Source organism: Amaranthus tricolor, chromosome 5 (assembly GCF_026212465.1).
Source record: "Amaranthus tricolor cultivar Red isolate AtriRed21 chromosome 5, ASM2621246v1, whole genome shotgun sequence".
Lineage (NCBI taxonomy): Eukaryota > Viridiplantae > Streptophyta > Magnoliopsida > Caryophyllales > Amaranthaceae > Amaranthus > Amaranthus tricolor.
Window position 1 is genome coordinate 19,106,581 of NC_080051.1, and position 72,089 is coordinate 19,178,669.

Sequence of the window (72,089 nt, forward strand, 5' to 3'; positions counted from 1 at the left end):
AAAATACACTAGTCAAATTTAAAAATTATATCTTACTCTAATAAAGAATTTTTTTTTCCAATTTTGATACATTGTTGTATTGATAAAACAAAAAATAAATAAAATAACTATGACTTGGTCAGTGGGTTGCCATACTTGGTTGCCTAGTTGTTTAGTTTGTAACAAAAACCTACTACTCCGTTTATTTTTAAAAGTCCTATTTGTTTTTTACTACTATTTATCAGTCGCTCTTAATTTATAATTTATTTTTAATCTATGTATTAAAACATAGTCAAATGAAATCTTATTTAATTCATCTCAACATAAGGTATATTAATATCTAGTTTCTATAATTTTTAATTTTGCGCATTTAGAGATATTAAAAATTAAATTAGTGCATTAGCAAACGTGTAAAAAGCAAATAAGAATTTTTGAAAAGAAACGAAGAGAGTATATACTATTGGGTAAAAAGAATGACAGACTATAAAGTGCTCCAATTTGTTTCTCGTCCGGTGCGACTCAAATCTCACACGACGATTATCAGCTCCGCATTATACTTCCCCTGTTTCATATTAGTTGAAACGTTTGAAAAAATGACACTATTCATTTATCATTTTTAATTTGTAATTAATTTTTAATCTATAAATTAAAACATAATCAAGTGAGATCTTGTTTGATTCGTCTCATTGAAGATTATTAGTATCAAATTTTTATATTTTTTTATTATATATTAGAGATATTAAAGAGTAAATTAGTGCATTGGACTGTGTGAGAAAAAACAAATGTTGCAAGTAAATTGGAACGGAGGAAGTACTCCATTATGATATTTATTTAGGAACTGACAATGGGTTAGAATTGAATCAGATTATGTATATGTCGACTCTACTTTGAATAAGAGTTCACTAAAATCCGACTTGAAACACTATGTAAATTTATAAAAAAACTAAGGTGTTTTGAATAGGCTATGATTTGTCCAAATTCCACTTAATAAATGAATATATTTCGACCAATTCAACTTAATGACAACGTTGTCTTTTAAATAGGCAGAACAAAGTGTAAATAGTGTTGAAGTCTTGAGGAAAATCTTTTAATTATGTCACCTACAAACTCTATTGCCAATGAAAAGCACATAAATTATAATCAAAATAGACACATCTATCTATCTATCTATATCTAATAATAAAACAGAAACCACTTAAGGACACATGTTATTTTCTCATGAGTTTAGTTCCCGCCTAATAACTAGAGTACTGAATACGCTAGTACCTCAAATAGCCTTTAATACTAGATTATCTACTATAATAATCCCTATATTTAAGACATTAATTACTATAGCATTATTGATTTTCTCTATCTCATTAAACTAATTCTCACATTTATTAAGATAATTGCAACTTGTGGTGGAAGATTACTTCAATCTTTCTCTAATAAAATTTTCTATCTTTCTTCTATTTTCATATCTAAAAATTGAGTTTTTTTATTCTTAATTATCTCTCTCTGCAGATTTTTTTGGTTTAGTATATTCGAACAAAAGAAAGAAGTAAAGCATGTAACCAATCTCAATGAATGAGTCATATCTCCTTTATTACTTCATTTTTATCTCTTTCATATTCTTAAATTTTTTTATTTGTTGATTTTTGATATCATACTTTCTTCTATGCATGTGAATGATTTATTAAGAAATTTAGATTTTAATTGCTTTTTATTGTTATTATTTTGATTGATCAAACATGGATCTCTTTCTTTTTCTAATTTAGCAAATTTGTTCAAGTTGATTACAAAAAGTCAAGAAGGGAGATACTACTACTTGCGGGAGATATGGGATGTCCAATAAGTTTTAAAAAAATTTAGAACCCTATTCCATTTAAATTGGAGTCTTTTTGATATATTTTTAAATCTTATATTTTTTTTAATATATTTTAGGGTTTATGAGTATGCTCTTTTAATAGAGTTTAATTTTTTGAAATTTTCTATAGAATATTTAGTGGGCTTATCTAATATCAGTATTGGTTGCAGTGAGGATATACATAAAATTGATATAATTGTGCTATGTTTTTCTAAATCTTACTTCCACTGTCATTAGAATGCATTTCTTATTATTAATGAAACTTCAAAGTTTTCGTGCTGCTACTCCCACTATCATTATTTATTTAACTGCACCATATAAAATATTTTTATTTTCTTACGAATTGGTATAATTGCGTTATATTTGTAATGATTTTTTTATTTTGTGATTTTCAAGTAAGTAGATAATAATAAGATAGGAAGACTAGGTGAAATGAGAATAAAGTTAATTAGATTAATATAGGTTAGTCATCTCCTAAATTAAACTTGGAGCAAAAGTTAGGTGATACCATAGACATATGCGGCAAAAAAATTTAGCTACAAAAAGACAATATATTTCAAATGTTTTTTTTATAATGTATACTCTTAATATAAGCTTTTGCGTTTTTAACACAAATTTTGTAAAAGTAACTAGGGTTGGCCTTGAGATTTGAAGGGCTTGGTGTAAAATATTTGTTATGGGCCCCTAATTACTAAAAATACTATTATAGGCCCCTAACTATTAAATAAAGCATCATTTTTCTAGCTTTTCATGGGCCCGGGGCACAGGCTCCTCATGCCCCCTTTTAAGACCGACACTGGATGCAGATATAGTGACATAAAAGGAGTGTCTTTATTTATTATAATTTTCCTATATTAAATCTTTTGGCAAATTAATTGTTTGTGGCAAATTTTTTAAACTTTACCATCATTTTATTAAATTTATACATATATTGTATAATAAATATATTATTGTTTTATTTACATCGAATAATAATATATTTATGTAAGGAAATATAAAGTATCATATATGTTACATTCTTTAGATATATTATATATCACTTTTTCTAATAAAAATCTTAAATTAATGATTTTTTTAAAAAGTGAAATGCAAGTTAATTAACAATGAATGAAGGACATTTAAGACAATAAATTTTAAGTAACAACACCAAATATATTTAATATTTTTGCATGAGTTTTATACTAAGTTTAAATTTTATCAACTGTTTATTAAATAATTAAATTTAAATTATGGATATGAATTGCTTGTATTTGATTTATTGGAGGTTTTGATTGATGTATATTTTTTTTATTACCGATGCTTTATTTAGCTGGTAAAATTGATTTCTTTATTCAAATTGATGCGAAATAAGTCATGCTTAGCGATAGGCGATATTTAATACGTATTAATGCTTAATCGATCATATGTAGTTGTTTTATGGGTCAAAAGTAGGTAAAAACTAAAGATTTTAATATGTGATGATTATAATAATATTTATACTTTAACGTACAATATTTATACAAAAAGTTGGTTCAATATTTATAGTTGATAAAAGTTCTTATAAATGTATCAATTTCACTAAGTTTATATATCGTTTAACTTTATTTTCCGTCATAATGTATATGTTATGATACACAAACCTATATTATAAATTGCATACCAATATTGATTTTTTTTATCTTATTCATCTCTTTTGATATTTTTTTATCTTATGTAAAAGTATTAAATAACTCGTGCTTAGCACGTGCAATCACCTAGTTTATATGTATAAATCTATCCCCCAAAATATAAATTTGTTAGAAATAAATTAGAAAATTCGTCAGATTTTATCGAAGTTGGAGTCAAAGTCGATTCGAATTATTGGATGTTTTCTGAGATCCAACTTTGACTCGGAGTTGAAGTGTATAAACGGATTTGGAGTGAGACTTCTTTTTTCTCGGATTTGAATCGGATTATTTTATAAGATGAAATCAGATTAGGGTTGGATTCAAACTAAGTAATCATCCATTATTACACGTACTTTCTCTACCTCTCTTAATTTGTCTCATTTTCTATTTTTATATATATGTCAGTAATTTTGGCCTTACAAACTTAATGACAACTTTTTCTCAACTCAAAGGCGTATATTCTTTTACCTTTTAGGAAATTGTAGGTATGAAACTACTATTAAAAGTTACATACTTATTTTGGTGGTTATTAAATTTGAGATCTTATCTGAAATCAATTAAAAAAACTAGAATCAAATTAATAGGATTACATTGTTAGAACATTAAATGCTCTAAAATATTTAGATCCCTGGCTATAATTATTGTTCATTTCATAGTACACGTTTATGATGAAAAGTTTCTTTAATTTTATTTTTATGAAATAATATAGAAAAATATTTAATGATTATTTTAAAATGCCATATCAATTAAGAACTATAGTTTTAAAAATTATAATTATAAAATATTTCAAACATAAGTGTAGACATGAAGTGCTTTAGTGAAAGACAGTGAATAAGTAAAATTAGTTTTAATTAAGACTAATTTTTTGGGTCCGATCCTAAAATTGTATTCGGATTCTACCATTTATTCCCATTTGGATATCAAGATCCTATCAACATTACACATTTATGTATATTATGTCAGGGCCAGTTAATTGGGAGAGCACTATGAGCTACCGCTCAGGGTTTTGATTTATAGGGGTCCTTATATTTATGCGTTAAAATTAAAATGAGAAACTTTTTGTGTTTTGTGTAGTAAAATTAAATGAATAGGGAGAATATTTAAATTTAATGTGAATTTACATTCAGTCTATCTTTTAAAAGATAATTACATAAATTGGTTAATAATTTTGTATTATCAGCTTGTATTGGGTGATTAGGACATGCTAGTATAAATTATTTTAGGTCAACAAGATATTATTATTATTTATGCAAATTATATAATCTCTCTTGATAACTTTTAATTTACTCCTTTTATTATTAGTTCAATTAAGATAAGTGATGATAGTGGTTTAAACTTTAAACTTAAAAGACATGACTATTTGAAATTTATGATTAATAGTTGTTGGTTTCATGTAATTATAAAATTTAGCAATATTTTGATATATTAATAAAAAAATAATTGTCCTAATTAAGTATTAATAAACAAATTTATAAATGCCAAAATGTATTAAAACGTAATTTTAAATTCTAGAGAGCCATAGTTTATGTTTTGCTCAAGGCCTCAAAATATTGAAGACTGCTCTGTATTATGTAGAGTATTAATGTATATTTAGAGTTTTAATGGCGTAAATTCGACTATTATTATGTATGAGGATATTGTCTTATTATTTGGGTAATTGAGAGGCGTTTTATCCACCGTTATTGACGGTAATAAGTTTGCTATTGGACTTGCACACACCATGACATACATAAGAGGAGAATTAATTGTATACATACTTGATACAGTTTCATCGTAACACCACATGCTAATAGGTGTCCGTCAAGCTTATATGTCAGTCCATCCCTCTCTAATTTTTCAATATGGAGTCACATGTGGGGTAGTGTCCAATGCTCTCCTCACATATTAGCTAGGTAACGTCATTTTTTTTGGACCTTCAAGTTATTTTTGTGAAAGGGCGATATTTTTTGTTTTTTTTGATCGGAAACCTTCAGCTCTGATACCATATAAAGAGAACAATTCAACCAAACATTCAAGATTATATATAGTTGAAGCCCCATCAGGGCCGTTCCTGAGGGTAGTTTTGAGGTGCAACCGCCTAGGGCCCAGCTCATTAAGGGAAAAAAATTGAGTTAATCTTATAATTAAAATTAGTATTGCATTAGTTACTTCTAGCAATATGGATCGAACTTGCAGCATTAGGTTTCTCATTTAAGCGCATGACTACCGAACTAAACAATTGGAGAAGAAATAACCAAAACTTTACTTATATAAGGGCCCTTTTTTTATTTTTTGCCTATGGCCCAAAAATTGTCAAAAGCGACACTAAACCCTATAATATGTTATATTTTTTAATAGATGGAGAGTGTTTGATTTATGCTACTACCATTAAGAAAGTAATATAGAACGATTTGGAGATATTAAATTGAATTAGAAGTAGCATAATCAATACCACCATTGATCATTATTGAGTGGGATAAGAAGAGAGAAAAGGATCATATTGCTCTAGTGTATTGAGTTGAATGCATTTGATTACGACTGCTAAAACTATATATAGGGTATAGAAGTGTTACAAGAGATCTAAAAATTACAAGAAAATAAATCTAAAGGACTAATTACTGTAATTTGCATAAATGTGTTCGATAAACGACATTTAACATTAATAGTCGTTATGTATGATATGGTGCTGATTGTGATTATGGTATGGTCTGTTCGCTGCCTTGTTTTTTCGGATCTCATTTTGTGTGGAATATTGAGTTGATCACTATGACTATTATTAATTACGAATCGTGCGTATGGGAAGGAAATCCTCCAATCCAATATTTCAATATGTTATTATACGCTTTTATGATACGGTGTAGGCTTACAGAGTTAGATCTGAAAAATAGAACTCAAGAGAGATTTCTGATTTTAGAATTATATTCACATTACATTGAAAAAGAATAACAATCTCTATTTATACAAAAATAACTTGAAGAAAAAAACTAACTTTCCTAAAAATAACCTAATAAACTTCTTTAATAAAAGGAAGTTATTAGTAAATAACTCTAAAATTTAACTGTTATTTTCTACAAGCTCCAACTTCACTCAGTCTTATTCGTTGTAGGAAATTCTCTTGATCTTTCTCGAGTTGAAGGACTCTTTGGCTATACTTTCCTCTATGGCTATAAATTATCGCATTTCTTCCCTTTCCAGACCCTGTTTATAATTTTTTTATGGGTGAAATAAACTAGGTATGATGATGATGAAATAAAAACTGATGCAAAAATAAAAGACAGAAAAAAAAATAATCAATTTAGTTAATTAAATAAGATTTAAGCATGATTCTGAACTTCTATTCAAAAAAAAGCATGATCATGAACGTATTAATTATATATTATTATTATTATTAATCTACATCAGTGATGACACAAGCTCTGTGGCCATCAATGACATAATCAATGACAACAATACATGACTTTTACTAATCCATTTAAGATTTCCAATTAATTATTATAAGCCAGCTTGACCCTCAAGTTCATCCCCCTTTACTGACACAAAAAGAAAAAGAAAAGAAAAAGAATAAGAAAAGATGTTAAGGAGGCTAAGCAAATACTCCTAACATGGTATCTTAGCAGTCACGACTCATGCACAAGTCCTCTTCGGGTATAGCTTAGGCACATCTCTAACCGTACGTTAAATCATCCACTACTAATAAATATTACTCCCTCCATTTCCTTTTATTCTTCTCATTTACTTTTTATAAGATTTTCAATGCAAATTTTAAACCTCAAAATCTCTAAATACATATAATAAAAAATTTAAAAAAATACATGATAAAAAAGCATATAAACATATTTTATTTTCTAAATATGTGTCAAAAACATTAATTAAATTTTTCTCTCCTTAAGATGGAATATTCTAAACGAGAAGAACATTAGGAAACAGAGGGAGTAAAAAATAATGTGATTCAGCTTATCAATAATAAATATATTTCGTTTGTCTATTAGTAGTGAGTAGTTTAACTACCAAATCAACTAACTAAGTTTGGGTGTTGCTATTTTTCGCCACCCCTTTTCATTTTTTCGCCACCCCCCTAAAATTACTTAATTGCCCCTGGATTTAAAAGAATTACAAAAATGCCATTGGAGTTAAAACATAATTAATAAATGTAAATCACGCTTAATAACACTATTAAGAATTTAATGCGGATGATTTGTCTATATATATCGAATTCTGAGATGCGTTTGAAGTACGAATTCAAACACGGTACTATCTCTCTAAAAATTGGTACTATCTCTCTAAAAAGTGTTAAAGAAGTTGTAAGGCGTAGTTGGTTGAATATGGCTAACGAAAGCGACTATGAGTCGGATGCGGTACGTAAAATTGCCGTTCGAAAAAAAAAAAAAAAAACAAGTCGCACAAATCTAGGCGACTGAACCATGGTTCAGTGGCACAAATCTGGGCGACTAACCCATGGTCCAGTCGCACAAATCTGGGCGACTGAACCATGGTCCAGTCGCCCAGTTTTGTGCGACTGGACCATGGTTCAGTCGCCCAGATTTGTGCGACTGGTTTATTTTTATTTATATTTTTATTTTTATTTTTTTTAATTTTTTTATTTACGTATTAATGTTTTTTAAATTATTATTATAATTATTGTTAGTATTATTATTGTTGTTGTCATTATTATGATTTTTATTGTTGATATTTTTATTTTTTAAATTTTTTAATATTTTAATTTACGTAATTTATTTATTTATTTAATTATTTATTTATTTATTATTGTTATAATTATTATTATTATTGTTGTATTTGTTGTCATTATTATTACTATTATTATTATTGTTATTATTTGTCTTGTCATTATTTATTTATTTTAAATGTTTTTAAATTTTTTTATTAACGTAATGTTTTTATTATTATTAAAATTATTATTGTTATTGTCATTATTAATTTGATTTATCGTTATCTATTTATTTATTAATATTATTATTATTATTATTATTATTATTATTATTATTATTATTATTATTATTATTGTTGTTGTTGTTGTTGTTATTATTAATCCAAATATTATTATTGTAGTCATTAATGTACTTAATTTATATCATTTCAAATGTGCAGGAGTTTGAAAATTTTGGAGACAACGTAGACTACTCCGGTCGCTTTGTTACGGATAGGGAATTTATCTCCATAGATGAGTTACATAGTTGGGCCGATGCGATAGCAATAACAATCGGTTTTCAATTTACACGTGCTTCTTATAAAAAGAAAGAAGGACGTTCCAGAGTTAGTTGTTATTTAAGATGTCACCGCTATGGTAAACTTAGGGGTGATGTAGATAATGTAGATAATGCTGCCCGACCTGGTTCTAAAAGTAGGAGTTGCGGGTGTAAATTTATGATTGTAGGAAGTAGTCGTAAACCAGGAGAAAGACCTTGGACGGTAAGGGTGTGTCCTGGTGAAAAGGGAAAACATAACCACCCGTTCTTGGTGTACAGAGATGGTCATGTAAGGGCGAGGATTAATGTAGATATTCGGGAGCACATACGACAGCTTAGTGCAACCGGAATGCAACCGGCCTTTATTATGAATTCTATTAGAGATAATTTTCCTGGTTTTTATGCTAGTATGAATCAGATATATAATATTAGGCAATCAATAAGGAGAGATGAAATGGATTAATGTACAAGAACGCCAAGGTCACCGCACCCCAGGCCACGTCCTGTTCATCGTCGTTGACGACAACTATCGGGTGAGGTCGCATGCCAGTCCTGGTCTTATCCGCCAACAAGGTAGAGCCGATGACAGCCATGTAGTACGCTGTGGTCTGGGTATCCAAGGCCTGCGACCTATGACACAGCCGCATCAGTTCAGCAACGCTTATGCATCCGCTGGTGAATGAACCTTTACGTCGAAGCTCAGACAGAGGCTCGCCGACCAGATTGGTGATACCAACCTCCCACTCCGCCTCCGAAGGCTCAGCCGGCAGAGAACCATCAATAGAAATGCCCAATATGCGTTGCACGTCGTGCAACATAATCGTCATCTCTCCCCAGGGCATGTGAAAGGTGTTCGTATCCGGCTGCCACCTCTCGACGAACGCCGATATCAAAGCAGAGTCGATGTGCTGGTGCATAATGACCGGTAGTCGACCGAGGGAAGTGGAAGGTAGAAAATCGACTAGCTCATCGGACATATCCCTCAGTCCGATGATGGACTCCACCGGTCTCTTCCTAATACGGCACTCCAGAATCGGAGGCGTACGCTCGGAGCCGTCATAAATAAGTTTAGCTATGTGCCCGCCATAGCTAGGGATTAGTCGCGTATCTGTCGGCCCCCCGGGCTGGGGTGATGTCACTAACCAGTCCGTGTTAGTGGACTGTGAGGGCCTGCCCCGTGGCGGCTCATTATCGACAAAACTTCCTCCTGCACGCTCAGATGCGGCGGAAGAACTCGGGCCGCCACGGGCAAATCTGCCGTCGGGGCCACGAACTATAGTCCAGTCCAATGGGGCAGGCTCAGGAGCTTGGAACTGAACATCATCAGCATCATTATCATCATCACTATAAACCCCCCAACTACTCTGGAGGCTATCAGCCTGGTCATCAAAATGAGTACGCACTTGGTTCAGCGTACTCGACCTTTGGGCCACACTGTGTCTGGCCGCCTCTTCCTGCCTAGCCCTCCTAGCAGAACCCGTGACCCCCCTTTCATGCGGGTCCCCTCTGAGTAAGGTAGGCCTATAACTATTACCTCTCAACAATTGCCTAAAAAAACGCTTTCCTTTTCCTTGATTACCAGCCATTTTCTACAATTTTTTACGGTTTCATTCAATATTATAAATAATAATATTTCTAAAAACATAATAATCATAAATAAAATATGGAAAAAAATAACATAAAAAACAAAATAATTAATTAATAATACAAACATAAACAATTATATAACAACAAAAAATTAAATTATTATTAACTATCACAATAACAGTAATAACATAAAAAAAAATTATATTTATAATAATAATCACCTTTTTTTAAAAAAAAACAAAAAAATTATTAATAATAATCACCTTTTTTTTTCAAAAATTAAGTACAATATTAACATTTTATTAAAAAAAATATATAAAATTATTAATAATAATCATGTTTTTTTTTTATATTTCAAAATTTAAAATTATTATTCCTAAATAAACGGAAAAAAAAAACAAATTTAAAATAAATAAATAAATAAATTATTTACAATATTAACATTTTATTAAAAAAAGTATATAAATTTATTAATAAAAATCAGTTTTTTTTTTAAATTTCAAACTTTAAATATATTTTTCCTAAATATAAGGAAAAAAAAAAAAATAATAATATATATATATATATATATATATATATATATATATATATATATATATATATATATATATATATATATATATATATATATATATATATATATATATATATATATATATATATATATATATATATATATATATATATATATATATATATATATATATATATATATATATATATATATATATATATATATATATATATATATATATAATAATCAGTTTTTTTTTTTAAATTTCAATTTTTAAATTTATTACTCCAAAATATACAAAAAATAAAAAAAAAATAAAAAAAAAAAGAAAATGAGTCGCCCAGATCCGGGCGGCTGGACCTCGGTTCAGTCGCCTTAAATTAGGCGACTGAACCGGGGTTCAGCCGCCCGGATCTGGGCGACTCATTTTCTTTTTTTTTTTTTTCCGTGAAATATAAATAACATTTATATACACTTACTAAAAAAAATAAATAAACATTACAACATACAAATTTAAACTAATAATTTATAAAACAAAGCATAAACATATATTTAATAATAAATAAAAATAACAATAACAATAATAATAATAATAAAATTAATAATAACAACATTAACATATATTTAATAATACAAAATTAACAATCACAATAATAATAATAAAATTAATAATAATAACATTAACATATATTTAATATTAACAAAAATAACAATACAATAATAATAATAATTAAATTAATAAACATTACAACATACAAATTTAAACTAATAATTTATAAAACAAAGCATAAACATATATTTAATAATAAATAAAAATAACAATAACAATAATAATAATAATAAAATTAATAATAACAACATTAACATATATTTAATAATACAAAATTAACAATCACAATAATAATAATAAAATTAATAATAATAACATTAACATATATTTAATATTAACAAAAATAACAATACAATAATAATAATAATTAAATTAATAATAATAAAATTAACAAAATACATACGGAAAAAATTTAAAAAAAAAAAAAAAAAAAATTGGAGTCGCCCAGATCTGGGCGACTCCTATTTTTTTTTTTTTTTTTTAAAAAAAAATTAATTACAAATAACTTACCTCGATTGATAAATTCCGGATTGAACTTAATTTTTGCTCCCAAATTTTGCTTTTGTATGTTGGTTTTTTGTTGTGGTGAGAGTTTTTTTAGTGTGAGTGTGGTTTATATAGAAAATTTTAGCTTTAATGGCATAATTGTAATTTTTTCAAATACCAAGGGCAATATGGTAATTTACTAGGGGGTGGCGAAAAAATGAAAAGGGTGGCGAATTATAAGAATTGGGCTAAGTTTTTTCCTTTCATGTATGTTATACTATTAATTAATTAATTAATCACATTTTCGAAACACTTTTGAAACTTCTATTAATCACGTCTACATTAATAATTTATCTATTGTCCATCTATTGAAAATAATATTCTTATAGTTTTTATTTGCTGATAGTGAACGAAAAAGATTTATTTTTAACAAATTAAACCCACATATATGAATTTATTTTCACCCAATATAAGTTATAGTATGTGAAATTATAATATGTGTTTTTATTTTCAACGGAGAGACAACATATGATATTACCAATGTTATTTTTCCTTTAAAAATTTGCTCTAACTGATTCATTTTCATAAGTTTTTTTTTTTTTTTTTTTTTTTTTTTACATTCTTACATTAGGAAAAAATTCTAAATAAGTATCAAGGTAATAATTGAATTCTTTAATTTATAATACAAAATAAGATAAATTTTTGCATTTATTAATATGAAAATTTTCATATTAAAAATACATGATACAACAAAGATTAAAGCATGGATTTAGGAAAATGATAATAAAAAGATTTTAACATGTCATCAACAGCATCAGGGATGGCAAAATCAATAGGCTAGTGCGGTATGCCCTCCATAATATCATGACGGGTAATATTTCAAATTAAAAATTAAATGTTACAATTGCAAATTCAAATATTGGACAAAAAAAGTAGGTATATATTATCTAACTCCATTTTACAAACTCTTGAGTCGTCTTGTGAAGTAATATTTTGTATTCCTTTGTACAATTTTGATCATAATTTTACTTTACCAAAGACAAACCGCTTAGTAAATACCTAATATCTGCATTATTCTCTAAGTGTTCATGTTATGTAATTTTCCAATTCACTTCAAATGTTAGTGTTTGATGAAGAAAATTCATGTTTCATGATGGGCAAGTTGAAATCGATGATAATAATTGCCATGGAGATGTTATAAAGTGTTTGTGGATGGATTACAAAAAAATTTCACATGTTATCAACAACAATGATATAACAGACAGGTGAGTGCGGTTTGCTTCCCCATATCTAATACTAACCTATTTTTTTTTTATCCATTACCTATCATTATTCATAGCAGGTTTTTACTTTATCTTCTTGTTATAAGTGCTCCATACATTAGTAAATTGCGTAAAATTTATTTAAACCATACAATATAATAAGATAAAATTAACATCCTTATTTTTTTTGTCTATGATTTTGAATAAAAATATACAGATTGATATAAATAAGTATATTGTAGATATAAGGCGGACGAGAATGAGGTGGATCGAGTGGGTATGGGGTGGGGACAGTGGATATAGATAGGGTGGGTAAAATATCATACCTACCTCTAAGGGTGTTCAATGAGTCGGATAAGGGTCGGACGGGACTTAAGAAAATATGGGTCGAATTGAATAAGGGCCATTTAAACTTAATATGGGCATTATACGGATAGGGCTTTGAAAGCCCGACAGCTCGTTTTTATTGCTTAAAATTATTATAATTCTCATTGATTAATTTATAATAATTAAATTCTAGAAATATTACTAATTCCCATTGATACTGTCATTTATAATAATAAAATCATCCATCAATTATGCTATTTAAAAGGGCTCTTTTCCGACCCTTATTAAGCCGTTTTATAGCCCGCTTTATTTTAATTATAGTAAAGCCTATTTTCGACTCGTCCTTTATAAAACTCTTCTAAAAACGGGCCAAATAAGGGATTAAGGGGACCTGACCCCTACCTACCACCTACCCACTGCTTATTGGGGTAAGACTTTTTAATACCCATATCCATCTACTATCCCCAAAAACTACTATAAATTTTCACTTGTGCCACATTAGCAGTCATCGCAAAAGTAAGAATTTCCCTTGGTTATGTTGTCCAGCCACAGAATTTCAAGCTAGAGATTACCATGGCATAAGTGATCGTGGCTAAATTGTTGTCATGGAAAATCATGGTTATAGTAGAAACTCTTTTTCTTTGCCACGGTATTAAATCTTGTGGCTAATTATATTCTTTTGCCACAGGCAATAACCCCTAGCTAATCTTATTTTTTGCCTCATGCACTTACTCGTGGCTAGGCACAAATGCTTCTTTGCCACGGTATATATTTACCTGTGGCAAAAATTTTGAGTATGATTGTAATATTGTCTTGAAACCTACTAAACCCGTGGCAAGATCAAAACTTGCCACAAATTTTTAATTTCCTTGGTATAATTAGTGACACAAGTGACAATTTATAGTAGTGAAATGAGATAAGTACGATACGAAATCCATATAACTTTACCCGATTGCCATCTCTACTTATTCGTATATTTATGCTATGAATTATCGTAGCTAGTGTTACATTGTCAACAAAAGATTATAACAGCAGGGCATGGGATCGGACCTTAGAGAAGGTAGTATTGTAATGTAATAGGCCTATAGGATTAGGAGTGTCTACAAAGTTCCAATAATTTGCACGCTTTCTTCTCTTAAGAACTTCATTAAAAATTAAGACAACAAAATTATATATCAAATGAGACATAAATTTTAAAGACTCAACAAAGGCTGCGCCATTAAAGTTGCTGCTAAGTTGGGTTTACGTAACTTGGATAGCAACTTCAGGTTTTTTTTATAGGAAAAAAAAAATTTTATACAGAAAAAGTCACGATTATTATAAAAGAAATCTAACATTAAAGTCTTTCCTCTATCACATCGCTGCTTGATACAATATTTTTTCAGGGAGTCTTTAAATTTGGTGTGGCTTTGACATATATATAAGTTTAATATTATTGACTGTATTAGTTGAACTGATAAGCGTATGACGCCATATACCTTTTTACTATTGAATTGATAACAAGGCTCCAATCTCTCACCATGAGAGATTTTAAAACCTAATATATGGATTGATCAAATTCAATAAATAGATTGAATAACGCTGTAATATAGAGAGCCAAAGACGAAAAAAGCAAAATAAAGGGGCTTATCATTAATCATAATAAGGTTGATAGTAGCCCCAAAGTATATAATGGAGGCTAGGGTTTTTTGAGAGAAAAAAAAAGAGAAAGAGAGAGGAGAAGGGAAGTTCGATAGCAACTTGAGCTTAATATCTAATTGGTTCTTTAGCATGGTTTCCAAATTATTGTTTTTTAAAAAAATTGATAATAATAATTAAAATTTTCTAACTTTTGGATTATTTTTTAATAATTTAACCTTTGTCTTTAGTTTGCTAGCAATATAACTTTTTATGTTATAATAATTCAACTTTTGCCCTTTGTTTGCTATAAGCATATCCAATTAGTATGCTGACAGCAAACTAAGGTCAAAGGTTGAATTATTAAAAAATAATTCAAAAGTGAAATTATTTACAGTGAATGGATGAAAAGTTGAATTAATAATATTAATTTTTTTTTAATTATAAAATAGACCAATAAAAAAAGGCAATTATAAATAAAAATGAAACTCAAAATCTTTATTCATCTATTAAAACATGATTTGATTGATTTATCGATCTTATAAGTAAACAAATTACACAAGCAATTTCCTAGCTGTCAATGGGAGTGACTTTTAAGCATACATATTTAAGTTGGAAGGCTATAATAATTGGTTATCATCCATAATATTCTTGCGAGTTTGGAACGTCTACAATATACAAAGACAAATTGAGATGATCCTAGAAATTAACAATTAAAACAATTTTTGCAAGCTACTCCTTCATCAATTAAGTTAAGCTTTATCCTACAATATATAAATGAATTTATAAATTTTGAGACTCGAATTATCCTTAAAAAGTGTATAAAACGTCAATATACATAACCAATAAAAGGAAACAAAAGAAGTACTAAACAAAGCTTTTTTGTTTTCTTCAATTTAAGTTCTCAAATAATAAGAAGATAAAAAAAATAAACTTAGTGAGTTTAAAAAGAATGATATTCTTATTAAATTTTAAAAAATTAATGTTTGACAGATTCAAATAGAATTAAGTTCTCGTTATTAAATAAAAGAAAAATGAAAATTATATATATCTTAATGAGTTCGACAAGAGTGACTTTCTCACAAGGTCAAAAAATTTCATAAAGGATACCAACTAAGTAATTAGAGCAAGTATTTGAAGATACTCCACGCAAGTTGGGTTGGGTTTTGGGTATTTAAGATTTCCTGACCAAGTAAGGAGGACTGTTGGAAAATTTGAAGATGCTATGTGCAAGTTGTGTCGTTAAATTATTAAAGAACCCAACCCAACTTGAGAGAAGTGTTAGGAAGTAAGACAAGATAGTAATAATAAAATTATAAGAGTTAATTATTTTTTAAAATTTTGTATCATATTTTTTAGTTTAAGAATAAATTTTTCCTTATTTATAGGAAAATAATTAGGTCTCTAATCATGTAAGTGGTTAAGGAAATATATGTCCTAAATTTGTTAAGACTCTATTATAAATAAATGTCATCAAATATTGATTAAAAACGAAAAAGATAAATAATAAAAAAATATATCTAGAAACACGTTTTCTGTGTTCTTTTCTTTTAGTCTTAAAGTGGGTAGTCTTCTTGTGATTGACTGTTAGACTTAATTCTAAGCTAATGCTTGTAAAATGTTAGATCTTTTGTATTAATAGGAAAACTTGAAGAGACTACAAACAATATAATAAGATTACAAATTTTAACGCCTACTACAATTCTAGAAATTGAAAATTATAATTAAATAGATGACTTGAAATGAAACTAACCAAATCGAAGATTATGTAGACAATACTGTTTTCAAAAATTTGATACCAAATCGAGGCACTATTTAGTTTTCCTAAAGCGTTATTCCGCATATGTGGTGATTAGGCTTAAGAACTTGGATTACACTTTTGAGATACAGCGATTTGCATTCACTTATAAGTACTATACAATTGAACAATGTGAAGAATAAGAAATTACATAGAGCAAACTTAAAGATAAAATGAAAAGAAAGCTCATTTCCTTCACTTTGATAACTTGTAGAGAATAAAATCGAGGAGTAAAGAGAGAAAAATGACAGCAGAAATTAGCATACCAAAACTCTAGAATTGATCTCCTTATATAGGAGTAGGAATGAACTTCAACTAATCCATGTTTCCCACTTCCTAAGTTACTTAGTGAATGATTAGTGGGAGTAATTAGCTTTAAAATAACCCTAAATGCAAATTAAACGGAGGAAGCCCCCAAAAACGCGCATCAAGAAGAAGAGCGGCGACTTGTCGCTAAGATGCGATGACTCGTCGTTTTAGCGCCGACTCGGCTTCATGTTAAGCGACGAGTCGACTTTTCTTTCTGTAAAACTACAATTTCTAGAGACTAAGCGATGACTCGTCGTTTTAGCGCCGACTCGGCTTCATGTTAAGCGACGAGTCGACTTTTCTTTCTGTAAAACTACAATTTCTAGAGACTAAGCGATGACTCGTCGTTTTAGCGCCGACTCGGCTTCATGTTAAGCGACGAGTCGACTTTTCTTTCTGTAAAACTACAATTTCTAGAGACTAAGCGATGACTCATCGTGTACTCTCTATCCATGTTATTACTTTATTTTGTTTTCCTTCCTTTAAACACGGGATTTTACCCTTTAGTGTACTTTTGGCCCACTATTTTTGTAATATTTGCCATGAGATTTACTTATTATACTTTAGTATACTTAGTATACTTATAACTTATACTTAAAAACATTTTATACTCTAAACCATCCAACATTGACAGGAGCACCTTAAGGAACAAGAAAATATCTTCAAACTTTATGCCGCCAGAGCTTTTTAGTGTTTGAGCAGTGGCGTATCCATGCATGGGCCTCCCTGGGCACATACCCCAGGTGAAATTTTAAAAAAATTCTGAAGTAAGGTCGGTGAAACACGATTTTTATTGTCTCAAGATTTCAGAAAATGAAAACCCCTAAGTATTCTGAACTCTCTCTCTAAAATAATAAACACCAAATACCCAACCGCTGCTGTCGCCTGCCTGCGACTGTCACCTTCGGCCAGCCGCCTGTCGAAGACCGTCCATCCCTGCCGCCTGCAGTTGCCCAATGGGCTCCTGTTTCACGTCCTTAAGCCTAAACAAAACCCTAAAAATCGAAATTTAGATTGTTTAAGGTATTTTCATTCTCAATCTTAATCTTGATCTTAATGTTTTAATCTTTAATTTTAATCTTGAAACTTGATGTTCTACTTTTTAATCTTAATCTTAATGTTGATTCTTGAATTTTGTTAGAATGTTATTTCTTGATTTTATTTTTTAAATTTTTTTTTATGTTTTTTGAATAATAGAATGTTATTTCTTGATTTTTTTTTATGTTCTATGAATAATTTTGTTAGAATGTAAATGTGTTTGATAATCTTGAATGATTGAATATTTCTTGATGTTTTTGTTTATATTCTTTGAATAACTGATGCTATTGTACATCGATTCCAAAATATGAAAAACTAGGCGAGAACATTTATAATTTGTTCGTTCGTTAGCTTTTATATTACTTTGGCTTTGTCTTGATATTATTGCGCTTCTACAAGTCATTTTGCCAAAATAAAAAATATTTTAGTTGTTAATTTTACAAAAGAACCTCTGACAAATTTTCGTCAATTCATTGGTGCCCCAGGGGACTCTGGATCTGCATTGTGTTTGGGTCTCCATTACATAAAACCAATAACTCATTAGCAAAACTCTAGTGATTTATATTACTGCTAAGGTTCCTGTTTGTTAACCACAAGTTGTCCTACATCGGAGAAAGCTAAAAGAAGAATAACTTCTACTATTACCAATTTATTTTAGTAATAAAGCTCCTTTGATAGTGTATGTGGGTTACTTCTTCTCTTTCTTGTATGGGTTGCCTAGACGTATTTTTTAATTTTGTGCATGATGAAATTAAAGTCTGATTTGTTGTTGGGTTTCTATAATTAAGACATTTAATCTTACCACTGCTTAATGGGCCTTCTAATTGGATGTTCATTCCCGATAGATTCGTATTCCATCTAGTAGGCTTAAGTTCTAAAAAGTAAAAACACTCACATGTAAGGAGAAGTGTTAAAGTGCACATTTTAATATTCATATGTGAGTATGTACATCAAAGAAAGACAAAATCTTTATATATCACTTTATTCTCGTACATTTATATGTGCATTTTTTTAATTTTCCTTTTACTTTACGTATTTTTTTAAGTATACATAAATAATATGGTATATTGTATAATTTGGGATAACCCTCTACAAAAACGGATTACCCCAATTTTTTTTACCACATATCCATTATCCTTTCAACATTACTCTTTACATTAAAAATCCTCTTTCTCCTTCCTCCTTCCAGTGACAATGTACTCCCATAACAAAAACAACCCATCTTCTTTCTCTTTCCATACTTTTAGATTTGAAGAAAATTTTGCCAAACTCAAATTATATATCTCTTTAATTATGGGTTTGGTGGTCTTTTTTGTAGCATTAGGAATTGTTATAATTATGAAGAAATAATTTATTTTGAAGAAGAACAAACAAAATGCACATGATTTTCTTTGTCATATTTTCTTTTGTTTATTAGTGCATTTTGTATGATAAATTATACTAATATATTGTGTATATGTAATTATTTTTACCCACTTTAGCATTTATTGTCTTTAATTTTATCTATTTTTTTCATTATTATTATTATTATTATTATTATTATTATTATTATTATTATTATTATTATTATTATTATTATTATTATTGTTATTATTATTATTATTATTATTATTATTATTATTATTATTATTATTATTATTATTATTATTATTATTGTTATTATTTTTTTTTTTGAGAGTTAAAGTGTATTATATTACCCAATCTAACCAATTTACAACAAAACTTCAAAATACAGCGAGGCTTACAAAAATCCTAGCCTACGCCTGCGCCTAAATTATAGGGAGTAAAACCAGGTTCTATCCCTATCAGATAGTCTATCTAACTTATTTACATAAGAGACTCTTGTCTTTGCTATGAATTTAGCCTCCGCCAGGACTTGATCTGCTGTCCATACCCTTCCATTCCAAACTCGGTCATTTCGGGCCTTCCATATGGTGTAGGTGGTGGCTCCTACAGCCGCACAATAAACCATTTTACGAAACTTGTTTTCTTTATAGTTTCTCGATAGCCATACTAGGATGTTATCCAGTCGTTTGTGACAAGGTCGAGCTCCCATCCACTCTAGGACTCCAGAGATACACTCAGTGCTGAACCTGCACTCAAAGAATAAGTGTGTGGTGCTTTCTGTTCCTGTCTCGCATAGGCAGCAAGAGGTGTCCTCAGTAAGGTGCATCTTAGCCAAGCGGTCTCTTGTTTGCATACGGTTTTTGGCCCCAAGCCACATAATAAATTGGTGCTTCGGGAGGATCGCTCTATTCCATATTGCCTTATCCCACCTGATCGCAGTAGCTGCCGGTCTAATGCCATTGTACACTTCTTTGATTGAGTACTCTCTAGCATATATATCAATCCCAGCTTCTATTAGGGTGTTTTTGATCTTGCAGAAGCTCTTCCAAACCCAGCTGCAAATTTGGGTGGGACAATAGACACTCCAGCATTGTTCTTTGATGTAGATATCATGCACCCACTTCACCCACAAGTTGTCTGCCTTTTGAGCCACTGACCAAATATGTTTCCCCACCGCTGTGGTATTCCAGTGATCTAGACTTCGTATACCCAGTCCACCTTCTTTCTTCGGTTTTCATATGTCATCCCAAGCAACCGGACACATCTTATTACTTGAGGAGGTGCCATGCCATAGATATGCCCTGCAGACTCCAATAATGCGCTGGATGATTGCCTTGGGGAGAAGGAAGATTTGGCACCAGTATGAGCAAATGGACATGAGAACTGAGTTCACTAATTGAAGCCGCCCTGCATATGAGAGATTCCTTGAGCTCCAGGTGCAGATCTTAGCACACATTTTATCCACCAGTCGCTCACAATCATCTGGTCGAATTTTGCTTGGGCTCATAGGTACCCCCAAATAAGTGAATGGGAGTTTACCCCGCTTGAACCCCAAGAGCTCCTGTATCCTGTTGATTATCAAGCTATCCATCCCCGCACAGAAGATTTCTGACTTTGCTGCGCTTATCTCTAGCCCCGTAGTGTCTGTGAATAGCTTGAGCCCAGCCAAGTTCAGAATTATTGTGTGGAGATCTCCTTTGGAGAACATGAGGATGTCATCCGCAAAGCAAAGGTGATTCAGGCCTATTCTTCTGCAAAGAGGGTGGTATTTATACCCCTCCATCACGCTAATTTTCTTCATGATTCTAGTGAAGTATTCCATGCACAATGTGAAGAGAAGGGGGGATAAGGGATCACCTTGTCTCAATCCTCTGCTGGGATGAATGGGGGTGGAAGGGGAGCCATTAATCAACAGAGAGTATTGTGGAGAGGTGATGCATGTCCTAATCAGTCTAATGAAGTGCCCTGGAAATCCTATCGCCTCCATAAACTGAGTCATGAAGTCCCAATCCACCGTATCGTAGGCCTTTTTCACATCAAGTTTGAACATGCAACATGGTTGGGTTTGGCTTGGTCTGTAAAACCTCATCATATCTTGGCATATCAAGGTATTGTGCATGATGCTTCTTCCTTTGACAAACGCTCCCTGGTTGGGGCTAACGATGTCAGGAAGTATCAAGCTGAGTCTGCTGCATAGAAGTTTTGAGATGCACTTGTATAATGTCAACAAGGTATTGTTATTATTATTATTATTATTATTATTAATTCTCTTGTTCTTGATTTATTCCTAACTTTATTATCTACAACAAATTCATAATAATAAACCAAGGGGGTTAATATCATGAAATTAAAACATCTTAATTTTTCTTATGGTTTATTATTATGAAAATATAAGAATTATTGCATTGTCATATATTTACAAAACTATTATATATTATGTAGAAAATATGACAGAGATTACTAAAAGATTATTTAATATATTAGACTTAACTGGACAAAGTTTCTTAGAATAGAAAGAAGATACCATCATGAACTTAGAAGCTCAAAGACTTGAACATACTGCATTGGAAGTAGAAGAAAAGAATCCAACAGATGGAACTCAAGCTACTAAAATAAAGGTAGCTACAAATCAAGAAAAGGCCAAAGCCTTAGTGCTCTTGAGGCATCATATACATTGTGGGACTCCCTTGTTGAAAGATTTGATCACCACAAAAGGGTGCTTCTTCCACAAGCTAGCCATGAGTGGAAGAATTTAAGAATTTCTGATTTTAAGACTCCCAGTGAGTACAATTTAACATTATACCGAATTGCATCAATGTTGAAATACTGTGAAGACCCAGTGACTGATGCAGTAATGATTGAACTTACATTATTTACTTTTCATCCATCAAATATTATTTTGCAACAACATAATGATCTTGTCTGGAAAAATCATAATATGAGACCTATTAGATCTCAGGCTATCCGTGAGACACACTCTACTGAAACACATGTGCCTGAAGCACATGCTGTTGAAAATAAAGGCCGTGGAAATTATAATAAGCGTAGTAAAGGACGTGAAAACTTTCGAGGATGAGGAAGAGGACGGGGACAAGGTTGTGGAAATTTTAATGGGCATGGTAGAAAGTTCCAAGGATCTGGTAGATGTCACTTTTCCCAAAATTGTCAAAATGGTTATTACAATAATAATTCTCGAAGGGGAAAACAAGTTGGATAACAAAATAAAAATAGCCATCACGAAGGAAAAGAAAGCATTTGTTACAAATATGGCATGACAAGGCATTGAGCACGTACATATCGTACTGCCAAACATTTGGTGTAGCTGTATCTAGCTTCTCAAAAGAAAAAGGGAAAACGTGTACATGTCGTACATGACAAGGCATTGAGCAACTCAATGCCTAATATTAATCCTTATAATAAAGCAAGCACGTCAATGCCTAATCTTGACCTCTTAGACTTCTATTTGGATGGCGATAAAAATGAAAAAGAATATGACGAAGATATATGAATTTTTCTTAATGATGTTGTGATACTTAATTGTATTTTCTTTTTATATGCAATCTTTTTTTTTAAGGTTAATGAAATTTTATTTTAACTAATTATCTATCTATTTAATATGAAGATGTGGATCAGTTTGAAAATGGGTTCAAATGTCAATGCCTCCTAGATAGTGGAACAATTCACACTATCCTAAAGCACAAAGGATATTTTTCTGAGTTGAAGATGGTGAAAGCAGATCTCATCACAATCTCTGGAACTACCAAACTAATAGAAGGATATGGAAAAACTCAAATAATACTTCCAAATGGGACAAAACTAGTAATTAATGATGCTTTATATTCGAGTAAATCTCAACGAAATCTCATAAGTTTCAAAGATGTACGCTAAAATGGTTATCATTTAGAAACAATGACCGAAAATCATAATGATTTTTTATACATCACATCTGAAAAATACGGCAAGATAAGCATTCATTACCAGCATACTTATCAGGATTATATCGTATTGATATAAAACCGGTTGAGATAAATATGGTGTCTAACCAAAAGTTAGATAATAAAGAAATAATGAATTTATGGCATGATTGATTGGGTCATCCTAGTGTGGTATTGATGCGAAAAATTATTGAAAATTCAATTGGGCATCCAATGAAGAAAATGAGAATTCCTCAACCAAATGAATTATCATGTTCTGCATGCTCACAAGGCAAATTGCTAATTAGACCATCTTTAAATAAAATTGCTATTGAAACTCCTAAGTTTCTAAAAAGAATTCATGGAGAAATATGTGGGCCAATTAATCCTGCTTCTGGACCATTAAGATATTTTATGGTGTTGATTAATGCCTCAACACGATGGTCACATGTAAGTCTCCTACAAACTAGAAATGTGGCATTTGCGAAATTACTTGCTCAATTTCCAGATCATACAATTAAGCGAATAAGGCTTATTAATACCGTATAATTTACATCTCAAACTTTTAATGATTATTGTATGTCAATTGGAATTGACGTAGAACATCTAGTAACTCATGTCCATACTCTAAATGGTTTGGCTGAATCATTGATTAAAAGACTCCAATTAATAGCAAGACCATTATTAATGAGGTCGAAATTGCCATCATCTACGTGGGGCCATGCAATAATACATGTATCATCATTGATAAGATTGAAACCAAGTGCTTATCATAAATATTTACCACAACAATTAGTGCATGGTCAAGAACCAAATATATCACACTTGAAAATATTTGGATGTGCAGTATATGTCCTTATTGCACCACCCCAACGTACAAAAATAGGCCCACAAAGAAGGATGGGAATTTATGTTGGATTTGTATGCCCATCAATTATCAAATATTTAGAACCAATGACTGATGATTTATTTAATGCTAGATTTGCAAATTGTCATTTTAATGAGACAATATTTACATCCTTAGGGGGAAAGAAAGTGGACCCAAATAAGAAGGTAATACATCTCACATGGAATGCAATACGGTTGAAAATATATGATCCAAAAACAAATGCTTTTAAACTAGAAGTTAGAAAAATTGCCATAATCAATATATTGCAAACAGATTACCTAATGCATTTGTAGAAACAAAGCAAGTGACAAAATCATATATTCCTGCGGAAAATGTTCCAGCACGAATTGAAATTCCCATTGATAACAAGCCACTGAAAATGAATCTCTTGCACGCCGGAAGCGTGGAAGGCCACTTGGTTCAAAGGATTTGAAACAAAGAAAATCCAAAAGGTTGAATACAATGGCAAATGTTATCAATATTACTTTTTCAATGAATCGTAAAGAAACAAGTTTTGGAGATGAGGATGAAAATATCAGAGAAGAAGAAAATAATGATATAAAAGATAACAATGAAATTTCAATTAATTACTTATTTCAACTAAACGGCAACTAAATCGAAAGAATGTTATTATTAATGATGCATTTGCTCATTCAATTGCCACTGAAATAACATTTGATGAAAATGATATAGAACCAAGAACGATACAAGAATGTCGGCGTAGGAATGATTGGCCAAAATGGAAAGATGCAATTCAAGCAGAATTAAAGTCACTTGAGTAACGAGAAGTTTTTGGACAAATTACCCAAACACCAAATGGTATAAAACCACAAATTACGAGACATATTTTTCATAAAGCTGAAAAGGTCACTTTATGGGCTAAAACAATCTAAAAGAATGTGGTACAACCGTTTTAGTGAATATCTCTTGAAAGAAGGATTTAAAAATGATCAAATCAGCCCTTGTGCATTTATTAAACGGACTCAATTAGGATTTTCTATAATTGCAGTTTATGTTGATGATTTAAACATCATTGGAACTTCCAAAGAGCTTGAACAAACTGCAAAATACCTGATGAAAGAATTTGAAATGAAAGATATTGGGAAAACCAAATTTTGCCTTGGATTACAAATAGAGCACTTAAGGGGTGGAATCTTTGTGCACCAATCCAATTATACAGAAAAGGTTCTAAAAAGATTTCATATGATAGTACGATCATTAAAACCAAATGATGATCCATTTCGACCTTGTGAAGAAGGCGAGGAGATTCTTGATCCTGAAGTGCCTTACTTAAGCGCAATTGGAGCTCTGATGTATCTAGCTAATAACACAAAACCTGATATTGCTTTCACTGTTAATTTATTAGCTAGGTATAGCAATTCATCAACAAAGAGACATTAGAGTGGGATAAAACATTTGTTGCGCTACCTTCATGGAACTAAAGATCTCAGATTATTTTATCGATCAAAGCAAGATGCTACTCTTATTGGATATGCAGATGCTGGATACTTATGAAATCCTCATAAAGCTAAATCACAAAATGGATATGTGTTCACATATGGAGGTACCGCAATATCTTAGAGATCCACAAAACAGACACTGACCGCTACATCATCAAACCATGCAGAATTGATCGCCCTTTATGAAATACGTAGAAAATACATTTGGTTAAGGTCAGTAATTGGTCATATTCAAGTAGAGAATGCATTCAATGTAGTTATAAGTAGAACTTGCCTATAAAGATGAAAGTTCACCAATGTTGAAATCACACCAATGAGTTAAAACCTTTCTATCTTCTAACTTTTACACATTTTACTTCCTCGTTATCTGTCTAAATTTTAACAAATATCAATTTTTTATAATTCAACTAAGTACAATTAATGATTTTTAGAATTGAAATAGTGTGTCAACATTCAACAAGTGGACTCAAATGACACATTTTAATTAGAATAGAAGGAATTATTAATTATTATTTTTTTTGATAGCAGAAGGAATTATCATTGAACTTCCTTAACTTGTTAATTTTAGTCCACATTTCCCCGCCAAATGCAATACAAACTCCCCCAAAAAAACGCCATTAACAACAATGAACCGTTATTTCATGAACAAGACCTTCCTTCGTCTTCTTTCATATTGCATCTTTTTCTTCCTTCTACGCTTCATCTTCATCATTTCCTTCAATGAAACTTTCTGCAATCATTATTCCTCCAATTTCTGCTTCTTTTCAACCTCAAAATCTCATCAAAATGCAGATTCTTCTCATAGCAATCTTCTTCAAAACGACTTTCGAACCTCTAATCAGTATGAATTTTACTCCTCCATTTTCCAAGATTTAATCTTTAATGGCTTCGTATCTTCCAATTCTTCTTCTTTCACTTTCTCGAAATCCGATATTATTGCCCTTCAAGACCTTGGTGTGAATCAGACATTTTCCTCTTTTGAAATATCTGATCATTCTTTTGATTTTATGTTCTTTCATGATTTTGATTTTCCTTCTTCAATTTCTCTTATGGGTATTGTTTTTCAGATCAACAGAACACTAAATCCATCTGGGTTTCTTGTAATTCACACAAAAAACAAAGATTTTTATGCATTTCAATCAATTCTTGAACTTTTTACTTTCTGCAATTCAATTAGGGTTCGTGATATCCATGGTTCTACCCCATCAATACCTTCAATTCGTGAAATCATTCTGCAAAAATCAGTAAACCCAATTCATAAACATGATAAAAAATCTGATCAATGCTCGATTCTCGAGTATAAATTCCAATTAATCAATGATTTAGAACCCTTAATCGAAAAAGAACCATTAAAACCATGGATTACATTGAAAAGAAACATGAAGAATGTAAAGTATTTAACATCCATGGTGGATATAAGCTTCAAACCAAGATATATTTATATCGATGTGGGATCTCGAAACTATGGATCTAGTATAGGAAGCTGGTTCAAAAGGGTTTATCCAAAACAGAACAAAAGTTTTGAGATTTACGCCATTGAAGCTGATAAAGAATTCCATGGCGAATACAGGTCAAAGAAAGATGTAACCCTTTTACCATTTGCAGCTTGGTTAAGGAATGAGACATTGTTCTTTGAGATAAACAGAGAACCCAGAAAGAAAAATGAAGAATACAGAGGGAAAATGGGGAAGAACAGGGGAATGGGAAGGATTGATCCAGTACAATCATCAGAAAGATTTGTAAGAAATGTGGGGAAGATTAGGGGATTTGATTTAGCAGAATGGTTGAAGAATGAATTTGAGGAAAGGGATTTTGTTGTGATGAAAATGGATATTGAAGGTACTGAGTTTAATTTGATTCCTAGGTTGATTGAAACTGGTGCAATTTGTTTGATTGATGAGATGTTTTTGGAATGTCATTATAATCGATGGCAGAGGTGTTGTCCTGGTGTAAGAAGTCCAAAGTATGAAAAGAGTTATGTTGAATGCTTTCAATTGTTTAGTTCTTTAAGGAATAGACGTGTTTTTGTTCATCAATGGTGGTAGTGCAAAAATACGACTTTGGTCATGATCACGGTAATGTTCGCTAAACGGATTTCACATTGCGGTCAATCTAGCTTTTATTTCGGTTGCGGTAAAGTCTAAAGTCTTTACAATACGGCTACGATATGATAATGCACACTTATTTTTCACTATGATGGTTGCTACGCAAAGTAATGGACTTGAATGATGAATGGATAGGTTTTAGATTAGATGGGATTAATCATTAGAAAAATGTAATGGAGAGCAGACAAATTTTTATTTTTCAGGTGATCTTTTTGGTATAAAGTTTACGCAGAAAAAATGTCATGTATATAAGCAATACTACATTCAACACCATAGTCATATACTAAATTACTAATATGGGTCAAGCCAACATTTGTAGTTGAAAAATATGAAAAATATTAGTGGAGGAAAGAAATAGTGATTGAGGTAAATAGAACTGATACTGTTGTTTCTGGTATCTTGTAGATCCTAGGCAAAATAACAAATACGAGTTCTTCCTATAAATGATTGATTATGGTCTTTAATAAAGTATTTTAAAAAATAATAAACACAAATCTATTATATTAAGATGAATTGTTTTCTTCATGATTCATCTTTTTTCTCTTTTATAAAACATGACTTTACTTAAAAATGTTTACTGTAAACTGAATAATTACACTGAAATTAGGCCCCCTAATCCCTTATGTATGCTAGGCCTGGAACGGTGGCACTTCTTGCCTACCCCAGGAACGGCCCTAGAAGTGATTAATATGTACATAATATTTTAAGGAAAAATTACCTAGAATAATCTAACATTTTCATGACTTTTCTACAATAATCCCACTTATTAATTAACCATGAATAATCCCAACTTTAGGATACATTTGTATAGAGTAACCTTGGGTATCCCAATAACCTGCTATAGTAGGTAATTCACCAAAAAAGTAAACTGAAAATTGATTTAAAATTAGAGAAAAATTTTGAAAATTTACATAAAAAATTTTGATAGATAAAAAAAATCATAAATTTTTTTTAACACTTTGTCGACATTTTATTTCGATTTTATCTTTTTTCTTTTAAAAAAAATCATAAAAAAAAATAAAACTTGGTATAGCAAGTCATCCGGTACACTGGTTTACTCTAGGAAAATACTCCTTAAAGTTGGAATTATTCATGTTTGATCAATAGGTGGGATTACTGTAGGAAAATCATGAATAGGTTGGATTATTCTAAGTAATTTTTCCTAATATTAACGGTTTGTTTGGTTATTAATATTAAACGATAGTAAGGAAAATGATTTAAAGTGCAAATTTTTGTAAAATGTATCATTTTATTTTCTTGTTCGTGAACTTTTAAACATTAAAATATATTTTTTTTATATTATCAACAGATTTTTTAACCAAAATTACACTAATTTTTTTATTATCAATCTCACTATTTATTTACTACCAAACCGACAGTAGAAGAAATGATGTGGACAATTGCCAAAATAAATGATAAAAAGTAAATTCAAGACAAACTAAAAAAAAAGGTTGGTGCAATTTCATAAGAATATGGGACTATCAATAACTAACCACATATAATAGATTTTATCAATTTTCAAGCCACCTCTTGAAATTAGACTATTTTTTGTATTATATACCACAAAATTAAATTCAAACGTTTCCTAATTTAACTTCAAAATAAAATATTATTCATATCACAACGAAATCACATATTAATTACACATACAAAGAAATAAAAAATTATCCAACTAAAATGTGTCAAATTCAAATTTGAGATCATTCAAATATACATCTCTTATAATGACAAATGGTTTAAGTGATTAAAATTAAATTTACATTTTTTCCACCAATCATAAATGTTAAAAGTAATTTCTGTTTTTCTACTTACATCATTTACTTTTATGTTTTTGATAAATTGATTTGTAATTAGAGTGAAAATAGTTCAAGTATAATTAGAGTTAAAATTTAGAAAAATGAGTAAAATCATAGAAGTATATTTTATGAGAAAGTTGGAAAAATATATAAATGAAATGAAAAGAGAAGTAAAATATGTAAATTAGAATTAAAAAATAATACAAGTCATAATCATTTATTTATAAAAATATGATAAATTTAATAAAATTGACTATAAAGGAAAATAAAGCTAATTTTGTGACACAAAAGACTATGTTATTATATGCAAATGCTTAATTTGGCTCAAATATATAGCCAAGGTTTAATCTTTGATTGTACTTCCTTTGTTTCCCTCTCATTTCTATCCTTTAATTCCAATTGCTCCTCCATCCATCTTTATCTCTCAAATACCTAAACATCTTCCTCTTCTTCTCTTTCCTCTTTTTTTTATTTTCCTCTTTTAAATCTATGCATAAAGATATTCTAAAACAAATCAAGCAAGATGATGAATTATATTTAATTTTTACCATCAAAATTTGTGTTGGGGAATCAATAGAACAAGCTTCACATTATAAGCAACATTTTGAAGTATGATGATTGATGATCATAGTAGGAAGTTTTTCATTTCCATGGGGATAACTCAAATTGCATTGCTCAAAAAGATGAAAGTAATAATGAGATGAATCCATAGAGGCAAAACTAAGTTTTGTAGCGGTAACGGTAGCGAAACGGATTTTATAGTTAATACGGATGATTTCACGATCATTGCAAACTATATTTGGTAGCGGTAAACTCAAAAATCTTTAAAAATCAAACATAATACGGTGATGCGGTCTTATTTTTCACGATGGATTAATCACCCTTACGACAACGTCAATAAGAAGAATGGTATTAGAAGCACATAAGAAAGTTGAGGCTGATGCATTTCACCTTGATAATGGATATATTTGCCATACATTGGATGGATCCGGGTCTCGAGGCCTCTTTTATGGGGATGATCCGCTCCGTTTTACCTTACCTGGGTTGCTGCTCCAGATTTCCCTCATCTCTATGTTTACCCGTGCCACTCATTTCCTTCTTAAGCCTTTTGGCCAGCCTTCCATTGTTTCCCAAATTTTGGTTAGTACTCCCCCCCTTTTTTTTGTACATTTCTTATTTTTATTGTTCAGTTTGATTAGAGATTCAGGGGTGTTTGGTTTGGCCGAACACATTTCCCATTAAAAATCATTGGAAAATGAACATGGTAATTGATTTTCTTTTGTTTGGTATTATGGAAAATTCGACCTATTTGGTAATGGGTACTAAATGATGAGAATGATAATGGAAAGTTAGTGTAATTTTGGTTTAAATATTTCTTGACAAATTTAATTGTTAAATTTATTTTTTTCAACACTTTGAACATGTGGTATTAGGCGATAATGGAAAATTGTGAATAAAAAAACTTTTATATGATCAAATTTCATTATCGTGGGAATGACATGATACATATCATAAAAATTTTACTCTACAAATAACTATCATTGATTTGAACCGCTAACCAAACGGGTCATTAGGGGAAATAGAAATGTTGTGGATGGAAACATGGATGAGGAGGAACATTGATTTCTTTCTAATTCCAGAGGAAAATGCTTTTCCACCCAAGCTTCCATTGTAATTCCCTTGTCAAACCAAATAAGCAAAATTAAAAAGGATATTTTCAAAAAGTATCCGGAACCAAACATACCCTTAAAAAAATTAAATGCAAAAGAGATTTTGGCTTAGTTGGAGACATTTTTCTCAATGGAGTAATTAGAAGGAAACAATTTCTATTTCACTTTAACTTTCAAGACACCAAATAGGATCTTGCTTCTTAGGAAGACCGTTTTCAATCAAATCAAATTGAATAATGATAATAATTATTGGCATATTTATTTTACTAATAGTGACAGTTGTAAGAAAAAGTGTCACTATTACCAGCAAACTTAAAAGGACAAGGAGAGTACATTATATTTTTCATTTATGTTTGAGCATGAAATAAATGCACTTTCACTCACACATTTTACTGTGTTTTAGTGCATAAAATTGATATATTTGTTTGGCTTACTCTTAAAAGGAATCCCTATTGTGGATGGTTTAACCTTTGTTGGCTAATAGTGAACTACTTGTCTATTACATTTTAACTGCAGGGAGGTGTGGTTCTTGGCCCTTCAGTCTTAGGACACAACAGAGAGTTTCTAGCTGCAGTATTTCCAGCTAAAAGCAGAATTCTTTTGGACAATCTATCAATATTCAGTCTAATGCTATTTATATTTCTACTTGGAGTAAAGATGGATCTATCTTTGGCATTGAGATCAGATAAGAAGCCAATAGCCATAGGAATATTAGGGTTTATTATCCCTTATGCATTAGCAAATCTAGTTGCATTTCTCCTGCAACAACATGTTACTTTAGACCATGATATTTTGCGAATACTTCCCTTTGTAGTCGAGCTTCATTCTATGTCAGCATTTCCAGTAATCGCTTGTTTTTTAGGTGATCTTAAGATCCTAAATTCAGAAATAGGGCGGTTAGCATCATCTTCTTCATTAGTATCAGATGTATTTCAGTGGTCTTTACTAACAGTTAAGTTTGCAGTAAAGCTTGCTAAAGCAAAATCAATCTCGTCATCTGTAGGATCATTTCTATCAGTTTCCCTTTTCATTGTTTTAACCTTGTATGGAATCCGCCCTGTGGTTTTATGGGCAATCAGGAAAACCCCTGAAGGGCAGCCTGTAAAAGAAAGGTATATTGTTGGGGTTATGGTTGCTCTTTTAGGATGTGGGTTTATAGGTGAAGTTATTGGTCTTAGTGCGATTGTAGCTACATTCATTGTTGGACTTGTTATACCAGATGGACCACCTTTAGGTGCCGCTCTTTCTGAAAAGCTCGATTCTTTCGTGTCAGTACTCTTGATGCCCATCTTCTTTGCTATATGTGGCCTCCGAATGGATGTTTTTGCTATTCAGAAGCTGAAGAATGTAGGTGTGATTCAACTAGTGGTGCTTGTTACCTTCATTGGGAAAATTTTAGGCACAATTGCACCCCCACTCTTCTTCAGGATGCCATTTCGTGATGCTCTTTCACTCGGTCTCATTATGAATGCAAAAGGCGTTATTGAATTAGCAGTTTTGACTCACAGAATGTCTGATAATGTACGTTATTTTTTGCTTGTTACTTGCATAATGTTTTATTCACAGGGACTACGACTAGAATGATCTAATGATTATGTAGTCGACCCCAATCTTTTGGGTTAAGGCTTTGACATTGTTGTTGTTGTCGTACCTGCATAATGCTAAGATAAAATATGGATACTAAATGTGTTATATGCGTGATTATATTATTTTTGCAGGGCATGACAGATGAATGCTTTGCAATTATGATCATATCAGTGGTGTTTGTCACAGGAGTTTTATCGCCTGTTGTTCAGGCCCTATACGATCCTTCGAGAAGGTACATAGCTTATAAGAGGAGAACCATAAGGCATCATAAGCGCAATGAGGAGCTCCGCATATTAGCCTGTGTCCATGGTGCAGACAATGTCAAGACCATCTTAGATGTTCTGCAGGTGTCCAGTACGACAAAAACGAGTCCAATAAACTTAACAGTCATGCATCTAACAAGGCTCATAGGTCGTTCCTCTTCTCTACTCATTGCCCATCAACCCAGGGAGACATCATCTCCTTACCCTAGTCAATCCGAGAGGATTTTCAACGCGTTCAAAAAATTAGAGCAACATTACGAAGGACTTTTCATCGTGAATTGCTTCAAGGGTATCTCTCCCTATGCATCTATGCACAATGATGTATGCTCCATTGCATTAGAAAGAAGAACAACCTTTATCATAATCCCCTTTCAGAAGCAAATTCGCGAGAAAGAGAAGTTCGAACCTTCTTTCATTTATAGAAACCTCAACAAAAAGGTTCTTGACAAGGCACCTTGTTCTGTTGGGGTCCTAGTTGACCATGGAGGATCACTCAAAAACACAAAATTCCGATCCTCAACTTCTGAACATACCTTAACATACCGTGTGGCAGTTTTATTTTTCGGAGGTTCTGATGATCGAGAGGCACTAGCATATGGAATGAGAATGTCAGAAAATACTAGAGTAAACTTGACCCTAGTAAAATTTTCAGGTGCTTGTTCAGAAGATATTATAGGTGACAATGAGAAAAGCCTATTACACGACGGAGACATTATTAGTGAGTTTAGGCTCAACACCTTACACAAGGAAGATCGAGTGTTTTACAAAGAGATGCTATTAACGAATACAATGTGCTTGGTCACTCTGCTAAAATCCATGGAGAATTCTAATTATGACTTGATTATGGTAGGGCGATCTCATTTGCCGTCACAATTCTTAAATGAACTTGTGCAATGGGGTGATTGTCCAGGAGATTTGGGGCCAGTTGGTGAAATGTTGGCTTTGAATTACAATATAAAGTCTTCAATTTTGGTAGTACAACAACAAAAAAGAGTTTGGGGTCTTAAAGATCCTGAAGAGTCTTTAAATATACCAAAAACTGATTTGTAGGCTTACTTTAGTATGTTCACTTGTTAAGTATAGAGTTTTGTTAGGAAGAACACAGTTTGTAAATAGTTGAAGCTTTTGGATGATTTTCTTTGAACAAACCCGTGTATTTATGTTTTATTATATGATACAAATACAATTGTTAACGATTATTTGGACTTTTCATTTTAACTCATATACACATGATTAGATACTTAATGATTTGACAAATATAAAACACATAGATGCTTCGTTTTAAATACTTAACGCTTTGACAAATATAAAACACTAACATGCTTCATTATGGGCCAAATTCATTGCATTTTTTAAGAAATAATTTCAATGTAAGAACTTTTAGTCAGTAACAGTCTTTGGATTCAATAGCAAATAACAAACATTGTTCAACCTTTTAAAAATATAAATTAAAATATACGCCCCATAATTATGAAGAAGATGAAATCGGTGCTCTTGTTGTTACTAGTGACTATAAGGGTGGTGTATCTTATATTTTGGATTAGGGGTGTTCATGTCATATGACTTCTAACTCTAGTTTCTTCTTAACATATGAAAAGGTTGAAGGAAGAAATGTGACTATGGGCAATGAGGCTTGGTGTCTAGTGCTTAGTGTTGGTGATTTTAAATTCATAATATTTAATGGTGTTGTTATAACATTGTTCGGAGTTCTTCATGTTCCAAGATTGAATAGGCCCTTAATTTTCCTTGGTACTTTGGATAAAGGAGATTTTAAGTGCATTGATGAAGGTGGAGCTTTGAAGGTTTTTTAGGGTACTAAAGTGTTCATGAAAGAGTCAAGTCCATTGATGATGGCATGCATAAGCTATATGTGATTCAACCTTGAAGTTCAACTTGTTTATCCACTACGTCAAACGAGTATGGTGATGGTAATACTCCTTAGAATAACGGTAGTACATCTAGGATGGAATTTAAAGCTCTTATTTTTGCAAGACCTTTTCAACATACGAGATAAATACTCTGCCAATAACAAATAATTAGGGGAGACATAGGATCATATTGAGGATATGTGCACTCTGCGCCCCGCGGTATACATCAGATATTTGGTGACGGTTTCATTATCACACTTTCAGCAGTTTCATTATCTTTGGTGACGGTTTGGTGACGGTTTTTACTAATTCTACGGTTACCATCTTGTATTATATAGATATTGGTTGGAGTTAATGAAGAAACAACACAGATTATTCCCGTATTATAGTTTTCTCATGGTATCGGAGCCACGTTAAACCCTAATTTTTTTTTTCTTTAAGGATTTTTTTCAGTAAAATGGTGGACGGTGAAACACCACCACCGCCGCTAGTTTTCTCAGATCACCTTGTCTAATACCCCTTTTGATTTAAATAACTTCACAAGGCAGCTCCACAGGGCAGCCATTTAAAATAATCAAAGAAAATTGAGCGAAGAGCAGTCAATGATGAAATCCCCGTCTAATGTATCATAAGCTTTCCGTAAATTAATTTTGAGGAAACAATTAAGAGAACAATTCTTTCTCTCGTAATATTTCACAAGATCTTGACACAAAAAAATATTATGCAAAACATTTTAACCTTCAACAAAAGCTCCTTGTACTAGGTCAATGATGCTACCTAGTATATATTTAAGTCTACTTAAAAAAATTATTTATTTAAGAAAAGTGTTCTTAATTCTTATTTAGGTTTAAAGAATTGATGTTATAAAATCTTTTAAATACATAACCAAATTTAACTTCATGTTAATTTAGCAAAATAAATGTCAACTAATGAATTCTAACCTATTAAATTAATCTATTCGGCAATGTTATAAGAGTTCGTCATTTGTTACTTTCCAATTCTTTTATTATATTGTATAATTTGCTATTTGTCATTTTCCAATTCTTTTGTTTATTGTATGATTAATTTTCATGCATAATTATAAAATATTTATTTTTATTAATTGATTGGATACATAAAAATATATTGGTTTATATAAGAAAAAAATATATAAATATTTGTTAATCTTCTTAATTCTTATTTAGGTTAACGAATTGATGTTATAAAATCTTTTAAATACATAACAAAATTTAATTTTACGTTAATGTACAGAAAAATAAAGTGCCAGATAATTAATTCTAACCTATTAAATTAATTCATTTGGCAAAGGTTTAAGAGTTTGTTATTTGTTATTTTTCAGCTCTTTTATTATATTTTATTGTATTTTATCGTATTGTATAATTGTGTACTCCTTGTTTTCTCATATAAACTTATTCAAATAATTTGCGTTTTTATTCTTATTTTTAGTGTTGTTTGGTCATTAAAATTGTGTGTTCCTTGTTTAAAATTATAAAGCTTAAATTCACACTCATATTTAATTAAAAATTCAATAGAGCAAACATAAGTAGTTGTAAAATATAAACCAAAATTCTTAAGTAGAGTCGTCTTGAAAATTTGAAAGTTTGGCGCAAAATTTTTATTTTACATTTTATTTATAGTAAATATATTTATTTTATTAAAAAACTTAACATATTTCTTTATTATATTATTTTTCATATATGATAGAAAAAATGATCATCTGCGATCGATCACTTCGCATATACTTAAAGTTCCCTGATCTTAGGACATGCAACTCTCTTACTTTTTTTATATTTTAAATTTTAAATCCACATACATCATTTAAAAAGTTTCATATTTGTGGGTGAAGCGGCATAGACTCATCAAAATGGTAAGTCACACAGATGTGGATTGCGTTAGTTTCGATTGGTAAATTTTTATATCGAGCCATTTTCGAGTCAAATCATGTCGGGTATAAATTGAACCAATAAATTAAAGATTATTTTTATAAAAAATGTTGCTTATCATTAAATATTCTCAAATATATGTATATAAATTTTTAAAATTTTTTCCAACTATTCTATATGAGAAATACCAACTATTACAAAAGGTGAGTGGTAGCAATTTTTAAAATTTTTTCCATAAAATAGCACTCAACTCTTAAAAAATTAACTACGATAACATAATTTCGTAAAAAAAAAACAAAAAAATAAAAAAATAAAAAATTGCTGATGATGAGAAATTGAATGGAATAACTCAAATTTCAAAGATCATCAAGGTAAGAACACAAAAACCCAGAAAATAACTGTAAACAAAAACCCAGAAAAGAAAGAAGAAAACCCAAACCTAACTTAAAGCCTTGAAATAATGGAGTTTTTGTTCCCTCTGAGACGTTGGTGTTACTGGTGATGAAGTTTCTGGTAGATTTTGAAATATTTGTATATATTTTGTATTGACTAAATATAGCATTAGTTACCTAACTTATAGCCTTGCCAAATTAAAAGCCTAGATTATAACCTAATTAATTAAAAGCGGTGTAATAGCTAATTCATGGTGTATATATTGCCTAATAATGGAATGAGAGAGACACAGAATGATATTCTTTCATGGTATCAGTATACTAGGTTTTCTTTTCACGCTTTCGCATCCTCTTTCTTTTCTTCTTCTTATACTGCTTTCGATTTGTACCATTTCTTTTCCATCAACATGGGCGAATTGAAATCATCTCATTCCTTCCACCCGGCTCTTGCTGTCTCTAACATCAAGACCCATTTTCCAATCACCCTTGAGATGGAGAACGTTCAGTATGCGAATTGGGCAGAATTGTTCAAGGTTCATTGTCGGTCTCAGAGAGAAGAAAAACTCCATTATCACACCATCGTCAATATCGAACATTTATCGAATGAGATAGAGATTCAGAAATTCAAAAAGAAAGATAAAGAGATTAAAGATGAAGGACAACAGAGTAAGCAATCAACCATTGTTGGAACTCCATCATCAACAACATCAACACCAAGATCAACAGAAAGAGGAGAAATCCATGATCATACGATAATCAATATTGGGCAAGTTAAAGATGAAGAAAAAGAAATTGAAGGTGGTATCGTGATTCTTACAAATCCAGAAGCAGAGTTTCAACATATGATGATCATAGGATCTTCACCAAGAAGAAGAAATCATCCTCACATGTGTACAGAAGATTCCCCTCTTCCCAATGAAAATGATGATTTCAGTCACAACAAACGTCGAATCCGTGATCGAATTCATCTTTTAGATGGGAATCCTAATGACGGATGCGGTTTTGCCTGTAGTGTTTACGCTGTTATTATCTTCTGTATCGTGCTATTATGGTTGCTTGCTTTCCGAGGTTTGGGTTTTCTTCTTTCTTTTCTGGATTTTTGTTTACAGTTATTTTCTGGGTTTTTGTGCTCTTACCTGGATGATCTTTGAAATTTGAGTTATTCCATTCAATTTCTCATTATCAGCAATTTTTTTACTTTTTTATTTTTTTATTTTTTTTTACGAAATTATTTTAGGTTTTTTAATCGAGCGTTGTTGGATAGAAAATTATATTTTAGGAATTTGTTTGTGTTGTGAAATCTTGTATGTTAAGACGGGGAATTGAGAAAAAAAGCATGAACAACAAGCAAAAAAAAAAACAGAGAAAAAGACAAATAAGATGACTAATAAAACTCATGTTTCTATAATCAATTGATCCCTAAGTTAGACTGGGCAAATACGTGTAAGATGCAAAATCTGATGCTCTTATATAGGATTCTCAAACTAGGACAATTCTGTTCATTTATGGTATCTAGAATGAAAGATAAAAAGACTCTTACAAATTTAAGACATATTTCTTAATGAAAGTTTATTTGAGGTTTACAAATGAAAAATAAGATGACGAGAAATACAAATAAGAACAATGGAAGAAAAGACACAATGATTTATGAGGTATCTTGGATACCTCTCCTTAATAAATAACTCTCTTCATCTTGAGAACAACCTCTAGTCTCGAGATCACAAATAATCATCACAAAGTAAGAAACTCTTTTGGTAAACACGATAGCCCTCACTTGGAATTAGCCCTTTCAACAAAGTTTCTGTATTGTGGTGATGGATTCTACGAATGATGTATCCTTCGTAGAAGCTTATACAATTTTAGAATCCGCACTTAACTCACCATCAATACACATTAACACCATACAGTAAACATAATATTAAACAAGGAATTATTCAACCTTTCAATGCCTTAACCGTACAAGAAACTGACACAAAAGAATCAGAGGTAGAGCTGCTCGAACAAGCCTTTACTATGCTCGAACAAGCAGCTAAGTTTTATACATTCCATATGCTTTATTCTGATCTGCTCGAATGAGCCACGCCATGCTCGAACGAGCAGCAACAGCTGCTGCCTACTGTTTGGCATTTCTTCGTTACCTTGTTCAAGCAACCTTTTTCCCATGGCTTGCCTCATTCAAGGCATGGTTCCAAACCCCGTAGTGAACCCTCAAGCGTCCCACATCAATAATCTCATAAATAGTTCCAAATCATGATATATCACAATTCAACACATCCTCACCATCCTTCTCCAAATTACAAGATAAGGCTTGTTCGATTATATGTTCAACGTCATCGTCATTAATAAGATTTTTGACACTTGCATTAACAAAAATACTACTCATAGTCTCATATTTCTTAGCACAAAATGTAAATTATACATCTAAATTTTATTTAAATTAATATCAACCATATAAATGAAAATAAATTTTTAGGCCCTAAAAAAGTAGTCTGCTTTGCCTTTGCTAATTGATGACCATAGATCAAACATTGTGCTGTCCGATCACACATGCTTCATGTTTGAGCAAGTTCGTGTTGACCTCCAAAGAAGGCTCCTCACCGTGCTTGTTCCACGAGCAATAACCGATGCTAAATAGAGTTGTGATTATTCTTTTTTTGCTATAAAAACATTTAATGGCTCCTGTTGCTTTCTGCTGGTTCAAGTAGTCCTAATTTGTTAAGCAAAATCGGACAAGCATCTTATATTGGGTTGTTCAATGCAGTGTATCTCGATCTGAGAATCGAGGATGGTAGGATGATTAATAAAACATCTACCGAAAGGGATGTTTTTCTGAATGACACTGAAGGAACTCTGAGCCGAATGGCTATCTTGGCAGTCGCAAATTCACCTAACCCCAACATTCAGTTCATGCTTTCACTGATGGGGCTTGCAGGTGATACTTCTCTGGTGAGCAGCAGTAAGTGACGCGCTCCTCTGATCTGTGTATCGACCATTTAGCTTCAAACCTGTTTCATTGGTAGCTAGACATATCAGATCATATTATTTTTGTATTTTGGTTCCAATAATAGTTTAGGCAATGTCATATAATTGTGTACTAGTATTTTTGTGTCCTCCCCTTATCTTTGGGTAATAAATGCAGTAGCTCGTGCTAATTGAGACATCAAAAAATTTACATGATTGAATGTTTGTACATTATATGCCATTGAATTCTACAACAACAGTAATGATAGTGCAAAAGTTGTAACCCAAAAGATTTGAGTTATGCCGAATGAATCAATGTATTAGTTCTAATGGTCGTTCACATGAACACAACAATTTCATTTTTAAAAGGTTAAGTGCTAAGTTCTAGTGGTCGTCCAATATATCGGTTCTAGTGGTTGTCCTCCCTCATCTTTGAATGCATCACTCTAGAAGATTAATAGTAGTATTATTTACAAAAGATGGTAGTGACTCTTTATTTTATTTATTTAATGAAGGTTAAATTAGAATATTGTTTGAAAACTTTAGGGGACAACTCGTAACATTATAAAAACTTGTAGAGTATAAGTTTTTGCACAAACCTTGACGTTTTTGCATAAATTGATTGACTTACATTATATAATCTAGTCTAGTGTGAGATGATACTTCAATCATCTCATAAGTTTAATAAAATATATATGGATAGTTAAAATTTGAAATAAAATTATTTTTATATTTACTTAATCACATATGTCCTAACGAGTTTGTTATTATTTTTTAAATATGTTTGTCTGATGGATAAAGAAAATGTGTTGATGGTACAAATCCAAGGAATGAATTCGTAAGAGATTATAAAAAATTTATATCCAACTATAGAATTAAAATAAATTTATCGGAAAAAATTAAAAGATAAATATATAAAGCAAATTCATTGAGACAATAACATATATAAGATTTCAAACAATGTTTTGCACAAGGTTTGGTGTTTGTAGATTGTAGTACAAAATTTGTGTCAACATTGCATAAAATGTCCTATTAGTAGATGTAGCGCGATGTCACTGAGATCAGTTAACATTATTTAAATTCAAAATAAAATCAAATATTACATGTAAATATATCCTAGATAAGTTGGTATAAAAAATGACTTGCTTTTTTTTTTCTAGATCCACTACTGCCTACTAGTATTTCAAAATCTATTTGTACCAAAAAACAATAGCTAACTAAGGTATAAAAAATGCAAAACCTCTACTTAGCAACAAAATTCATGCGTGATCTACCACTATTGCTTTTAGGAGAGTCAATACTAACAGCAAAATCATCATCCCTGCTTTGTTTACAAGAATTAAGTTTCCAATCAACTCTAGGCTGTTGTTGCACAACCAAGATCGAAACCTTAGAATCCGAAGAGACTAATGTATCCGCCAAGGAGCCTATTTCGGGATTGTCACTCCAAACACTAAGGCCTTGTATGGCTGTACAATCTGGCTCATGATATCTTCCTACTACGAATAAATCTGCTGAATGTTCCATCGACAAAAGGGCTTTTGTAGTATCAATTCCGTCTTGGACTACCTTTTCGCGCACTATGATCCTGTCGGAGCCTTTGGATTTCATATGGAATTCTCTCATAACTCTCACATCTTCTTGGAGTTGCAGAGATTCGTATGTACATACGCCTTTTAACCAAAAGACTGTGAGCCTAACACTAGGATGTTCAACCATGCGCCTAGTTAATGCTAAGGCCTCATGATCGTCTGTTCCACCTATGAAAAGTGTTATTATTTGGTATGTTTTTTGTCCTGTTTTCGATAGGCCTGTAATTCCAACACCTTGTTCTGGTGTTCCTTTGTCTATTAGGATTGCGACAGAGCAAGGAGATTTACGAAGCACCCTACGATTTATATTCCTAAGTTGTTGGTTAGATGAATCGACTGTGCCATTGATCCCCCATTTCTTATGGAAGGGGACGATGATAAGACTTGTCCTCTTGTCGTGTGCTAGTGCACAAATGTCGTTGTGCATACTCTTTGAAGGTGTGACAGATACGAATTGTTGAACTCGAGCATATCCTAGGCTTTCTTTCTCGAACTGATCAAAGGCCTTAACGACATGGTCAAAGAGACCAAAATTGTCGGCTCTTTTCTTGTACTCGTGGAGTGGCGCTAGGATGGGAATTGCACTTCCTGCTAGATCTATCAGTTGAAGGGCAAACACAGAAATGGATCCACCTATTTTGTTGAATTTCGACACTTCTAAGACTTGGAACAAGGCAGGGACGCTCTCTTCATTGTGGATGCATACTAGAATTTGGAGATCTCCATTCTCACCTAACCCCATAATCTTTCGTTTCCTTATGGTGTTGTATTTCAAGGAAGGATCGTACAACCATTGTGTTAGCGGAAATGCCACTCCAGTGAAGATCACAATGTTCAACATCGCCAAAGTAAACAATCGATCATCAAAAACCTATCAAAGTCACAAATCAAATCAATCATCCTTAATTATTCATCAGAAATAATCTCATTAAACGACTCTCATCTAGCTAGTATGCTAGAGATTGGATATACACAACCTTGTCATTGCAATAACAAGTAGGTTGTTTCCGATATACATGAATTAAATCAAATTAAGACTAAGGAGAAAAAATTATGGGTTGTTTGGCAAAATAGCTTATTGGGCAATTCTAGCTTATTTTGATACAATTACGGGGTTGGATAATCAAACCAGCCAATACTAATGTTTGTAAATTAGCTGGTTGAAATATGCTACTCATAGTACTGGGTTCAAAATCAACTAGTCAAACTAGTTAAATTAAAGCAGCCGGTTAACTTAGCTACTTTAATCAACTATCAACTATCAGCTACCAGCTATCAGTCGTTTGCCAAATACCCTTATATGATACATACCCTTTGATCCCTCCAAACAGCAAAAGTAGCAATCTCCATGACACCTTTGAAAGTCATCATAAAACCCAAAGGCACAGCATCTTCAACAGACACACCAACAGCAATAGAGGAAACAACAGTACCCAAGAACTTACCAAATTGACCAAGCACTAGAATAACTTCTACACCCATCATTGAAAAAGGGTTTTTACTCAAAGAAGATATATTCATCCTCAATCCATTCATAGCACAAAACAATGGAAGAAGTATCCCAGAAGTGAAAAGCTCTAGCTTTTGGACTAATGCAGAACCCAATGGAGGCCCATGAGGCAAGGATAGTCCAAACAAAAAGGGTGAAAATCTTTGGCCCACTCTTTCACCCCAATGCCAAGAAAACATAACAATTGCTAAAATCCACAAAAAATGAGTATGTGACATGGGCATACCTTCAGGAGTTTTCCTAACAATAGAAAGTATTAAAGGCCTAAACCCACAAAATAACACTATATAGTAGAAACTAATGCTAATTGAGGAAATCCATTTTGGGGGTGCCTCAGAACTTGTAGAAGGACTAAACCAAATGAGCCCAAAAGTAGTGATTAGTAGCCCTAAAAAGTCGATAACTAAAGACGATGATGAGGCCAAACGACCCATTTCAGAGTTGATGATCTTGAGGTCATGTAGGTAGTTGCTAGTCACCATGAAGAAGGTTAATGAATTGAATAAAACCATGATCCGAATGCCTGTAAATAGGGTTTGATCAAGGCCGAATGATTGCCGAACGAAGAAAAATGCTATGGCTCCTAAAGCAAGGGAAAACAGGACACCCGATAAGGCTATAAGAATTGATTTTGGGCCACTTTTTCTTATAGCACTCATGTCAATCATAACGCCTGATATGAACATATGTAGCATAAATCCAAAGCTAGCTATGGTTTTGAGCACGTATCTACCCGGTGGTGGGAAAAGTAAGCTCATCCAGTAAGGACTGTATGTTAATGCTGATGGACCTATTATAATTCCTGCCTGCACAAATATAACAGAGAAGGATTTGATTTAATTTGTAATTATTTTACCATAATCGTTGCAGGAACTTCTCTTGATCTTTTTCGAGTCGAGGGGCTCTTTGGCCGCGCTCTTCTTTATGGGTATGAGTTGCCGTCTTCCTCTCTCCTCCCCAGACCTTAATTATAGTATTCTATGTGCGGGATACACTAGATATGATGATGATGTAATTTACCATAAGTTTTGCCAACTTAAGTATATGGTTGAAGTCTCATAATGTCTTATATACTCTATTACAGCCCACATAACATATAATCCATTTGACATGTAAAGTAATTGCGATTCGAAATCGTGATCATCCCTCAAATTAGACTTTAAATATTATATTAAGGAATTTAACTCAACAAATAACTTTAAGTTAGTGGTTGTAGCGTTATACCTTCTATCATAGTCATATTGGGTGCCCATGTTGTTAAAGGGATATTTGGGTCATAAAATCGTTTTAAGAAGTTTTGGCATAAATCAAATATTTTTATTTGATTTAATTTTAAAGGTTGGTGCCATTTTTAGTTGGATTAAGTACATTTTATTTAATAGTGTGTCTAAGAAATTATCTCAAATAAAAACTAAATATAATTTGTAAGACACTAACATTGGTAAATATATTATTTTCTAAACGTGTGTGAGATTCAAATTGATAACGTAGACTTCTATACCTTATTGAGTACATAGTAAGAGTCCAAAATTGAAATTAATTTTATACACTATCATTGCGCACGTCTAATCGTCATACCTAGTGTATTATGCTCATATGCTCAGACTTAAGGGAGGGCTAGTAGATGACAACTCATATCCATAAAGAAGGATGCGGTCAAGAGAGTCCCAACTCAAAACAGACGCGCAGATAGCGAGATTCCTAGAATGCAAAGAAGATCATGTTGGATGTGACAAGTAAAAAAAAAAAAAGCAAGGCTTACAATGATTTGGGCGACAGTCATACTTTGGCGCAACGGTTGAAGAAGGAAATAAACTCCTCGAGAGGTGAAGAAAATAAGTGTAATTTGAATCATAATAAGAGGTGTTGGATAACTCAAAGGATTATCTCCATACCAAATACCACTTGAACTTATTCCTCTCATGTTTTGGCATACCAATGCATCCTTGAATACTTTTCCCACTGCCCACCATTGTTTTGGTGTTATTTCTTTTGGTAATGACATTTTCTTTTCTTTTTTTCTTTTTCTTTCAATCTTCAAATACAACAATTTATTTGTATGATTATTCCAATAATTAAAATTTTGTACCTTGAATATAATAACCAATCATGCATATTTAACAACATAAGTGAAAAAGGATTATATGTAGAAGATGATGGATAATAGTCTAAGATGAAAAGGGAGGCAAAAGAAGAAAAGAGAGTCAAAAAATGGAGCAAAAGAACAAAAGTAGATATTTGAGATTATGAGAAACATAAGATAAGGGATTAAACTATATTTACTCCTTAAAAATAGTACATCTTCAAATTTATGGTAAGAAAATCAAAACATTAATGGTAGTTTATTATTATTTAACTTTAATATAGAAATTCCTTCATCTTCGGTGTTTCTTTTGTTAAGACCTCAAAAATAATACCACCAATTATATCATATCATAACAAATTAGGATTCTAAACAATAGATGCCACTAAACATGTTGCATTTTGTCTCAACCTAAAATTGACCACAAGTTGAATTTAAAAATGAAAAACTAGTTCGAATAATCTAACTTTTTCAGGATTTTCATACAATAATTCCACTTATTGATTAACCATTAATTATCCTAATTTTGTAGAATATTTGCCTAAAGTAAACTTGGGTAACCGAATAATTTGATATAACAAGTTTTATATTTTTTAAAAAAAAGATAAATTAAAATAGATGCCAACAAAATGTTAAAATTCTTTTTAGAATTTTTTATGCAAATTTTAAAATTTATTCTCTATCTTTATATCAATTTTCGATTTACTTTTTTGGTAAATTACTTACAATAGTAGGTTAACTCTAGGCAATTAATCCATAAAGTTGAATTTATTATTAGTTAATCAATAGTTGGAATTATTATAGGAAAATTATGAAAATTTAAATTAGTATAAATAATTTTTCCTTTGTAAATTTTGGCACATAATCCGAAAATAACACGATCTAAAAATACATTAGAAAGGTGGTTTTAACTCGGCTATATGCCCATACTGGCCTGTTTTTCGAGTTTTGACAATTTTTTAGTTTCATGTTTTCATATTTTAGTCAACCTACTAAATTTCTAGTCATTTTTTGTATTTAAACAGTAGGCAGCAGCTGATGCTGCTCGTTCGAGCATGGCGTGGCTCATTCGAGCAGATCAGAATACAGCATACAGAACTTATAAAACTCAGCTGCTCGTTCGAGCATAGTAAAGGCTTGTTCGAGCAGCTCTACCTCTGATTCTTTTGTGTCAGTTTCTTGTACGGTTAGCTCTACCTCTGATTCTTTTGCGTCAGTTTCTTGTACGGTTAAGGCATTGAAAGGTTGAATAATTTCTTATTTAATGTTATGTTTACTGTATGGTGTTAATGTGTATTGATGGTGAGTTTAGTGCGGATTCTAAAATTGTATAAGCTTCTATACGAAGGATACATCATTCGTAGAATCCATCACCACAATACAGAAACTTTGTTGAAAGGGCTAATTCCAAGTGAGGGCTATCGTGTTTACCAAAAGAGTTTCTTACTTTGTGATTATTATTTGTGATCTCGAGACCAGAGGTTGTTCTCAAGATAAAGAGAGTTATTTATTAAGAGGAGGTATCCAAGATACCTCATAAATTATTGTGTCTTTTCTTGCATTGTTCTTATTTGTATTTCTCGTCATCTTATTTTTCATTTGTAAAATCATTAAGAAATATGTCTTAAATTTGTAAGAGTTTTTTTATCTTTCGTTCTAGATACCAAAAATGAACAGAATTGCCCTAGTTTGAGAATCCTACATTTGAGCATCAGATTTTGCATTTTACACGCATTTGCCCCGTCTAACTTAGGGATCAATTGATTACAGAAACATGTGTTTTATTAGTGTTTTTCTCTGTTTTTGTTTTTTGCTAGTTGTTCATGCTTTTTTTTTCAATTCCCCATCTTAACATACCAGATTTCACAACACAAACAAATTCCTAAAATATAATTTTCTATCCAACAACGCTGGATTAAAAAACCTAAAATAATTTCATAAAAAAAATTAAAAAATTAAAAAAATTAAAAATAAAAAAATTGCTGATAATGAGAAATTGAATGGAATAACTCAAATTTCAAAGATCATCTAGGTAAGAGCACAAAAACCCAAAAAATAACTGTAAAAAAAACCCAGAAAAGAAAGAAGAAAACCCAAACCTCGGAAAGCAAGCAACCATAATAGCACGATACAGAAGATAATAACAGTGTAAACACAACAGGCAAAACCGCATCCGTCATTAGGATTCCCATCTAAAAGATGAATTCGATCTCGGATTCGACGTTTGTTGTGACTGAAATCATCATTTTCATTGGAAAGAGGGGAATCTTCTGTATACATGTGAGGATGATTTCTTCTTCTTGGTGGAGATCCTATGATCATCATATGCTGAAACTCTGCTTCTGGATTTGTAAGAATCACGATACCACCTTCAATTTCTTTTTCTTCATCTTTAACTTGCCCGATATTGATTATCGTATGATCATGGATTTCTCCTCTTTCAGTTGATCTTGGTGTTGATGTTGTTGATGATGGAGTTCCAACAATGGTTGATTGCTTACTCTGTTGTCCTTCATCTTTAATCTCTTTATCTTTCTTTTTAAATTTCTGAATCTCTATCTCATTCGATAAATGTTCAATATTGACGATGGTGTGATAATGGAGTTTTTCTTCTCCCTGAGACGTTGGTGTTACTGGTGATGAAGTTTCAGCCATGGTTTATTGATGTCTAGTATTCTTGTTTGAGAATAATTTCTTGATAAAGAGATAGAAACGAGGACTTGGTGGGTTTTTTGGTATGGAGGAATCAAAATTGGCGGACAATTTGTGTAGAAATAAGGATTTGGAAGAACTTTGCCGAGTTAGTTAGAGTTACTGGGTTCATTTAATTTTGGCGGGTAAGTTTTTTTTTTTTCTTATATATTAATTAATTTATTTATTTATTCAGGTCGTGTGAGGTGTGGGGACGTGGGGTGTAGGGTGCAGGGATCAAACGCGTCGTTTTGTACAACATCATAAAAACAACAATTCTCTTGAGACCGTTTTTATAAGAGACGGCTCTTTAGGCCCAACCCAACAATTAATAGAAATAGAAAACTGAAAAACTGATGCGCGTGTTTCAACATATTTAACATTGGTGTTATAACCTGTCAAAGTTGGTGTTATAACTTATTGAAGTGGTATTTTAACCTATTAAAGTTGGTATTTGAAGTTAGCGTTTTAACCTATTAAATTGTTATTTTAACCTTAAGTTGCTAACCTATTAAAGTTGGTATTATAACCTATTATAGTTAGTATTTTAACCTAATGTAGTTGGTGTTTTAACCTGTTGTAGTTGGTTAAATCGCCAACTTTAAAAATCAACTTTAACAGGTTAACATACTAACTTCAATAGGTTAAAATACCAATTTTATTAGGTTAAATTGCCCGTTTTAATAGGTTGTTATACCAATTTCAATAGGTCAACAACTTACAGTTAAAACAAAAATTTAATAGATTAAAATACAACTTCAAACTTCATATTAGTTTTTCTATGTCAAATAAGTGGTTTATTACCCAAGTTAGTATTTTCTATCTAAAAGGGAGTTTAGGCATTCAATAAGTTTACATGTTGTTTCCTTTAATCCTGATATTTTTAAGAGTGCACTTTCATCGTTCAATCTTCATTTTCATTTGTTTTGGATTCAATCCGTGCCATTATTATTCAAGTAAGTTAGTATCACTAGTTTATGTTATTTGATTTCTTTAATCATTTTAACTATTCGATCATTATCTATATCTAGTAATTTGTTTAATTATTCGTTCATCATCGATATCTTGAAACATGTTTTAGTCTTAATATTTTAATTTTCATGTATATTAATATATTTGGTGAGTAGATCTTGTATCTAGGGTAGAGGGTTTGACCCAACTTAAGTATGAATTAATTTTATTGTGAAATATTTATAAATTATGAAAATGTGATTAAATTGAGACGTTGAGCTTATGAAATCTTGAATTTAAATATTTTTGATGATTTTATCAATATAACGAGATCAGTTTGAGATCAGAAGTAACTTATTTAGGATAAACTAATATTAAATTCTTGTTGGTTAATCAATATGACAGGAGTTTGAGATAGAAACTAATATAGGATCTTAATTTAATTATTAGATAACTAATAAAACAGAAGTTTCAAATTAATATAGATCCCTTTAATTATACTTTTGATTCGTAGTTCATAAATATTAAGCAATAGTTGATATTCACATGCGAATTGAGTGATTTTCAATATCCTAGATCTTTTATTATAAAGTTGATATACACCCATTTATCTTATAGCTTTCATTAATTTAGATATATAAACACCATCATATGATGTGTTCTAGAGGTGATCATGGGCGGCCCGGCCCAACCCCGGCCCGAAAAAGTGAGGGTTTGGGTGTCAAAATATGGCCCGATGGGCGGGTTTGGGTAGAAAATACGTGGCCTGATTTTTTTGGGACGGATTTGGGATTTGGTGTTTGGCCCGCGGGCCGGCCCGGCCCGAAAAAGTGTGTGTTCATGATTTGCATTTTAAATTTGTTTTATATTATGTATAATATGTAACAATTGTATTTGATTATTTCAATTATTTGTAATTTGTGTTTTAAATTATGTATAATATGCAACAATTGTATTTGTAGTTTTGTGAATTTCTTTGTCTTTTTTGGTTTTATTTATTTTAGTTTTATATTTTTATTTTTTTGGTTATTTACAAATCACGGTGATTGATTAGAAATTATTAAATAAAAAAATGAGAGTTTTTAATTTAAAGCATTATTGATGCTTTAAGTTATAGTGAAATAATCATGGTTATCTTAAAATTAATTTAAAATAAAAAAATAGAAGAAATTATTTGGTACAACACTGCAAGCAGCAGGAGGGAGGCAGGGACCATGAGTTTGTCATTTATATTGGCTGCTTCAATTTCTTTAGATTTTCAATACTTCATAATAGTACCTTTTAGATTGGATAAATAAATTTTACATAAAAATTTAAAAATTATAAAGTTATTTAAATTTTACATAATATATATAAATAATATATAACATAGGCCCGCAAAGTACGGGTTTAGGCAAGAACTTTTTGGCCCGCACTTCGGCCCGACCCGCATCAATGGATAGATTTTTGCCTCTCGGCCCGACCCAACCCGGTGTTTGATCACCTCTAAAATGTGTTCCCACTATGTGACATAAAGAAGAGCATAAATAATTAAACTAGTCTTTTTCTATTCGACCCGTAAATTACATGTACATAGTAAATTTGTGGTTAAATAAAATTTCTATCACTTAGTCGAGCAGACACTTGATCAAGCTTTTCTTACCTATTTGTTTCGAATTATGATGTTACATACTTGTATTTCATCTTCATATGTCATTAAACATATAATAAAATTTTTCAATAATTCACATAATTGGCATATTATTTTTACTATTATTATATTTTCATTAATCTTTCAGTTCTATTATACTAGTCTCATACGGTTAACTCAATTCTTTATTGTAAAACACATGTAGATGTTAAGAGCGTATAATCCTCCATATAGATGGGTGTGGTACGAATATCGTGAAATTGTCCCGTGTTATTAAAAATTGTGAAGTAGGAAAGCTGGTACAAATAAAATTGAATCTTCGGGCTAAATAATGACATTAAAAAGGTACAAATAAAACTAAATCTTTGGCCCAAATAATACCATAAAACACGTATTCTAGTTATAATCAAAGAAATATTTTCTTTAAATTCTTTTACATATTTACGCATAATTTTTTTTGGACATTTTTTAAAAATATAAATTGTTGCTGAAAAATTATTTAGAATAATTCATCTTTTTCATGATTTTCTGCAATAATTCCACCTATTGATCATTCATGAATAATTTTAATTTTAGAGGATATTTTCTTAGAATGAACACGGTAACTAGATTACTTTCTACATCAAATTTTATTTTTTTAAAAAAAAGATAAATTTAAATAAAATGTCGAAAAAATTATTAAAAAAATTTCTGAGTTTTTTTATTATTCAAAAATTTTTATGTGAATTTTCAAAATTTTTCTCTAATATTACGTTAATTTTCAGTTTTCTTTTTGGTGAATTACCTATAGCAGGTTATCGAGTTACTCAAGTTTACTCTAGGCAAACTCCTAAAGTTGGGTTATTAATAATTAACCAATAGGTGAAATTATAATAGAAAAGTCATAAAAAGGTAGGACTATTCAAGATAATTTTTCCAATTGCTAAGTCATATATTGATTTATAAAAAGAATTGTCGTCATATGAGTTTTGTAGTTTAAAAAAATAAATAATAAATAAACTACTAAGTGACTTGGCAATTTATTTGTATTTTATTTTAAATATAAAAATATAAAATATAAAAATATCAACAGCTAAATTAGCAATTTAATATTCAGTATTATATTTTAAATTAAATAACTAAGCCTTAATAAGCCAAATGAGTTCTTATCATTAAAAGCTATTAGCTCTAGTAATGCTTACTATAAGACGAGTCAAAGTTCACAATTAGGGATGGCAATGGCTCGGACTCGGTTCAAATTATACATACTTTGACTTTGCTCCGGATAATAGTCGGACTTTTTTTTTCACTCCACCTCCACTCGGAGTCGGATTATGCATACTCCAAGTTTTTCCTGACTCGGACTCTCAATCTCTCGGACCTCAAACGGAGTCAGATGTGCAGTCGGATTATTATCAAACTTTATCGTTGTGATATTGTACTAATGATTTTAAAGCATACAAAATTAACAAAATATATTTTTCATATACAATTTAACAAAAAAAATATGTACTTTGAATTCACGTTTAACAAGAGAAAATAGTCCTACTATCACAATTTAACAAAATTTTCTTGCATTTTGATTTGGCGTAATTTATTTATCTTGATCTGATTTGTTGTATTTTGATTGATTAATCTAAATAAAAATACCAAGTAGTTTTTCAAAATCGAAATTTACAATTACTATGAGAGAGAACTTGAATTAGTCACATTTAGAGTTTTAAAGGAAACAAAATATTAGGGTAAAAGTCAAATTCAAAGTTGGATTTCCATCATGGACGGAGTCGGGTCGGAGTGTCGGATTTTTAATAAAATCCAACTCCGAATCGTCTCTAACTCAGACTCGGATCGTAAAGTCGAAATCGGATAACTTTTTTCTCGGACTCGAATCGGATTATTTACCTCAAATCAAGTCAAACTAGGGTCGAATTCAAACAAAAATGCTAAAATAGCATGCAAGTTTTTGTAGTCAGTTGGATGAGGCATTCCATTGGTAATTAGGATGTTTAGGTTTCAAGTCTTAAAAATAAATACACCACTATGCTATGCCTATATAGCAGTTTATATTGTAAAACAGAAAAAACCAAAGCATCATCCTACGTAGACAGTAGAGAGGAAAATATTTTTTGTACGCCGGTAGGAACTTGATGACATGCATAATTGAAAATAATTCTTTCCTAGGCAATAGCTACCACCTTACATACAAAAAAAGGGTGTTGCTAAACTTCGCCACCCTTTTTATTTTTTCGCCACCCCTCCAAATGAAATTACGAATTTGCCCCTGATTTTTTAAAAATAACAATTTTGCCACTCATTTCATATTTTTTATTTATAATAATAATAATAATAATAATAAAAACAACAATAATAAAATTAAATAATAATAATTATTATTCAAAAAAAAAAAAGTTGAGTAGTCCAAAATTGGGCGACTGAACCGTGGTCGAGTCGCCCAGATCTGGGCAACTGAACCATGGTCCAGTCGCCCAATTTAGGGCGACTCAATTTTTTTTTTTTTTTCTTTTTGGAAAATAATAATAATAATAATATTAATACAAATAATAATAATTTATAGATTAATGTGGTCTATTAGCTCAGTTGGTTAGAGCATTGTACTATTAACATGAAGGTCTCAGGTTCGAGACCTGCACAAGCCATTATTTAATAATTATTGATTTTTTATCATATTTATAATAGACTACATTAATCTATAAATTATTATTATTATTATTAATATTATTATTATTATTATTTTTCAAAAAGAAAAAAAAAAAAAAAAAAAAATTTGAGTCGCCCAAAATTGGGCGACTGGACCATGGTTCAGTCGCCCAATTTTGGGCGACTCGATCATGGTCCAGTCGCCCAGATCTGGGCGACTCGACCATGGTTCAGTCGCCCAATTTTGGGCGACTCAACTTTTTTTTTTTTTTTGAATAATAATTATTATTATTTAATTTTATTATTGTTGTTTTTATTATTATTATTATTATTATTATTGTTATTATTATTATTATTATTATTATTATTATTATTATTATTATTATTACTGTTATTATTATTATTAATTTTATTTATTATTATTATTTAATTTTATTATTGTTGTTTTTATTATTATTATTATTATTATTATTATTATAAATAAGAAATTTGTAAGGAGTGGTATTTTTGTAATATTTTAAACTACAGGGGCAAATACGTAATTTTAGAGGGGGTGGCGAAAAAATGAAAAGGGATGGCGAACTTTAAGGATTGGGCAAAAAAAATCCACAGCTCAGATGTACACAACAGAGAGGAGGGACTAAAAAGAAGATTAGACATTCATTTTCTGCAATGTCAATTTGTATGAAATCGCGCATTTTGTTACCGGCTCATTACAAAATTCGATAACAGAACGCATTCGATTGTATCAAGTATCAACAATATCAAAGAATAAGCGTTTCATATGTAAGAATTATCGGGCTGTATTTGATTTTCCGTCTTTTAGTCTTCCGAATCACTACTTTGCTTGTCTCCAGAAACAGGCATCTTACTGTTGCTACCGTAATCCTTTTTAACACCGGGGGAAGATGGGGTTCTACGATGATGAGAAGATTGTGCATGAGGATCGTATTTTTGAGAAACAATGTAATTTAGAGCGGTTACCACATCGCCTACAAGAGGCCTCATATTAGGCTGCTCCTGAACACACATTGCTGCAATTGCAAGAGCTTGATATAATCCTCTTGTGGGATATTGACCTTCAAGTGCTGGATCTGCCATTAGTGAAAATTTTCTGCGATCACTGAACATCGGTCTAGCCTGCAAACAAAAATAGGACCCGTAAGCAACATGTAAGCCAAGTTCTAATTGTCGATGCCTTTGCCTATTTTCTAACGGGGATGTAAAGTGCGATAAGATTATGCGTAAGCTCGACTCATACAGCACAGCTTATATTGACAAGGACACAATGAGCTTCCGCGTTTCCTGGTTTTCGATGATTTCCATACTACCATCCGTCAATTACTTTAATACTTTCCTTTTTAGTCAAACTCGATAAGTTTTAAGTTTCCTTTTTAGTCAAACTCGATAAGTTTAAGTTTCCTTCACAAGCTCACATCTCGATGTTACATTTATCGACAAACGAATGAACATGAAAATGGATCCCAAAATATCATGTCAAATTTAAGACAAGTTATAAAGCATTTGATACGAAAATTTATCTGAGTAGGTAATAAAACAATAGCAAACATACGAGCCTAAGATGGAAAAGTGAGGTGAACGGTAATACATATATTCAAAGGATATCGAAGTGAACGGTAATACATATATTCAAAGGATATCGAAGAACACTAAATCACACAGATAGTGTCGATGGCCCAAGCAGCTATAGATCGATCAGAAAAATTAAACAGCAATCTTACCCAGGCAACCAGATTCTGTTCTCGGCCACCATTCATCTCAATTGCTTTTCGTCCTGTAATAAGCTCCAACAGAACGACACCAAAACTGTATATATCCGACTTGAACGTCAGCTGACCAGTCATTGCATAATCGGGTGCACAGTAACCATAAGTGCCCATCACCCGAGTGGAGACATGGGTCTTATCCCCAACGGGACCCACTTTGGCTAACCCAAAATCTGATAGTTTCGGGTGATAGCCCTCACCAAGCAAGATGTTGGAGCATTTCAAGTCACGGTATATTACAGGTGGCTTCATCTTGTCGTGCAAATACTCTAAGCCCCTCGCTGCCCCAGCGGCAATTGTCATCCTTGTATTCCAGTCGAGAGGCATCTGATTAAGTCGTAGGTCTTTAAAATGTGTATCACGGTCAATACAAACAATCAATTAGGATATCCAAATAACAAATGCAAGAAAACGATACTACTCGTTGCACAAATCGAGATGTTAATGTACCATGTAGATGGGTTTCCAAGGATCCGAGTGGCATGTACTCGTACACCAAAAGCCTCTGAGAACCCTCTGCACAGTATCCAATCAACTTCACAAGATTCGGGTGATCTACCATACTAAGTGTTAGTACTTCAACAACAAACTCCCGGATGCCCTGCACTCCATTACGATCAAGCTGCTTGATAGCAACCACCTGCATCCAAATCGATAAATTTTACTCCTAGGAATCGAAACTTAACACGAAAACATAATTCTAGTCTTCTATGATCAAGATTAGCAAAGAGACCTCACTAGTATCTAACAATTTGCCTTTATACACTTTGCCAAAGCCACCCTCGCCTAGAAAGCCTGATCGAAAATTATTCGTTGCCTCCACAAGTTCAAAATATGTAAATGTCCGCGCTTTGGTGCTACCCGAAACACCTGCCCCACTAATACCCATAAAAACCGATGATTCTCTAACGCCCGAAGATGAGGCCACTTCCCCGGTCTCTTCCTGCCTCATATTTACATCTCTTCTAAAAGCCAATTGTTGCATAGCAGCAGATTCATCTATAAGAGTAAAACCACTAAATATTACGCAATGATATAAATCATAATATCATTGTATAACAAGCATAAACCATCACATTTTCATGTCTACAACCACCATTAAAGAACGATGGAAGTGGGAAATTATCCAATGAAAATCAAAGTCTCAGTCAGTAAGGTAATAAAATGACAAGAAAAGTCAAAGCATGAGCACAAAAATAGGCATATAAGACTACGTATTGAAATTACAATCAAGATGAACAAGTGTAGTACAAAAATTTCTAATCAATCACCGTCATTTATAAATCACACATAAAAAATAATAATAAAATAAAATAAAAAAAAATTAAATTAAAATAATAATACTCTCATCCTATCTAATCTAATCGTATCTCACCCTATCTAATGTATTACGTGAAGGCCATTTATTAATCTAATAAGTAACTCTTATTTACTAAAATGTTCTTGCATGGTGAAGTACAAATCAACCAATAAAAATATATGACTCATGGTAGGGCTACAAGCCTACAACCAGAAGCTTCAGCAGTGCCGACTCATTGGCCCCAGATCCAGAGCCAAAGATGAAAAAGCCCCAAAATTACTGAAGGTATAAAAAATAATATAATATCTTTTGTTTTGTAGTATTGGTATTTTACCAATTTAAAAAAAAAATAACGCATACTATTATTATATCAGATGGCAAAAAAATAAATTAACTAAATATATTTCAAGTTAATATCATATATGAAAAGCAATACCCCGTTTTGCCCTTTAAGCGTAATCTTCAGCACCCATAATCGAAAAAATCAAATTATTATGAATGAGAAAATAATAACAAAATTCTCAATAATTCACAAAATCAACTTTCAAGAAATACCCAAAATGTAAAAGATCAATTCAAGAACATACAGCACATCACAATTCACATGTAACATGCCCAGTAATTGAAAAGTGACATTCTTTTTCTCAAAATGAAAACTTTTTGGTAAAATAAGATCAATTGAAAAGAAAAGAAAAAATTGGTTCACATAGGATCGTCATCAGAATTAATAACTCATTTAAAACAGTAATTAAATTAAATGAAATTTAAAAACGTTCATAAAAAACCAATGTAACAGCCAGAAAAAAAAAAAAAAAAAAAAAAAAAAAAAAAAAAAACCCAGAAAAGAAAATTGAAAGAAAACATTTGAATGTATAAAGATGAATACCTGAAGTAGAAGATGTAGGATCGTCAGGTTTATTTGAATAATTAGAATTGGGATTTTCTTTAGAATTATGATTAGGGTTTTCTTTTATCTTCTTCTTGCTAGACTTTCCCAAACAGTCTAAAAAACAACTCATATTGTTAATTCTTGAATGTGTGTAATCTTGAAAACAATCAAACAGAGAAGAGACAGAAAACTTAAAACTAAAACAAAATTGAGGAATGAATGACAATCTCTCCTTATAATAAGTAAAAGTAAAAGAAAAACCCCTTAAAAAACCCCTGTTTTCAACTTCTTAAAAAATCAAATAAATGACAATCTTTCTCTGTCTTGCTTCTATTGTTTCTCTTTCTATAAACTTTTTTCTCCCTTTTGTTGTTTTTCTAGAGAAGGCAGAGACTGTTGGGGTTTGGTGTACAGTAAACAAGAAATATAATCCCAACTTTAATTGAGTTTTAAATTTTGAAGTCGAATATTGAGCTGATGATTACGACAATTTACATTTTTAAATTAATAATGAAAGAATATAGTATAAAAAAATTGGATATTAAATAATAAGTGAAGAGAGAGTAATTGTATGATTGAAATTAAAAAAAGAATTGAAATTATAGATTAAATTAAAAAATTGTCATCAATTATTGTTTAAAAAGAGAAATAATAATTAAGAATAAGTGAGACAAATTAAAATTACAAATTATGCTAAATGAGTGAAATCGAAAAAGCAATAAATTAATTTTTTTATTCGATTAACTGAAAACAAATCTATGTATTGATATTTTTTTTATAAAAATGAACTTATCTATTGAGTATATATACTTGTTGGAAATAAGTTCGCTTAAATATATATTGCTTATTTCTGATTGTTTGATTTACAACAAAGCAAGTTTGAAGGATGTTATAAATAAAAAAAAAAGGAGAATTTACTTTTAAAAATATATAATCAATAAGTGAGTTTATTTTTAGGAATGTGGCGCAAGTTGATGTTTCCATAAAATCAAAATAAATCATCAAAAAATTAGCACAAATGTGTATCAAATTTAACGTAAATCCTTGCATTAAAAATACGGTAATAAAAAATTCTAGGAAAATTGTAAAAAATAAACAAATATTTACTCGATCCGATGAAAATAAATTCAAATTCTGTTTATTTTTAAATAAGCTCACTTATTCGATATAATTGTTGAAATTAAAGGCAATTATTGTTTATTTCTAAGTCATGATTCTCAAAGAAGCTTTAAGATGGTTATAAACAAAAAAATCGATTAATTTTAGCAAATATACCTAATAGGTGACTTTATATAAAAATAAATAATATTAGAATTTATTTTCAGCGGATTAAACAATTATTGATTTTTTTTTTTTAATAATACCTGATAAACAAATATTGCTTTATTATTGACTATTTACCCAAAATCTATTATAAGATAAATTAGAAAAGGAAAATTATATGAGAATCAAACTCATAATCTTATCTTATTAATTAAAAAGATATTGATTGTCAGATTGTTACAAGAAAATATTTTTACAAGTTAGCATTAAAAATCTCATTTAAAATACAAATGTAAGATGCCTTTCAAGCTATTAGGATCCTCTCTATTACTTTTCTCTATTACCCATATTAGAATTTTGAAACCTATTTTAGAATAAAAAATAAAATATCAAAATCCGCACTTTAAAATTTCATCAAGCAATTATAACATTAAATTAGATTGAGCAATGGATCCTCCATTGCACATTAAGTAATAGAGAGAATTCTAACTTTCTCAGAGACATTAATACAAATATAATCAACTATTAAAATTTCTTATGATATGAATACATCAAAATCTCTGTACTCTAGTTAAACCTTAAATATATAATTTCTTTGTTAAAAATTAACAAATTTTATTTATTATTAATAATTTTAACTTTTCAAGAAAATCTAATTTAGAAATTGAAAAATATTAATATTTTATATTATTATTTTTACTTTTCAAAAAAAACAAATGTTAAAGTAATAAAGTATAATTAAATTTTTACGTTTTCAAAGCAAAAATTATATTAAATTACATAAATAAAATATAAAATTTTATATTTAAGAGTTGTACATATCATTTTCCATAAAAATTAAAGAAATGTGAATATTCTAACACATTGAGTTAGCTAGGGATGGCAATGGGTCGAACTCAACTCGAGTTATACATACTCCAACTTTGCTCCGGATAATAGTCGGACTTTTTTTTCAGTCCACCCTCCACTCGGAGTCAGATTATGCATACTCCAAGTTTGCCCAGACTCGGACTCTCGGACCTCGAACGGAGTCGGATGTGGAGTCGGATTATTATCAAACTTTATTGTTGTGATATTGTACTAATGATTTTAAAGCATACAAAATTAACAAAATATATTTTTCATATACAATTTAACAAAAAAATATGTACTTTGAATTCACGTTTAACAAGAGAAATAGTCCTACTACCACAATTTAAAAAAAATTTCTCGCATTTTGATTTGGCGTATTTTATTTATCTTGATCTGATTTGTCGTGTTTTGATTAATTAATCTAAATAAAAATACCAAGTAGTTTTTAAAATCGTAAATTACAATTACTATGAGAGAGAGTTTGAATTAGTCACATCTAGAGTTTTAAAGGAAACAAAATATTGGGGTAAAAGTCAAATTCAAAGTCGGATTTCCATCATGGTCGGAGTCGGGTCGGAGTCTCGGATTTTTAATAAAATCCAACACCGATTCGTCTCTAACTCGGACTCGAATCGTAAAGTCGGAGTGGGATAACTTTTTCCTCAAACTCGAATCGGATTATTTATCTCGGATTGAGTCATATTCGGACTGAATTGACATCCCTAGAGTTAGCTGTCCTACACAAGCGACACGGTTGAGCTTGGTACAGCCGTTCATGGAATGCCACGTACAGAAAATAGGGAAGGTCATTTTAGACAATTCAAGTAGCGAGACTTCCCCGTAAGTGCTAATACTAATTCTTGTGCTAATTAAATAGACTTATTTTTTAATTAATAGAGATAAAGAAAAACTCCTAATCAGCTCCATGCCTCCACATATAATTTCGTAAAGTTTATGTCCACATTATTTAAGTATTTCTAAATAATTATAAAGTACTGTTATCCTGATATATTTTTTTTTTTACATAATTTTATATATTTTTTGATATTAAATAATTTTATTTACTTCAAACGAAAAATTCTGAAAATTACATATAAAAAACTAGATTTTAAGAATAAGAAAACAATATTCCGTATAACTATACTTCTTATGCATGAATTAAATTTACCGAAACAAAATTAAAGATAAATAGTATTATTATTGCAATGTAATGAGTATCATAAAACAAAAAAGCGTTATTTTAACACTTTTAAGATTGGTCCACATTCAATCGTGTGAACGAAGAACATAAATGAGTTTTTCTTAATTTCCGGATTTACGCACTCATATAGTAGCTGATAGGTCGTTGAAAATGGACCAGCATAAATATTAAGAAGTTGTTCTACGTTTTTTTGTTTTTTTGGTTTGCTACGTAAATTATGATGCTTTTTTCTCACACCCTCTTAAGCTTAAGTTGTAAGTGTTTAAAAAAAAAGAAATTTAAACTGTAACTGTAGCTGTAGCTATAGCTGTTCTCCAAATATATTAACCTTACTATGTTAATTCATTTTGTGTAATACACCTAATTACAAACTAGTATGCCCAAGTTCATTGGAATGTCACCTACGAGAAGATTTTCTTTGTTGCCTACTTGCTTCACAAGGCAATTTAAAAAAGGATTGTGAAGACTTGTATAATGGGGTCCCTATAATGGGATGGAAAAATGTGCGAATTAATGGGGTGTGCCTTCCTTAATCCATATACACTTAAAATTTTTATATCTACTATCTATCAACCACTCATATCAGGTAAATGAAATATTTGTCCATCTGGACATACATTCAAACTTATCATTATTCACTATAGACAGCTGGATATACCCACCTTATATCTGCCTCATATATATACTGCATAAATCTTTACCGATTTAATTATACATATAATTTTTTTAAATCATACAATATAATAAAATGATATTAATATACTTAATTTGTTGTAAATAGTTAGTAAAAATATACAAAATTAATATAAAATAGTACATTGTATATATAGGATGGGCGGTTATGAAGTGGAGCGATTGAGTATTGGATGAGACGGGTGGGTATGAGGCTGAGCGGGTGACTATGGGGTGGATAACACCTCATTCCTATCACCTAGCTACTAGCCATGGTGGGTAGGACTATTCATATATATATACTCATATTCACCTACTATCACAAAATTCATACTCTTATACCTGCTTCAATTATATCAAATGCATTTTAAAACCCATATAATTTAATCCATCTCCTATTTTTAAATACGATTAGCCAATGGTATATTTAAATCCTATGGATTTAAGTTTGATTTTGAATGTAACTTCAAGTTTAAATAAAAAATCAAGAACCTATATATTACTTTATTTCCATGATTCAAATATGCTATAATTTTGCCACCTATTTTGAATGAAAATAAAATCTTAAAATTATTTATATTTATTTCTATTGAGCAATTTTAATCTTTAGATTAGATAATAGACTCTATTTTGTTAAAAGAAAAATTGAGAGGATGCTAACTCATTAATATGAATTTTATCATTTAAGAATTTCAAATTATATTCAACTCGTCAATATTTCTACAATTTTACTTTTGTTGCTTACAACGTAGTATATATACCATCCCAATTATTCTCGTATATGAAATATTAGAAGAAATTCAAGAAATAAAAATTTTGAAGAATCTTGTGTAATGAGATAAATTGTGGGGTTATTAGGTTATTGAAATACAAGTTATTAGGAAAATATACATACCATTATTTGCATTAGAAATAGTAATTTAGAGTTAATGTAAAACAAATAGGAATTAAGAAAATACAAAATATCAAAAATAAAGTTAGTGTGAAATATATGTATATTATATAGATTAAAAAATATTAAAATAAAATAATTATGGTTAATTTGGTCCAAATAATATTATATAAATAGTATAATTTTATATAAAAAAAATTTTAAAACGACTCATTTTAACAACTAAAATGATCATTGTAGAACAAAAAAATTAATTATTTTATCATAATAAATATTTAATATTCTTTTATTCTATTAAGAATATAATATTATGCAAATGTATGACTTTTTTTAGAAAATATATTGCAATCTCAGTAGTAGGCACAAAATACTTTTGCGTAAGTATCTAAGATCGATGCACCAATCAATATGGAGCAAGTTTGGACCAACCCATATTTTTGTTGGAGATAGAAGTTCTATTTTACGTAGGTGTCAATTTCATAATGGTTATTGTTAAAAAAGAAAAAAAGGATATTATAACCAAATAAGTATAATGATCAATCATTCATCACTTAAATCAATTATAAAATCGAGCAATCCTTGTCGAATCCTAACACGAGCATATTTTAATTAATGGTTAATTAATAACCTTATTAATAATCACTCAAAAATTATACACCAACTTGTAATTTATGCTTTTGTTTTAATTGTTAAATTGGTTAGGAAAAATTAGTGTTTTAAACCCTAAGTTTTGACCACCTAATTTTATAATCATTATCTAAATGTGCAACATTACAATGTAGAGATCATGATAAATATATGATAAATATTTCTCTTTCTTTTATTTTAATTGTAAAATAGGATATAATACGAATATTTAAATTATATAGACAGTATCCAAAAGAAAAATAGTGTGAGTGAAATTTTTTATAAAAAAATAGTGAATATAATTGTATAAAAATGCGACAAATTTAAAAAAAACAAGTAAAAAAATGATTGTGATTTCTAAATCATAGAGTAATACCAAATAAAACATGTCAAAGCAGGTAAAATGACTTGCGCAAATTGTTGTAATCATACTATTTCGTTTACAGCTAGTCTCTTGATAGACCGTCTTTTTCAGAGAAGTTTCTCAGATCCAACCCATTAAAACTTAATGCCTACTTATATTAGTCTTAATGCCTACTTACCGTATCCTTAATACCTACTTAAAATATCTTAAATACCTAATTACATTATTTTTAATGCTTACTTACAATATTTCAAAAAATATATATATATATTGAGTTGGCCCAATTAGAGATGGTCTCTCAAAGAGGCCGTCTCTCACAAGAATTTGTGTTTCGTTTATTATCTAGGTTGCACTAAAACAGACACGGACACGGACACGGACACGACACGGGTACGGGAAAACGCCAACTTAAAAATGGCGGACACGGGGACACGAAAATGGTAATATAATAAATATACCAAATTAAAGATAATTTTACAATCTTTCATTTGATATATGTAAATAAACACTTTAAAAACATAAAACACACATAAAATACAAATAAATACCAAATAAACAACATGACTATTTAAAAATAGTCATACGAACCAAATCAAAGAAAACCAAAAAAATAGGTAAATTTAAGATTTAAAAATCAAGATTAACAAATAACTCATTAACAATTTAACATTAACAAATAACAATTAACAAATATTCAAAGAGGATATACAAAAAAATCATGAACAACATTTCAACTTTTCAAAATTCAAATTACAAACACATGAACAATTTAACATTAACAAATAACAATTAACAAATATTTAAAGAGGATATACAAAAAAATCAAAAACAACATTTCAACTTTTCAAAATTCAAATTACAAACACTAAGATTAAGAATTTAAGATTAACAAATAACACATTAACAATTTAACCTTAATAAATAGCAATTAACAAATATTCAAAGAGGATATACAAAAAAATCAAGAACAACATTTCAACTTTTATTTTAATTTTTTTTTCAAAAAAACGTGTCCTTGACTGCTTGTCGTGTCCCTTGCCGTGTCCATGTGTCCGAAAAAATATTAAAATATTAGACACTTCATTTGGCGTGTCGGACACGGATTTTTGCGTGCCCGTCGCGTGTCCGTATCCGACACGTGTCCGACACGGGACACGCCGGTCTTGAGAAGTGTCCGTGTATTCTAGTTTATTATAACAATAAATACTATATTTTGTTTATGGGTTGTTCAATCCATGAAGATGTTATATAAAATAAATTATTAATTGATAATTATTTGTATGACAAAAGGTAGACTAAGTTGAAATTTAAATGTCATAAAAATAAGAGAAACCCTTGAATGAAATTAGTACATACTAAAAATAGTCTCCACCATTCTTAAAATCATGGGAGTTAGTAGAGCGGAGCGTAAAACAAAGTGGATTAGTAGAGATAAGCAGAGTGAATTTGTAGAGTGGAAATTAAGAATGAAATGGTCCATGATAAATTATTGTATACTAAATTTATATTAATATTAGACTCTAACGATAAGTAAATTATATCATTTTGACGTAAAAGTAATTATATTTTATCAATTATTTGGTATTTCTATGCATTTATTACATTTGTCTTTTAAGGTTGTCTTGATGAGTTATTACGTTTTCCTTTTGGAAAAAGCTCCACCCTCACTCACCAAAATCAAATTAAGTTAGTTAGAATTACTATTGTTGGAAAGATTTAGAGCAAGTTAGGACATCCCTTACACTAAGAATATAGTGAGAAAAAATTAAGAATAAAAGCTTAATTTCTAAGTGTTCTATAACATATGAAGCAAAAATGAAACACACAAAGCAAGAATGAAATGAAAGAAGCAAACCAAGCTTAAACGAGTTAATGCTCGTCCACGCACCTCCATGCTCGTCCAAGCACCTCCATGCTCAGCCAAGCACCACTGTGCTCATTCGAGCACATTTGTTCACGTTCGAGCATCTTGTCGGTTTAACCGGTAGAAGTTTTGTTTAAAGATTTTGGCATTTACTCGTTTAAGCACATATGTATAGACACAAATGTTCGTGGATGTTTCATGAATGAATGTGATGTTTTAGATAGTTGTGTTTCTTCATTAAAATTGATGTTTTAATCAGTTACATAAAATGAAACCAAGTGCAGAATCAATGTAATACTTATATCAATAGAGAGCATGCGTTAGAGATCATTTACACTTAAAAATTTTGATTTTCTCGTATCTATACATCTCTACACTTTATCACATAAAGAATTTTATGAACTCTTTAGATTGTGTTAATAATATAAGATATAATCCTATTAAATCTAATAAAAAGGATGATATAAATACATGTACTTAGCCCCTTTGTAAAAAGATAGTTTTATTTTTCCTTTTCTTTAGTCTCTCCTTGATATATATATATCAATTACTCATGTATAATCATATTATTAACTTTTACTTTCCTTTTTCAATAATATTGGTTTTCTTCTCTGTTGCTTGATTTCTCTGCAAATGGACTAAGCCTCCATCTTCAACATGGTATCAGATGCTTAAAAATCCCATTGGTAACCATTTTTTTTAAATTTCCCTCTACATTTTTTTTTTCTTCTGTCTTTTCTCTGTTTCTCTTTTTCCCCTTTCCTTCCTCGTTTCTTATGGCTGCCATTCCAAGCAATTCCGGCATCAAACCTCTCGATCCTATTCAAGATCCAGCTTCACCCTATTATCTTCATCCGAGTGATTCTCAACTTCTACTGGTTCCGATTCCCTTCAATGGCACTGGATTTAACGATTGGAAAAGATCTGTTACAATTACTCTTTCTTCCAAAAATAAACTTGCATTCATCAATGGTCAAATCCCACAACCTACTTCTACTGATCCTAATTTCAAATCCTGGGAAAGAATTAATAGTACCATAATTTCTTGGTTGATGAAAGTTCTTGATCCACAAATCGCTAGAAGCGTATTATATTTCTCCACTGCACAAGAAATTTGGAACAATCTTGAAGAGCGATTTGGTATTACTTCTGGAACTCAGATCTATTCTCTCACCCAACAAATCTTTGATATTGACCAAGGTTCTGATTGTCTATCCACCTATTTCACCAAGATTAAGATGTTATGGGACGAATTTGACGCTTCTAATCCTCTACCTACTTGTAATTGTTCCAATTGTACTTGTGGAATCAACAGCAAATTACTGAAAATGCAAGAAGAACAACGGTTAATCCTATTTCTTATGAAACTTAATCCTACCTATAAAACCATTAGAGGTAATATACTCATGCAACAACCTTTACCTAGCATATCCTATGCTTATAGATTAATCATGCAAGAAGAGAAACATTCTGATTTAGTTTCCCATCTCAATTCTACCACTGATGAGGTTATTGGCCTTGCTGCTGTTAATAAGCAAAAGTTTTATAATACCAAAACACATACTGCCTCTGCATCTCACAATAACCCCCATAAACCTCCTCCTTATGGTTTGAATAACATCAATACTCGCAAACCCCTTTTATTCTGCAATTACTGCAAAAAGCAAGGTCACACAAAAGAAAGTTGTTACAAATTGAATGGTTTCCCAAATACTTCTACAAGAGACAATTGGAACAACAAGAAGATTGTGGCTATGGTCCAAGCTGACAATCCTAACAACAACTGCACTACCTCACCAACCCTCACAGTTGATCAATACAACCAACTTCTTACTCTTCTTGCTCAACATGACACTCACAGTGTTTCAATAAATGAGGCTAATACTGATGAACACAATTGTCTTCTATCTGGTAAATCTTGCTTTCTTTCTATGATCAAATCTACCTGGATAATTGATAGTGGTGCTACTAATCATATGTGTTGTGATCTTTCTTTGTTTAAATCTTACATACCTATTCCTCATAACATTGATAATACTATCACCATCCCAAATGGTAAACTAATAAAAATTGCTCACAAAGGAACTGTTGTTTTAGGACCTGACCTCACTCTTACTGATGTTCTTCATGTTCCAGACTTTCATTTTAACCTTCTTTCTGTTACCAAACTCTGTAATGATATGCATTGTTCCCTCATTTTTTCCCACAATTGTTGTTCTGTTCAGGGCCCTTCTCTGAAAAGGCCAATCTTGCTTGGTAAACTTGTTCAAGGTCTCTACAATCTTGTTGACTTTCCTGAATCCAATCAACAGTGTCCTAAAGACTTTCCTACCTCTATATGCTGTGCTGCTTCAGATACTGAACAAACGAAGCTTTGGCATCTTAGACTTGGTCATGCTCCTTTCCCTGTTATCAAACACATTTTCCCTTCTCTAAATGTTTCTGACTGTACAAATAATTGTCTATGTAAAATTTGCCCTTCAGCAAGACAAACTAGATTTCCTTTTCCCAATAGTTCTATTAAAACACATAAGGCTTTTCAATTAATACACATGGATGTATGGGGACCTTATAAAAACTCCACATACAACAAATGTAATTCTTTCCTCACAATTGTTGATGATTTTACCAGGACTACCTGGATTTTTCTCCTGAAAAACAGATCTCAAGTTCCTCTTATCTTTGAGTATTTTTATTCATATGTTGTTAATCAATTTCACAGTAATATTCAAAGTGTAAGAACTGACAATGCTCCTGAGTTATGTGCAGGCAAATTGAAAGCATTTTATCACATTAAAGGTATCATTAACTATAAATCTTGCCCCAATACTCCACAACAAAATGGTGTTGTGGAAAGAAAACACAAACACTTATTAGAAACTGCAAGAGCTTTATATTTTCAATCTAATATTCCCATCAAATTTTGGGGTGAATGTGTTCTCACTGCTGCATATATTATTAACAGACTGCCACTACAAAGCCTAGGTAACATTTCTCCATATCAAAAACTGCTTAATATTCCTCCTAATATGGATCATCTAAAATGTTTTGGTTGCCTTTGCTATGCCTCAAATACTTCTCCCCATAAAACAAAATTTGATACAAGGGCTAATCCTTGTATATTTCTTGGTTATCCTAATAATCAGAAAGCCTACAAATTATATGATATCACTACACACACTATAATCATATCCAGAGATGTTTATTTTTATGAAAAACACTATCCCTTTCACCAGCAATCAGTTCACACACATAATACACAACATTATCCCTTTTTCCTACCTATTTCAACAACTGCAGACATACTTGTGGATGATCTTTTTCAAACACCAATATTTCCAGAGAATAATATAGCAGCTGAGAATATCATTTCTCACACTTATGAACATACATCCCCATCTCAGACTCTTGATCTTTCAATAAGCAATATACCACATGATCACACCACACCTACACCTCCTATAAGACACTCTCACAGACCTACTAAACCCCCAACTTATCTATCAGACTATGTTTGTAATAATGTTTCATGTGATGCTAACAACTGGTGTTCTATGATGTCTTATCATGCTCTCACTAATTCACAGCAATGTCTTATGGCTCATTTCACCTCTTTTACTGAACCTACTTCATACAAAATAGCTTCAAAAGACCCTAAATGGGTTCATGCTATGAAGCAAGAATTACAAGCATTATCTGAAAATAAAACTTGGATATTAGTTGAGCTACCTAAAAATAAGAAACCTATAGGAAGTAAATGGGTTTATAAAATAAAGCTTAATGCTGATGGCTCAATTGAAAGATACAAAGCCAGGTTAGTAGCCAAAGGTTATAATCAAAAGCATGGTATTGACTATGAAGAAACATTCTCTCCTGTTGTAAAAATGGCTACAGTAAGGAGCCTTCTAGCCCTTGCTGTGCATCATCACTGGAACATATTTCAACTAGATATCAATAATGCTTTTCTTCATGGTGATCTACATGAGGAAATATATATGAAGGTTCCAGATGGTTTTCCAAATCCACAAAACCAGGTATGTTTACTTAAAAAGTCTTTATATGGTCTTAAGCAAGCATCAAGGCAATGGTTTCATAAATTACAGATTTCTTTAAAAGCTCAAGACTTTGTTCAATCTAAAAATGATTATAGCCTTTTCATTAAGAAGGATAGTAAAAACATTACAATTGTTGCTGTGTATGTTGATGATATTATTATAACTGGCAATAATATTGACTGTATCTCTCAACTCAAAGATCATCTCCATGCTACCTTTAGTATTAAAGACTTAGGCATTTTGCATTATTTTTTAGGCTTGGAAGTTAACTATATTGATGCAGGCATTTTTCTTTCTCAAGCAAAGTTCACCAAAGATCTCCTCAAAGAATCCAAAAATCAAAATTTTAAATCTGTTGTTACTCCTCTTCCGCAAAATCTAAAATTGTCAAATGATCAGGGACAATTATATGAGGATGCCAGTTATTATAGAACCATGGTTGGTAAACTAAATTTTTTAACTAACACTAGGCCAGACCTAGCCTTTACTGTCCAATATCTTAGCCAATTTATGCAGAATCCTCACATCCCACATGCTTCAGCTCTACAACATACATTGAAGAACTCCAACTCCAAGGTATACTCATCAAGGGTTCTGATCAATTACAACTCCAAGCTTATTCTGATTCAGACTGGGCTTCATGTCCAAATAGCAGAAGATCCATCACAGGCTACATCTTGTTATTAGGCTCTTCTCCAATAAGCTGGAAATCCAAGAAGCAAGGGACAGTCTCAAGATCATCCAGTGAAGCTGAGTACAGAGCAATGGCATCTGCAGCAAGTGAAGTCACTTGGCTTGTAAGACTATTAGAAGAACTCCAACTCACTTCTTTGAAGCCTGTTCTACTGCACTGTGATAACATAAGTGCCATACATATTGCCAAGAACCCTGTATTCCATGAACGAACGAAGCACATCGACATAGACTGTCACTTCACTAGAGACAAGGTTCTAGAGGGTCTTCTTCAGCTGACTTATCTACCAACCATGAATCAATTGGCTGACGTTTTGACCAAAATTTTGCCATCACACCAGCATTATCAGTTGATGAGCAAACTAGGCATGTCCTCCCTTCCTAGTTTGAGGGGGGGTGTTAATAATATAAGATATAATCCTATTAAATCTAATAAAAAGGATGATATAAATACATGTACTTAGCCCCTTTGTAAAAAGATAGTTTTATTTTTCCTTTTCTTTAGTCTCTCCTTGATATATATATATCAATTACTCATGTATAATCATATTATTAACTTTTACTTTCCTTTTTCAATAATATTGGTTTTCTTCTCTGTTGCTTGATTTCTCTGCAAATGGACTAAGCCTCCATCTTCAACAGATTGCTTCTGATTTTAACCTCTTCTCAAAGCACATAATCATTTAGCTTACTCATCTCGCACTAAGTATTTAATGTGGTCAATTATATCTTACTGTTAATTTCTATTTTATAAGTTAAATATCTTTGTGGGGGAAATATCACAAAAGAATAGTTAGAAATCGTCTTCAATTACTTATCAAGAATTTTAAACGACTTTTTAAGTGCTGCAAATAAATCTTCAGAGTGCCATCCACTTAATCTTATCAATTTAGAAATTTATTGTCATACACAAAAGAGACTACAAATATATAACTTGATCTTTATTGATATTAACTCAAATATCATGAAAACTTATGCCAAATTTTCTAAATACAACATCAATATTTAAGTTATATAATAATTTTTAAAAAAACAACATACTTCTATTTTTTATGCATGAAGATCCAACTATATTGGAAGCTTGGAATAACAAAGAATCTAGATACTAACTATTGGAGGTTTAATATGCTAAGACCACTACAAATAAATAACAAAATCGCGATGACACTTATAATCTTCATTTAATCGCTAAATTGGTAAAAAGTGGTTCGAGCGACGACCCAAGGGTAGACGCTAAATGAAAATTGGACGCCTAAACATCGCCAAAATTACGAAAATGGGGCGACGGCCCATGTGTAGTCGCCATGTGCGTTTTTTGGGGGCTACGATCTGACTACGACCCTGTTTCATCGCCCAGATTTAAAAAAAAAAAAATTTCTAATTGTTTTTATTGCTGGGGCTTGAACCCTTAGCTACCAAACCATTATTTGAATAATTATTGTTGTTGGAGCTTGAACCCTTAACCTCTAACATCAAGGTGCAACACTCCAACCACTAGGACACTTGTAACTTAATAATTATTGTTATGTTGGTTTTATATTTATTACCTAATAACTTATACTTCAATGTTTTTATAATTTATTATTATTATTATTATTATTATTATTATTATTATTATTATTAGAGTAATATTAGTATATAATTAGTCATATTACTATATAGTTAGTCGTATTACTGTATTATTAGTTTTGATAGGATATTATTAGTCGTACTTGTATAATATTAATATATTATTAATCATATTAGTATATTAATATCCGTATTAGTGCATTATTAGTCGAATTAGTGTATTATTTATATATTTTAATTGTATTAGTGTATTGTTAGTCGAATTAATGCATTATTAGTATATTATTAGTTTTTTAGTCGTATTAGTGTAGTATTAATATATCGTATTAGTATATTATTAGTTTTAAAGTCGTATTAGTGTAGTATTAATACATCGTATTAGTATATTATTAGTTGTATTGTCGTATTAGCATAGCATTAGTATATTATTAGTTGTGTAGTCGTATTAGTGTAGTATTAATATATCGTATTAGTATATTATTATTTGTATAGTCGTATTAGTGTAGTATTAATATTTTATTAACCGTATTAGTGTAGTATTAATATATTATTAATCATATTAGTATATTATTATTTGTACAAGTGTAGTACTAGTATATTATTAATTGTATTAGTATATAATTACTTGTA

At 30.9% G+C, this 72,089-nt stretch overlaps 5 protein-coding genes across 6 annotated transcripts; 3 read left to right on the forward strand and 2 right to left on the reverse strand.

The window, feature by feature from the left end:
- Positions 1-26,438: 26,438 nt before the first annotated feature.
- Positions 26,439-28,114, forward strand: LOC130813526 (uncharacterized). The gene has a single exon (XM_057679365.1). It carries the CDS (start codon positions 26,439-26,441, stop codon positions 27,855-27,857), a length of 1,419 nt encoding a protein of 472 aa, XP_057535348.1. The 3' UTR covers positions 27,858-28,114.
- A 2,448-nt stretch (positions 28,115-30,562) lies between these two features.
- Positions 30,563-34,377, forward strand: LOC130813527 (cation/H(+) antiporter 15-like; the record flags this gene model as incomplete). Its single annotated transcript, XM_057679366.1, has 3 exons — positions 30,563-30,853; positions 31,900-32,904; positions 33,102-34,377. Coding segments are annotated over 3 exons (2,478 nt in total), but the record flags the coding sequence as incomplete, so codon positions are not given.
- A 2,801-nt stretch (positions 34,378-37,178) lies between these two features.
- Positions 37,179-40,634, forward strand: LOC130813891 (uncharacterized). Its single transcript, XM_057679795.1, has 2 exons — positions 37,179-38,444; positions 40,138-40,634. Exons 1-2 carry the CDS (start codon positions 37,628-37,630, stop codon positions 40,338-40,340), a joined length of 1,020 nt encoding a protein of 339 aa, XP_057535778.1. The 5' UTR covers positions 37,179-37,627; the 3' UTR covers positions 40,341-40,634.
- Positions 40,635-41,457: 823 nt separating this feature from the next.
- LOC130813849 (cation/H(+) symporter 13-like) lies at positions 41,458-45,526 on the reverse strand. Its single transcript, XM_057679742.1, has 3 exons — positions 45,202-45,526; positions 43,241-44,245; positions 41,458-42,800 (listed from the first exon to the last, which is right to left on the reverse strand). The coding sequence occupies exons 1-3, from the start codon at positions 45,442-45,444 to the stop codon at positions 41,580-41,582; spliced, it is 2,469 nt and encodes an 822-aa protein (XP_057535725.1). The 5' UTR covers positions 45,445-45,526; the 3' UTR covers positions 41,458-41,579.
- An 8,471-nt stretch (positions 45,527-53,997) lies between these two features.
- On the reverse strand, positions 53,998-57,760 carry LOC130813848 (probable serine/threonine-protein kinase PBL5). Of its 2 annotated transcripts, XM_057679740.1 has the most exons (5): positions 57,405-57,760; positions 55,952-56,217; positions 55,669-55,858; positions 55,174-55,562; positions 53,999-54,571 (listed from the first exon to the last, which is right to left on the reverse strand). In XM_057679740.1, exons 1-5 carry the CDS (start codon positions 57,535-57,537, stop codon positions 54,254-54,256), a joined length of 1,296 nt encoding a protein of 431 aa, XP_057535723.1. In that variant the 5' UTR covers positions 57,538-57,760; the 3' UTR covers positions 53,999-54,253. The 2 variants fall into 2 exon arrangements, with proteins under 2 accessions (XP_057535724.1, XP_057535723.1); XM_057679741.1 differs by lacking the exon at positions 57,405-57,760 and having other exon boundaries at positions 53,998-54,571; positions 55,957-56,049.
- Between the last annotated feature and the right edge of the window lie 14,329 nt (positions 57,761-72,089).

Bases quoted from the DNA above. Each gene is read 5' to 3' on its own strand.
- LOC130813526 (XM_057679365.1), top strand. From the start codon at position 26,439: ATGAACCGTTATTTCATGAACAAGACCTTCCTTCGTCTTCTTTCATAT.
- LOC130813891 (XM_057679795.1), top strand. From the start codon at position 37,628: ATGGTGTATATATTGCCTAATAATGGAATGAGAGAGACACAGAATGAT. The intron at 38,445-40,137 runs GTTTGGGTTTTC...TGTTCAATGCAG, and splicing joins ATGGTTGCTTGCTTTCCGAG to TGTATCTCGATCTGAGAATC.
- LOC130813849 (XM_057679742.1), bottom strand. From the start codon at position 45,444: ATGTCATTACCAAAAGAAATAACACCAAAACAATGGTGGGCAGTGGGA. The intron at 44,246-45,201 runs GTAAGCCTTGCT...ATATTTGTGCAG, and splicing joins TGACTGTCGCCCAAATCATT to GCAGGAATTATAATAGGTCC. The intron at 42,801-43,240 runs GTATGTATCATA...TGACTTTGATAG, and splicing joins CTGTTTGGAGGGATCAAAGG to GTTTTTGATGATCGATTGTT.
- LOC130813848 (XM_057679740.1), bottom strand. From the start codon at position 57,537: ATGAGTTGTTTTTTAGACTGTTTGGGAAAGTCTAGCAAGAAGAAGATA. The intron at 56,218-57,404 runs GTATTCATCTTT...TTACTCTTATAG, and splicing joins TCCTACATCTTCTACTTCAG to ATGAATCTGCTGCTATGCAA. The intron at 55,563-55,668 runs GTACATTAACAT...CACATTTTAAAG, and splicing joins CTTGGAAACCCATCTACATG to ACCTACGACTTAATCAGATG.